Here is a 68,063-nt window from a genome sequence, read left to right as displayed (position 1 = left end):
TAGACCATACTATTTGTATGCCCTCTTTGTCACTCACGCCCTGGGTGCTCTGGGATAACCAAGCATACACACGGGTGGGAATACACATGCTGATTCAAACGCGCACACACACACACACTTACACACACACCAGAGCAGGAAATAGCTTTTTTTTATCTGCAAGGCACATAGGCATGACAAGTTAATCTACTCACTCTGAAACAGAGTCTGTATATTATTGGGTCTGCTGTTATTAAAGGCTAGGGCCAGCAATAGAAATATCGCAACATCCAATATACAATGACTCACTGTGGGACAGAGTTTGACATCCATCTGATTGACTCACACCATCAAAAACATGAGAAAGCATGTCAAGATCAGGGCAGGAACCTTAACTTTTGTCCTCCACTTTTACTAGTTTACCAGCCAAGTAGATATTTACAACAGGATAGGCCCTCCAAATGATGGTTGGTTTGTACTCTATGTTTGCAGATCTATTGCTGAACTTTTGCTCCATCGCTGAAAAGAATTATTTGGATAAATCAAGTTTTGATCTATTTTCAGCCATTCAAAGTTACAAGGAATGGTTTGCCAAGTAGTTGTTTGAGAGACATGAGTTTTCTTTTACATTATACTAATTTGGTTCAGCTGTATAACACACGCAAATTATTGTCTGCAGCACTTATCTCACGATCAGAGCCGGTCCTGACCTCCCTGGGGCCCTAAGCAAAATTCTGCTAAGGGGCCCTCCTACTTGACCCGTGAGCCATGTAAACCATTTGCCATTGCCACACAGTCACACCTGACACCCCAGTGCTCCCACTACAATCCAACAAGTAAGCATAGCACCTGTAAATTATAGATAACAATAGCCTACTATTATTAATTTTATCAGCTGCATCAGGCCCATTCAAACTGGCTCCCCCAGATTTCCTTTTATACATTTACAAATATAAAATACTATTTATACTATGGCTTGGCTGAATACTTGATGGTTATTATTTACTGAGAAATGTGCATCCATATTGACCAGTATGCCCAGCTAATCAACATTTTAAATTCAGTATTTAATCAATAGTCAATGTCAATCCATTGCTTTCCATCTTGCATTAGTCCAGAGTTGTAACTAAACCTTGACTGAGAGACTAGATAATCATTGTCATGTTTTAAAATTATGTGCGCCTATGAGGAGTGCCATCACGCCCATATATTGTCTGGACTGGTCCCCACAGAGGTTGCTGCTGGAAAGCGCAAGTTTCATTTTGTGCACGCGCATATGAACGTATGTTCATGCGCGATGCGGTTATCTTTTCCCGAGCAGCAGTCTATAAACACCGTTGCCGTTGGCATTTATCAAACGGAATAAATAGTTGTATTTCACTCTCACTTTTGTCAGGCACAAATTCACAGAACAGCCCTGGAAGTGGCTGCAAGCAAGACACAGACAGACCAAGAGATACACTGCAGCTAGGTTAGCAAGACAGACAGACTAGAGAGAGATGCACTGAAAGCAGCACATCAACTTAACGTTACTGTTATTTGCCGACATCAAACTTGGAGAGGAGACAACACAAGTTTACCTGATTGCTGTTCCCGCAATTCACTCTCATGGTGTTTTTTTTCCTCTTTTCGTGACGAGAAGGATAGTTCCGCTTCATCCTCTCATCCAAGGTGTAAACATTGACACACGCTTTGACACGAGGGGGAGGCGGGGCCCTTTGCGTAATTTGCGGGGCCCTACGCAACTTGCGTAGTGAGCGTATAGGGCCGCCCGGCTCTGCTCACGATACAATTCGATACGCGATATGGGGTTCATGATTCGATGCAACCATGTTACGATGTCATAAGTAAGTTCAATCACAACAAATTCAGACTACAGAATTATGTTTATTTCTGAGGCACAAATCTTTCTAGCAATGGCGTTGGCTTGCTAGAATGTAAACAACAATTTTAAAATGTCATTACAAAGTGTAAATAATATAATTTGGATGGAGAGCTTGTGAAATTGTGATGGTCAAGCGTCTCATTTGTGATTACTACAGCAGAATAAAATGGAGCTAAAATCACAATTCATTTTTCTGACCCACGATACATATAGTCACATTTTTGTATTGTGATGTAGGCTATTGAATTTCGATATATCGTCCCACCCCTACTTATACAGGATAAACCTACACTGAATGCATGAAGGAGGACTTCTATAATGGCTACAGCTGTACATGTACACAAGCGTAGCCTACATGTGCACCAAGGCAGGGTGGTTTCCCCGCCTCCTTGTCGGGGATTACGCTAGTCCCATACACTGAGCTGCTGATCACCTGGCCTCCATCCTGATCCCCCTCCTCCCTCTTCCTCCCGTCTCTCTGCAGAGAAGACATTAATAGCCATGAAGAGGAGGAGGAGGAGGACAGGGGAGGTGAGCTGAGCCACAAGGACAGCCGTATGCTGCTGCTGCCTTTGCATCTCTCCGGCTCATACAGATAAAGCCGTTGTATAAGCCCCACTTTTTACTGTATGCTTTCTGGACGACTGTACCCAAGCCCTCATCATACTTAAGATACCAGCAGGGATGCACATTGGTGGCTAAAATGATAAGCCTCATTGTTTTGCTTGATATTCTGATCATGATTATCCGTCTTAAAGATTTGAGAACAAAATCTTCTTCGGGTGCACCTGCAGTTTGTTTTCTTTGGTCTGAACCATTGTGAAAAAAGTTTTTGCTTTTTTGCGTTTGGTTTCGTTAAGGTTCTTACTACCCAATTATAAGCAAACCAGTTGTAAACAAAGGTCACATGGACTCACAAGTAGCTTGTTTATTGGACAGAGTTTCAGTAACCTGTCATCCCACCAGGTTTCAGATTTTGGCAGCAAGAGTGGAGTCTAAACAAATCTGATTCCAGTCCCTGCAACTTTAGCAAAGCATGATGGACTTTGCTGTAATTTACCTTCTCTGGTGAACACATCAGTTAAGAACACTTGAAACAATGGGTACATATGAGCATCAGTCCAGACTGACTTATAAGATGTCAACATCCGCCTCCTTATACCCATAAAACCTTGCATTTTATGGTAGTTTCCTGTAGTTGGTTTGGATTACGTTGTCACTCCTAACAAACCACACTGCAGTTCACTTGGAAAAGGACTGAGACTCACATTTTCGGGCATCTTAGTGCAGTTATTTGGTGCCACCTGAATTTGATTGGCATTGCTCTCATCTAGCCAAACAAACCAAACTAAAGGAATAAGAGGGCTAAGTACAGTGAGTAGGAGTAGTCTAGAGTTCAAATAAACCCCTCCAACCATGCTTAGTGTGAACACGCCCTTATAGCAGCTTGACTGTTTTCCAACTACAGCCGACATTCTAAATGAAATTAAATATTTCAGTATTGCCACAATGTCAATATTGTATGATAATGATAATAATTTGTAGAAACTAATATTGCAATATGCAATAATACATGATTAACCGTGCATTCTTAGAAGATTGAACTAAAAGTAGTAGTCTAGTGTAGTGCAGCACACACAGCTAAAGTATTACTACATTCAAGTAAGAGAGTGAGAGAGCAGCAAATGTAATAAGGGAAATAAAAATAGGGATGTTTCTCATTGTTTCCAAAACCACAAGTAGGCTTTCTCTTCTTCTGTGGACTCAGCTTTTCCTTTGCTGGTTTCCTTGTTGAAATTCTGACACAGCAAAGGACAAACAAGTCTACTGCATGCTTGTTGAACTACAGTAGCACTTTAGCTCTGTCTCCAAGAGGAACTGTTTGGGGGGGTGGGACTGTGGGGGTTTCAGCTACTGGGAGTTGCATGGAACAGTCTGATAACTAGTAACCCTAACAAAAAAGAGGATGGGACGATATATTGAATCGTGATATTACCTCCATTTTATTCTGCTGTAGTAATCATAAATCAGATGATTTTGATGACATTTTTAAATAGAGCTGCCACGGGTACCGCGGTAACACAATTACGCCACGCCCACCGCAGAGTCAAGCTGATCACTGTTTCACCGCTGGGGTTTTTTTCCAGTTTATTTTAGGCCTATTGTTTATGTTCCAATTTTTGCTTGTAAAAGTTATGTGATCTGAAATAAATGCAATACTGTTTTTTAAAATAATAATAATTATTATTATAATTGTGTAGCCTATTTTCTTCACGCCATGTGTTCGAAAGTTTCCACTCACAGTTGCGCAGTTAACGTTCTGATCGGAGAACGTGCCACCCAGAACCTGCTTTGCAACTGTTGGCTATGGAAAGTTTTCGCTTCAAATTAGGCTAAAAACATTGATCTTGTAGCGAAACCCAACGTTACTTCTCCTGTTTGGGAACATTTTGGCTTTGAGCCTGATGAAGAGGGAAAGCCAAAGAATTTAGCATTGCATCTTAGGACCACTCATCGCCCGTTATACAATGAAAGGCACCCCATCTACCTCGGGGGGTACCGGCTCGGCACTACGTCAGTTAGGAGTCTCCGAGGCATTTGGCAGAGTGACTAAATACAACCGGGACAGCAACAAGTAGCGAGCACTTACAAGAACTGTAACACTGTTCTGAGGTTTAAATTATATTTTTTTTATGGCGGTTACCGCAACGGTTTGAATGGCTTCGCTAATTTGTGCGGTGAGGAAAAAATCAATATAGGCAGCTCTATTTTTAAATTGTTTACATTTTACAAGCCAGCGCCATTGCTAGAAAGATTTGTGGCTCAGAAATAAACATAATCCATATCATGTATTGAATCATATCATGAGATAATCATATCGTCCCATCCCTAATAGTGACCTTATCATACTTTATTTAATTCCTATGGAGACTTTGTGGTGCTGTGATATTTGTACAGTATCCTTCTAAAATAGATTCTAGGATTAACTAGAGTTGTTTTTTGTCGAGGCCTTTGGGAGACACTAGAGTTTTGTATTGCGATATAGTTCTTTGGTTCTACTGTATAACACTCAAGAATGAATTCCTATAAGTCATTAATTATCTGCAGCATTTATGCAGGATACACGCATGACGGGGAACCCTACAATGCCTACACTGTACTGATAGTAGATGCTTGTCTGTCTTCTAGGTCAGGGGCAGGCTGTTCTCTGAAGTCTGCACAGATGCAGTAGGTCAGGATGTCTTTCCACCCACTTGGAGCTCACTGATAGCTCTAGTTGTGTTTTCATACATTTCCCAGCCTTGAATTCTGTACCAGTGACCTTAAAGCCCCATTCCAGCACTTTTCCTTGAAGTAGGCTATACTCGATCAATCATGATTAAATTCAGATGGAGCCGTTGTAGATGTCCTACTTTTTCCAGGATGCTTGGTGAATTACCGCTGCATTTCTGCTCCATCCCCAAGAGTAATACATGAGTTTTGCTCTCTTTTAATCTCTCGTAAGTCAAAAGGAGTGGTCCTGAGACTAGTGGGTTTGGAGATACAAGAGCACTGTGTTGCATTCAATAAAGAAATATCGGCTGGATTAATGTGGGATAGATGCAGGATAAATGTTTGTTAGGGGACTTATACAATGGCTTCCACTGTAACACGGAGCTTCCCAAAAGCGCAGACTTGCAGATGAAAAATAACCTCTTTGTGATTCACTTCAGAGTTCACACACACACACACACACAACTTTTTAGGTTGTAGGGTTAGTTTATTTGCTCATACTAATGTTAAAAACTAGACAAATGTAAGAAGAAATACAAGCTGCAGGCGAGAAGAAAGAATCCCTGAGGAGCTTATTAAAGCTTCTCAATCCACAAGAAAAACAAAGAAGAAAATTAGAGACAGAGGGCAACAGACACCAAATGAAATCAAAACTCAGAATGGAGCACAAACAACCAAACTCTGACATGAAAATGAAATGTCTTGAAATACTTCTTTTTGTTTTGCAGCTTAAAAAAACACTTTTATAACTTGTTAAACTTGTGTTGTATGTTTCAATTTGCTAGAAGTTTTAAAAAAAAAAAGGCAAGATGGTAGTAGGCAGAATGGGAAGTAAACATCCACCAAATACTGGTAAATATATGGCTGTTAAGTTTGTCTACTCTAGCAGGTAACCAACCATTATTTAGGGGTCCTGTTCTATCTTATAGGTCTGGGAAAGTAGTGAAAGTTTGTGGTGAATTTTGGGATGAACCAGCCGCTGTGGCCGGTGAAGGATTAACTTTGTTTCCTGGTCTGGTTGCAGTGCTTCCTTTGTATTTACAGGTTTGATCTTTAATGCTGCACAAACGTTAATAAACTCAAGGACCCAGGACTTGTTATCTCACAGATTTGCAGCACTGTTTGAGGTGTTTGACTGTGAAGTGATTACTCAGTGGTTAGCATACTTTGGTAGATAAACAGAAGATTAACACTGTTTGACAGTTTAATTAGGAAGCCTGAGTACATTCACCCAGATTATGATATAATACCTCTGCTTGTAACACATTTGCGTGTGTGAACTAAGTAATGCACTGATTGTTGAAAGCTGACCCAGGCTGTTTCATTTTGTAGAAACGCATTATTTGAACTGCGGACCCATCAGTGATTCCAGGGTGAGAAATGACCATCAGTCACCAGTCACTGGTCAGATGCTGGTAAATTTTGTCTGTTGTTGATAAGTTTGTCTTCTCCACCAGCCACTTTAGCAGCTAACCAGCCATCATGGAAGTCATATTCTGTGGTAAAACCTTAGTAGGCTGAAGCTTGGAGACCAACACTCTAACATCCTTCCAGTCTTGACAATGATATAGGCTAGCCTATTAGCTCTCAATATCCTTGTCAGTTGGTTCTTACTAATAAAGAGTGTTCATAGGTAATGCCTTGATAACTCATCATCTTCCTATTGAAGTAAAATGTCCTCAACAAATCTATCCATCATACCACATTAATCAAATATTTTTTTCTTTAACAAAATAACAAGCTAATTAAATTAAATACATGGTTCCTACGCAGCTCTGGAAAGTCTGGAAAAGTATTAAAAATGAATTTGATCATTTCCAGGTCTTGAATAGTTTGGGAATTTGAAAAAATGTCTGGAAAAGTATGGAAAATGTTGTGGTTCAGGTCCAATACACACATAATTCTAGCTTTTATGTTGTTGTAGAGCCACTTTCAGTCCACAGTTTTTGTTGATGTGAAGAATAATGTTCAGATAGAGGGACACTCTAATTACCAAGCCGCTGTCAGCATGCATTATATCAAATACCGACCAAAATCAAATCCAGTCAAGAACATAGGGTCTGGGAAAAATATGGAATTTTAAAATGGAAACCGTGTGGGAACCCTGCCAATCATCTCACATATTCTGATATTTGTCGCTGTGAAGAACAATCTTCATCAATACAGTAGGGCTGCAACTAACAATTATTTTCATTGTCGATTAATCTGTCGATTATTTTCTCGATTAATCGATTAGTTGTTTGGTCTATAAAATGTCAGAAAATGGTGAAAAATGTGGATCAGTGTTTCCCAAAGCCCAAGATGACGTCCTCAAATGTCTTGTTTTGTCCACAACCCAAAGATATTCAGTTTACTGTCATAGAGGAGTAAAGAAACCAGAAAATATTCACATTTAAGAAGCTGGAATCAGAGAATTTTGACTTATTTTTCTTAAAAAATTACTCAAACCGATTAATCGATTATCAAAATAGTTGGCGATTAATTTAATAGTTGACAACTAATCGATTAATCGTTGCAGCTCTACAATACAGTGATATGACCTAGTTAGCAGGGGCAAGATGTCTATCTGCGTAAATCATATTGAACACCAGACAAAATCTTCAAAACAAATCAAGGTCTGGATAAATTATGGAATTTTGTAATTGAAAATGTGTAGGAACCCTGTAAATAAATTAATACAAAAATAAATTTGAAGGTAAATTTGAAAAAAATGTGTACACGTTTTTTAACTTGTGAGCACATGCTAATTTGTTTGCATGAATTATGGCAACACATAAAATAATGAAAATGAGGGTATGACACAACCAAAACGAGGGAACCATATGTATCTTGTTCACTCAAATTAATCAGAACGAGGTCATGATCTCTCGTACACACGTAATACCATGTCGTGCCCTCCATGTAGTAAATTATATGTGTTTTATTCTCCTGCAGCTACTCTGTCGGCTCCATAAAAAGGGTCAAAGAGGCTGGCTCTCTGAGGAGTGACCTTGACACCTCACTTGGCTATATTCAACCTCTCCCTCACTTGTTTTCCGTGAATTGGCCCACAGTTTAATGCGTTTATTATTTTATGAGTTTATTGGATGTAGAACATAGAAATGAAGTGATTAAAAAAACACTGATTAAACTCAATGACAAGAAACCGGAAAAAGAGAAATAAATTTATGGTGTTAAGATAATAAGTGGCTTGTAAAGCAGAACAAAAATTTCAAGGCAGACAAGAATGGAAAAAATGTACAGTACTGTGCAAAAGTCTTAGGCACCCAAGAGTTTTTATATAAATTGTGTCTTAGATGTTTATTCATTTTTTTCTGCGTTAGTGTGTCAGTAGACTGCTCTTTATAGTACATTTTTTGATATTTAGAAACTTTTCATTTAATTATTTTTGAAAGCATGTTCACTTTACTTTTTTTCTTTTACACGTGCCTAAGACCTTTGCACAGTACTGTATGTTTCATAATAGTGGTAGGATATTGAACAGGCCAAACCAGTAATGTGATGTGTGGAGCATTTTAATGACAGGGTGGAGCCCAAGCCATTTGTGTTATTTGAAAGATTCAAGAGAGAGTTGCAGGCCTTTGATTTAGTCAGATCCTGAAAGGGAAACTTCAGTTTTTTGGCAAAGTGACTGGTAAATCACAAAATTCGCCAGCCACTTTCACAGCCAACTAGATTCCTTGTCTAGAAATAGGACCTATGATGGTTGCTATGTAAAATCTTGGAAAAGTCATGTAATTTTGAATCAGGGCGTGGTGTGAACCCTGTTATCCCCAGCTGTATTATATAGATAAATTCATGGCCAGACAAACCAATAATCAGTCAGTTTATTGCCCCTTGAAAGGAAAGTGCATATATCCATAGAGTTCATCACATGTGACAAACTGACAGAAAACATGTTATACTTCAGAACAAGCTCAATCAGTAAAGCAGAAACAGGTCATAGGCATAACAAGGAAGGACACAAGAAAAGTTAGTTTGTCAATAAGAGGACAGGACACTCACTTTTCATCCACCTGCTACATTGGCAGATTCTGAAATACACCAGCCACCCATCCTATTTTACCAGTCAAGTATATGTGATGATGTATAGAATGGAGAAAGAACTTCAAATGATGGTTGTTTACCTGTCATAGTGTCTGGTAGAGTAGACAAACTAACCTGCCACAGCTAAAATTAACCAGCACTTATCTAGCAGCTGGTGTTCATTTCCTACTATGATTAGTGATACAAATCTGTGAAAACCAAAACGACTTGGAGAGTGTTAACAGCCCACTAAGTCCATCTTCACTTCATTGACAGTGCCGTCTGCCAGCGGTGTGTTTTGACCTGCGGTGTGTTTTTCTTGCCTTTTTCAGTCAAGATATGTAAGTTAGGCAGTGTAGCTTTCCACTGTTTCAGTCTGCAGGCATCAACCTTTCCCTCATTAAAACCTGAGTAGGAAGCTACTCTTACCGCTCTTCTCTCCTGAACCGGTCCACTGACACATGTGACCCCCCGTCTCAACCCCAACTTGCTCCCAATTACAGCGCTTTCCCAGCTAATTACAACGCCAGGCCGAGGTCAGCGACCTTATTGCTAAATTAAAAGCTCTCTGCCTCAACCCTGATCCCTCTGCTAACCGTATTTAGCATGGTTTGGGCGAAAGCAACCATGAAAGGCAAGAAATGTCCGAGTGCATCAGCAAGCCTCCTCTCAAGCACATGAGGAAACCCAATCTCCCACAATGGGTGTGTGAGCTCTGGAGGAATTTCATTTGGTTTTAAAAATAGCCTCTTTTGGGGAGAGAAAAATAACATCTCCACTTGCCGTGTCTTACATGATAGACCGTTACTGGTGTTGACTTCAGAACAAAAATCCTGGAGTTAATTTCTAATGTCTGTCACAATACGATTACTCTGATGTTAAAGAGTCTGAGACCTAAAAACAAGCATTATCGCATTGTTCTCTGCTGCTCTGCCAACAAACTCATTTTCGTACCTGCCTCAATGCCTGGTAAATTACAAAATTCACCTGACTTGTCCATTGTTTTACCATCCAGATAGATTTTTGGAATGGAGAGGAAAATCTTACCCGTAATGGCTGGTAGAGACAACTTTGGCCACCACAGACAAGGACTTTCCAGCAGTTGGCTGGTGGTCAATACTTACTGTGGTCCTCCAGCCTAGAAAGATTATTGGGTATAACAGGAGATAATAAAGCATTTTGTGCCAAGGACCCCCAGGTAGATGGGCTTTGGGCTGAGGGCCCACAAACATCCATTTGGCTCAGGACCACTCTCATATGAGAGGTAACTTTGGATTGTGGCTGATAGAAAATTAAATAAATCAAATTATTCTTCAGTAAAACAGGACGACGGAAAGGGGAAAGTACTGAAGTTTTTTTGATTTTGTTTTTTTTAACTGTCACTAATCCAATAAGCAAACTCTGTCTCCATGAGGTGAACTAAAAGGAGCCATTTTTCTATCACAGAGAAAAAGGTGGCCAAATTGACGTGATGTGCAAGTTAATATCAAGTGATCACACTGCATTTAATTTGGATGCTGTGTAACATTTAAGAGAATTTGTCTGTATAGTATCAACACAGAATAGAGGCTGGATGAATTAAATTAGATCAACTTAATTAAAGATGAATGCATGGAAGAGGGCTTTTGCAGTAGCCAACCTCCCTGTTGACTGGGTTTAAATCCAGATTAAAGATTCATTAACACCAATAAAGATGTTTACCTCCCAGGGAGCAGCCTGTTAACCTAGCGACATGAGGTATAGCCTTTCAGCCTGGCCATGCTCAGCCAGTAGTCCACCTGCTCAGAGATGACGGTTTTAAGGTTGGAATGAAACTTTCTGCTTTTATGGGAATTTTGAATTACTTGAGGGATTTTCAGGTTGGGATCTGTGGGAACTTTAGAAATATCAAGGGCAACAAAATACAAAATAAAGTAAAATACAATTAAAAATAAGGAAGAATCAACCTGCCAACTTCACTAAGTAGCTCTTCTGGTTGCACAGGTAAACTAACTGCTGTCATGTTCAGGTGAGGTTGACTTTGATACACTCTACATAGCTTCAAGTGAGAGGGTTTGGGAGGTTGAAGAAAATCACATATTATATTTTGTTTATATTCTCAAAATTCCTACCTTACCTCACAGCCCTAATCTAGTAATAGTAATGGTAGTAGAAACTAAACAGGAATGAATTCACTCATGTTTTGGTGTTTTTGAATTCCTGTAGGCTGTCTGAGGTTCGGAAGGGAAAATTTGTTTGAACACACACTACACTCGCAGGCCTGCTTGAATCCTAGCTAAGCGTAAAGGACATACACAAGTTCCTCTGTCTCCTCCCCTTCTCTGACCAACTAAAACCACCTTCTGTCTGCCCGGCCTCGCGTGCCTGTTCTCAGATTAGACTGGACTCTATTTGACTGCCCCAACATTTACTTCTCGTTTGCATTTATGGAACTTTCAAAGTGCCGTCTCTGTGTCTTTCTCATGATGGGTTGCTGCTGTGTGTGTGTGTGTGTGTGTGTGTGTGTGTGTGTGTGTGTGTGTGTGTGTGTGTGTGTGTGTGTGTGTGTGTGTGTGTGTGTGTGTGTGTGTGTGTGTGTGTGTGTGTGTGTGTGTGTGTGTGTGTGTGTGTGTGTGTGTGTGTATGTGTATGTGTGTGTGTGTTTTTTTGTTAAGTAGTGTACGTTGCTCTGCGTTCTGTCTTGTATTTTCTACATTGAGTTGATTGTCAGGTGAACATTCATGTCAGAAGTCAGTGTCTGAGAAAGGAATAGAATCCCGCACACTGTCTGAACTTGCATGAGTGCGCAGGATTCTATTCCTTTCTCAGCATCTATACCTTTTTGGTTTTTGTCCTACGCACCTGTCACTCAAAGATCTTTAGGTGTGTAAAAATGTATTTTTTCTAGAAGTCTGTATCTAAATATCTGTACATGTGTGTCTCCTGGCAGGAGGCCGATGGCGAGGACAGGCTGGGCCTGCAAGGCGAGGCAGAGGGAGAAGGCGATGGTGACTCCAAAGCAGACACTCCAGATATCCCTCCCTCTGCAGATACTGACAACACTCCACAATGTCTCAACAAAGCCCTGGAGGGGCTGCCGCCCAGGTAGGCCCGCTCACACACTGATACACACAAGACATGGATCCAAACTCTGCTGTTTGTTCCTAAAGTGCAGCCTGGAGCCAGTTGTTACTACTTCCACATTCTCACAAACATTCTACTGTTCCTGCCACACAGTAGAGTAAGATTCTGTAGTTGGCTCCACTAATCACAGGTAATTTAACAGTAGTGTCAAGCCTGCAGTCAGAAGTAATGTATTAACATGAGGGTCAATTTGTGCTCAGCTGGCTTGGTCCAAGATGGCGGTGAGCCAACGAACACCCATGAATTTTCGTCCACTGGTCGATTGTGAACCATTAAATTGATACTGTGAAACATAAAACACCAAATAAGATCAACTATTTTAGCTGAATTTCATTAAAATTACCACCATTGTAATGAATTCACTAATTTGTGCTTTTACTAGGATTAGATTTGCAACTGTGTGTGTTGGGTCTGCAACATCAAGGAATATGACCATGCCACCATTCCCTACCCTTGCCCATTTTACATTTTAGGTATTTAGCTGATGCTCTTTTCCACAGTGACCTGCAACAAATGTAACAGTGGGATAAGCTTAAATTTGTAGAATTCCAACATTTCAAGTAGGAAAGTGTGCAACCATCTAAAATGTGCAGGTCAGTTTGGTTCCTGCTTTTACATACTGTAGACTCTCTAAACAATTCAAGCTTTTAAATAGAACTGAGCTGAAGAAGCCTAAGCTCTTGTTTCAGTGTACTTCTGCCGTAATGTATTAAATAAATGGGTTCCAACTGCCACTGCTGCGAGCAATTTTCCCTCACTCTCTCATGAGAAGAGTCTTTGACAGATTGATTGATCATCTATCCCCAATGCATGTAGGTTAATTGGACCAGAAATAGCTGGGAACCTGGAGAGGTGTTTGAACATGCTGTTATTAATGCCATGAAGGAAACACAGTGGCTGGTAAATCCCAACTAACTAAAGGCTGATAACCTCACATAGTGGCTGATAGAGTTCATAAACCTACTGATCATCAATTTTCTCAGGATCCTGAGTGATTCACAACAGTAGAATAAGCCTCAATCCATAGATCACCAACATGGAGTGCAAGTAAGTTCTTCATTTTACACAAAAGGCAAACAGGGTTCCTTCTTTTATATTCCTGTCACCCTAGAATGATCATGTACTGTAAGCCTGCTACATATAAACATACATGACACTCAACAATAAGTAGTGGTGGTTAAAGTAGTTGGTGGATTTTGAGGTTCACCAGCCAATTTGACCTCTAAGGAAAAAAGTTTTCTACCCTCTCCACACACACACACACACACACACATTAGCCCCACAGCAAGTCAGTAACACTGAACCATCACACATTCCTTTGATGGATTTTCCTCCTATTACCTGTATCTCCAGTTCAGCCTGTTGGATTTAGAATTTGTGTCAAGTATTGTTGGTACTCAGTTTAGTAGCATTTACGGGTTTAAATGTATGTGATATGAAATGAAAACATTAGCATCATGACCTTTGACCTTTAAAACACTCAAAAAACATTTACTGCTTTTTCTTTTAATTTAATTCTTTAATAAATTATTCTTTTAATTGCAAAGAGGAAGAGTACAACAAATGTTTTTGGCTGGGCATCAATGGCTGATGATTGCTTTAATTCTGGAAAATGAATAGTGCTCTTCCTCTTTCACGGTCTGGAAATATATGCAAATATTATTTGGCTATCTCCAATTGCACACAAAGGTTTGGAAAGTATGGAAAAATATTGTTGTGCTGTCCCAATATACAAACGACTACACATTTTTTGTTGTTTTAGACCCGTGACATATTCTGATATTTGTCGCTGTGAAGAATAATCTTTATTTATGGAGTGATGTGGCAGAGTAAGTTGGGACAAGACGTCTGTCTGCGTAAATCTTGTTGAACACCAAAATCTCTGGTCTGGAAAAAGTATGGATTGTGTAGGAACTCTGCCTTTTGCAATTAAATAAATATTCTTGCACATTATATAACTTTGGCCTTTCTTTTGAGTGCGGAGACACTTCCTGCCAGCAATTCTGTACTGTTACACTTGTTCGATTTTGCCAGTTTGAGTCCCGAGTGCAGTGAACACAAATGAACTTGGTCCTGTTTGATATACAGATGAGAAATGGAGGGCTTGACCGATGAGTGATGGACAGGTCACAGGGCTTAAAGGCTCATGGAGAGTGCAGCACTAATCCCTCTAGGCTCAACTGCCATTGGAACCGCTGTGCTGCAGAGACCTGTGGATGAACAGACCACAGAGAGACAGAGGGATGGGGAGAGGAATGAGAGAAATAAAGAAGGCAAGGAAGAGGGAAATAGAATGGGGAAGAAAGGGAGGAAGAGGGAAAGAGAGTGGGGAAAGAAAGGGAGGGAGACAGAAAGGGAGGATGAGGGGAAAAGGGAGGAAGAAGGAAAGAAATAATGGGGAAGAGGGGAAAAGAAAGGGAGGGAGAAGGGGAAGAAAGAATGGGGAAGAAAGGGGGAAAGACAGAAAGAAAAAGGGAGGGAGAGAGAAAGACACAAAGGAGGAAGAGGGAGAGAAAGGAAGAGGAAGAAGAGGGAAACAGATGGATGGCGAGGATGGGGTAGAGATGAGCAGAAGGAGGGATGGCGACAGAGGAATTGGGGGGATGGAAAAACAAATGAGGCAGAGAAGAAGTGGGACTGCACATGAGAGAGAGAGGGAGAGGGATGGAGAGATGAAGGGAGAGAGTATATGCAAGAAAGAGAGAGGGATGGAGTCAGAGAGAGAGAGACTGAATGACCATGCAGAGCTCAGTGGAAGCAGCAGCAGCAGGCTTTTTCATGATGCAGCAGTTTTCCCCTCCATTCATACAGCAGGCATCAGACTCTTTCCATTGCTTGGCTCCTGTGCCGCTTTTAGCTATTTCCCCCCTATTGTTTGGCTGTGAGGCAGCAGTGAGTGCAATAGTTTGACTCACAACAGCATGCATGGCATATCTTGTTGAAAAACACTGTTATCAATGATACCTTATCAGCTTGTTTTATTCTATCATACTCAGATATTCCAGACATTTCAATTTATACTTCTGGAAGTGATAGATTTCTAGCTTTTGAAATGCTCCTGAAATGAACTTGCAGACCCAACTGATAAATGTAGCTAACGTCCATAGACCAAACAATTAGAGCAGTTACATGCTTTTGTTTTGACACCAAGCATTTTAAATCCTCTGGTTTGGTCAATTTACACAGTAATAAAACATAAAAGTGAAGGGATAAATACACAGTGATAAAATGCAATGATTAAAGCATTTAAAAAGAAGAGAAATAAGTGACTAATTTGAGGTAAAAAACAAAGACACCTCAAAACAAAGAAAGAAATGACCAAAGTTAAAAAATGAAGGGTTTCATTCCAAAACACTGTATACACATTTGGGGGGGGAAAGTATGCCTGGTGTTCATTGCTTAGTATTTGAAAAACAGAGACAATTAATTATATTTTCTAACACATTATTGCATTGTAGTTAAAGGGTTCAAGAAAGATAATAACTTTTTAGTTATTACTTTCATGCCAGCAATCATTTTGTCCGAGTAGGTGTTACACTTTTCAAATGGTATTTAGGCCTATCTCTATTTGTAATGAAACTCTTCAAATGAAACATGATTAAACAATTGAAGCAAGCAGTAATGTGATGCTGAAGAAGGAAAACATATGATTGATGGAAGGTTTCCTTTTTCCCCAGATGGAAGAACTACTGGATACGAGGGGTTCTGTCTTTAGCCATGATATCAGGCTTCTTCCTCATCATCTACCTGGGACCTATCACACTCATATTAGTGGTAAGTGGCATTGGTTGATAGACATTGTAGACATCCTGCATTAGTACTGCTGTCAATTACCAGACCATTCCTTATAAATTCCTACAAATGAAAAGAGAACAGAAATAGATTTTTTCCAAACAATTCCTCTTGGGAATGGAGCTAAAGTGCAACAGTCGTTCAGCAAACAAGCAGTAGAAAGTGGGACTTCTACAATGGCAACATCTCTACCAATATCCAGTTGAACTATACATTCTATTCACTGAGAAAAATATGTCCTGATCTTTCAGTTAAATTCGCAGGCCTAAGCTGTCTTGTCACCTTTCTGCTCTGTTTCCATCCTCTGACGCAGGTCATGACCATCCAAATCAAGTGTTTCCAAGAAATAATCACCATCGGCTACAGAGTTTACCGCTCCTATGATCTCCCGTGGTTCAGGACACTAAGCTGGTAAGGAGAATGGATGTCGCAGTGAAATAATGGATGTAGATATATTAGTAGAGTAATTTGAAAACGCTTAAAAGGGCAATACTGCAGAATTTCAGCTTTGATTTGTGCTACTGCTATACTCTAGGGGTAGCTATATGTTTTAGGCATTTCAGAGTGACTTAAATGGAGTAAATACGGATCCAGTACACTCGTCTGTTGATGGACACACATTGGCTGTTGTGGGGATTGGACTGGATCCTACAGGGTTTCCAATGGTCAAGGAATTTTTGGAATATCTTGGAAGTTTGACATGTGTATTCCAGACAGAGAAAGCCAGGGAATTTGGTAAATTCTCCAGGGAATTCAGGGAATATAAGGAAATTTTACAAATGGGTCACTTTACAGGAATATGCCAGAATGTTTTTTTTACAACTTGTTTCACACATTCATTGCATTAGATGCTGGTTTTCATCCCAACTGTAGTGGAAACCAGACTTGTTTACCACTTTTTGAACATTTCTGAGCTGAAAAACATCATCAAAAAAACCTTGAAGGAATATTTTTTTTTCATGGAAGTGCACAAACTAAGTTATGTGAAGTCATGGAAAATACTTTTTTTGTCACAGCCACAGGACTGTCTCTCTAACCTGCCCTGCCCACCTGAATGTTAAGTCTGTATTCATAAACATTCACTACTGTCTTAACAAAGTAAAATATATGCCAAGAAGATTAACAGCCAGAAACTAGCAGTATTTCTCTTTTGAAAAGGTACCATTTAGCCGTAGCCACACTCCCTGTAATTCTCCTGTCCCTTCACTGAAACGCTGACTCAGGTTGTTTTCCACTGCAGGTAGTTCTCTGAATAGCTAATACCCACCTACCCCTATGGTTCTTCTGTTTGTTCCTATTTTAGTTCTTATGTTTCTGTTAACAGGTCACCTTTGCTTGCACGTACGCACACACACACACACACACACACACACACACACACACACACACACACACACACACACACACACACACACAGTATTCACAGTGTAACCCAGAACAAAGATCACTGCCATGCTGGAAGTGAAATGAAGCTACTTGAAACTTGCCCTCTTCACCAAGCCCTCCCCCATGAACTCCCCCCAACCTCCCCCCTCCCCCTCCTCATACACACACACACACACACACACACACACACAGAGAGAGCAGGTCAACATACAGTAGGTGGGAACAAAAGGTATAAAAAGCAGCGTTTGCTCACACATCCAATGCAAGAAGACACACAGAAGTTTGTCTTTTCTCTCTCTCTCTCTCTCTCTCTCTCTCTCTCTCTCTCTCTCTCTCTCTCTCTCTCTCTCTCTCTCTCTCTCGCTCTAACACACACACACACATATACAATACCACACAATGCAGATCAATGTACAAAAAGCAGCATCTCCTCATTTTATACACACACCTACAGACATTTATGGTGATGTCAGCATGGAAGCACAAAAAAGCAGTAATGTGGAAAAACAATCCCTGCATTCCTTTGCCCCAGGTACTTCCTGATTTGTGTCAATTACTTCTTCTATGGTGAAACGGTCGCTGATTACTTTGGGGCTCTGGTGCAGAGGGAGGAACCGCTGCAGTTCCTGGCTCGCTACCACCGCTTCATCTCCTTCGCTTTGTACCTCGCAGGTAGGTCTCGCCCTCAAGACAATACAAGTGTTATATCTCGCAAAACACACATGGTCTTTGGCCCCTGCTCCCACACACCTTTTTTTTTTTGGAGGTGGATTAGATTTCACCAGCCACAGTGAGGGTGTAGAGGAGTTGAGTTTGGTTTAGTGTAAACAAATTACAGTGCTGGAAAAAAGAAGGAAAAAATAGAGAAAGGACAGACAAAAAGACCTTTGTGAGAGTAAAAAAAAAAAAGAGATTCTCACTCAAAAGGAAAGGGGAAAAAAAACATCAAGATGACTTGAAATAGCACAAGTTAGTCTCTATTTTTATGTTTCATCGTCTCCAGGCCTGGTTTGAATATCAGTTGGGATCAGGCTTTTAAAATCAGACGTGCCTCGTATTCTGTCTGTATTTTCTTTTTTTCAGATAAACAGTTTTTTTATTTTTCTTCTTAATCATAATACAAAATATATGCATCACAAAGTATACACACAAACCTCCCACCTTAAACCCCCCAACTCGTCATCACCACATACACAATTGGCCTTGGTTGTCAACATAAATGCGTTCCATCATATGCAGTGGACACAATAGTTAAAACTAGACAAAACTCAACAAACAAACCATCACAAAACAAGGAAGTACAGAACAAAAACATGTTTTGTCCATGCATAGATTGTGACACTAAACACGAAACATGCGACTCCCCCCAGAATATGGCCCATGTCAGGAGCCCTCCAAGAAGGTTAAGTATTTGCCCCATTTCCTAATATATACATCCAATCTTCTAAACTGTTTATAGGAAATCTTTTCAAATGCTGCCACTCTTGCCAACTCAGCAGCCCATTCCTGGACTGAAGAATCTGTCTGCCTATCATGATACTAGTTTGGACCCAACTTTTAATGTATTTGTCTCCTCCCATTAAGACTGATCCATTACCTAAAACAAATAATCTGGGGCTGAACGGAATTTGGGTCTCTGAGAGACCATATATCCTGGCCCAAAATTCTTGAACTTTGTCACAGGACCATAATCTGGAGGGAGTCTATTCTGTCTGTATTGATTTCAGAAGTGCAGTGTTGATTGATTTTGGAGTCAAATACGAGGAATAGTGAAGGTTAACCATAAAACAAATGGGGATAGGGGTGTCATCATCAAGATTACATACTAGTATATGATTGACTCACATGTGTAATCTTGTAAAAAGGAGTGGTTGTCAACAACAACAAAGCCTCTTGCCTAAAAACGTATTGACTATCTTTTTTAACTGTTTTAGTACTAAAAGTAGAGGTGTTTAACATGCCTTGCATTTCCAGAGGATTTTAATTTGTTCGTTGGACATCTGAATAAATGTCAAATCACTGTTAGCAAGATGGCACCAAACTGATGGCAGGCTCATCACAGCAGCAGTCTGTTTTTTCGTTTGCTGCTGCTGTGACAGTAGAGTTTCCCTCTGGGATAAATAGAGCTCCGATCCATCGATCTACCAGTTGCTGGTTGTAGAGTCTATAGTGGAGTGAAAGCACTTCTTCCTGAGTCTTGCTGACTTAGTTGTCTTTGAGTTGACCCTGTCCAGTCAGCCAGGCGTCAGCTCTACTTTAAATCCCGAGGATGCATCGGAGCAGACTGTATATTCCTGACCTGTCTGTAATAATGGCTCCCCCGAGGGCCTCCCCACACTCCCCTAGACAAACCTGACACAGGAGCCTCCCAAAGACAGCCCCCTCAACGCAAATCTATGAGTCGGATTTCAAATCAGTGCAGCTTCTGAGTCACATAGTTCAGTTTGCCATTGTCCAGAATCACCAAATAATGACGTTCACTATCTCTCAAACGGTGCCACGTGACCTTTTCCAAAGTCTTAGTGTTTTCAGATCTTGCACAGAGTTAAAGCTGTTTCTTCAAAAGAAAATGTCACGCCAAAATGTTCATGCTCAGTCACAGGCATGTCACACACACACACACACACACCCCCCATATATAATAATTTATAATATGTCAAGAATATGTTTGTTTTTTTGTTTTTAATCTATTCCCTTCCAACTCAGAACAAAACAACTGACTGCATGTTATCTACTCTTTCACAGGTTTCTGCATGTTTGTACTGAGTTTAGTGAAGAAACATTACCGCCTGCAGTTTTATATGGTGTGTATCAGCCAAGTAACCCCTCCCCCCCTTCCCCCCAGCACTAACTGTCCTATCCATCCCCTTCCGCTGCTTCCTTCTTCCTGTTATTTCCCTCTGAGAAGATTTCGGAAAATTCATCTTATGTACAGTTGTTGCCATTGTAGAAGTCACACAAGAAATTGTTTGGTAACTGGTTGGTTGAAAGTCACTAGTGTTTGGTGTCATGTAATGCCATAACTTGGTTATACTGTATAATATTCACAAAAGAACTGTCCGCAGTAGTAATGCAGTATTCATCACGGATGGATTCATGACTTCTGCAATGGCTACAGCTGTATTTCACCCACATTTGTTGTCTACAAATTAAATGGAAGACACATCAGGCTGCCTCTTCTGTCCAGTGTTTTTAAATGGGTCACTGTGCAATAGGCCTAAGGCAGACTTACACTGCCAGAATGCTTTTAAGCACTGAATTTGTTGGCCCAGACTAATTTTCTTGACTAAGGGCATCTGAGAAAAAACTATGGCATGGGATTTTCATTATACAACATATACCCACAGAACTTGAATGGACAGAACGGTCATTCCTATTCAAATCAACGTTCCAGGACAGTCGTAGCGGCGGCCATTTTTATGTGAACCGTTGGGCTAGCTTCTGTATAAAACAACTTACAGCAAGTTGCTTAGGCGAGAGGTTTTGCAGCAAAGCAGTGAAATTAAGTTATCACTCATGCCACCACTATGGACTTTTACAAGCTGCTGCTGTCTTCTTAAGTCACCAGTAGAAGTGGTTATAGTTAGTCTCAGTTTCAGCTGATGTCCGTTAGCTGTTTAAAGTTAGTGAACGCTAACTTTTCTTCTCTACTAAAGGTAGGCTAAGCTATGTTATCGGTTATATTATGTTAAAGGTACCTCTCTAGCTTTGCTAATATACTGATTTTGATAATGCTGTTAACCTCATCGCTAGCGTTAGCTTTCAGTTGAGTTTTGAGAATTTGCTAAGCACTCGCGCAACAGACTCATCTGCACAGTTCTCAAGCAAGTGCGACACACACAGCCTTACTACCCAGACTTGCGTTGTCACCTAGCAGCTAACCCTTAAAATTCCCATTTTATGCTGTACTAGCCAAATTACCATAGCAAACAGTAGAAGGACCGTTCTATCTGTTCAAGTTCTGTGCATATACCATTTGGCAAGCGCCTTACAGCGCCTTGACATTTTTAGCATGGGTGGTCTCAGTGGGAATCAAACCCCTAACCCTAGCCCTGTTAGTGCCATGCCATACCCACTGAACTACAGGATCACCCCCCCCTTCTCTTCAAAGTGGGGCTAAATCTGGTTATAATCTTTTAATGTATACTGACAAAATAAGGCCCTGTCTCAACTTGATTCATCAGTTCTGTTTAGTTTTGTCATGTTGCCATGTTGCTTTTTTTCTGTGTGAAATGATTCTAACCATTATGTTGCAAACATCCTCATAAATCTCCTCTTTTGTTTGAATATGTCCATTAAATGTGTGCCACCCATCTCAAAATATTTCCCAAAGCTTTTCTGCAGTCCACATGCTAGCCTGCTCCACCCATGTTATCATACGTAATATGTCTTGCATCAGTGGGTTGTATGTTTTTTTTTACGTGTGCCTCAGTCTCACCCTACAGTGTGTGCTCCGTCAGTGTCATTCACCTTGTCTGTCTGTTTGTATAATTCCACTATTTTTGACATGAGCCAACTGTTCTGAGCAGGCCCAGCTACATTCCAGTGCATTGACACTGTGGTGTTTGTGTTTGTGTTTGCCATTCCAGTTTGCTTGGACCCATGTGACCCTGTTGATTGTGGTAACTCAGTCCCACCTAGTCATTCAGAACCTGTTTGATGGAATGATCTGGTAAGCGGGACACAGACACAGACCTGAGGAACCTGCCTTGTCTCTTTGCCTGTCACTGCACTTGTGCTGTCGCCACTGTGTTGACTGCTGGGGAGTTCTTCATGTGGGCTTTTGAAGTTTGAGCAAAGCAAGAGGAAGTGGTTCTCAGCAAGAATTGATTTCAAAATAAAAGGCATATTGAATCATGTTCAGTTTCAGAGAAAATTGTTTAAATCAGAAGAAGTGAGTTATTTCACTCGAACTTGATTTTTCCTCTTTACTATTTTTGTAACATGTTATTGCCAAGTAATTGATCACATTAATATGACACCCAGGTCAGGAAACTTTTTGTCTACCCAGTCACAGTGGCAGGTACATCTCAGAAATTCACCAGCTACTTTCACTATTTTATGAGACATCTTTAGAGTAGAATAGGACCTCCCAGGTGATGGTTGGCTATATGCCCAAGTGGCTTGTAGAGCAGAGAAACTTAACCAGAAATTGGCTCGTGGTTGGTGTTAATTTCCCCTCCACCTCTTAACATTGTTGAAATTCCTGTTTTCCAGGTTCATTGTCCCCATCTCCATTGTGATCTGCAATGATATTATGGCGTATCTGTTTGGATTCTTCTTTGGCAGAACTCCACTGATAAAGGTAAAACAGATATTTCCTTAATTTTACATTACATTTGCATGGCATTTAGTTGACACTAATTGAAAGCAACTTACAATGAGTGCAACAGTAGAAAGAGCTTAACCTCCAAGATCAGCATTGCAACAAGCAACCAATATTGAGGAGTGCAAGGAACCACAGTGCCCTGACAACAGTCCTATGCTAGAAAAAGACAAAAATAGGAGAGCATTTTCATCATTCATGGTTCAACTGCAGTTAGAATCTTAAGAGATGGCCATGTTTGTTGAGAAAAGACGGTACAGAGAGGCATATCTGTTGTAAATTGTAAATGGAGGATTTCAAGGAAAGGGAAATGAGGGAGACATATTTTCCCTGGAGAAATGAAAATGGCCTGGTTGGCCAACAGAGTTGACATTTAGCTGTCACTCTTATCCATAGCAACTTACAGTGAGTGAAACAGTAGAATAAGTGCAGATTTCTAGATTTCAACATTACAATCAGCCAATACTAAGGAGTCCCAGAGTGATCATGTATGAATAGAGGATTGCTCGGTAGGGAAAGAAGAGCTGGGGAGAGAAGGGAGATGAAGATATGGTATAGGGTTGGGCAAATGGATGAAGACATTGGATGAACTGAATCCATCACCATTGCTGTTTTTTTTTTCTATTTATTTCCCTGATCTTTGGTGATTCAAAAATTAGCCTGGTGGGGGCTTGTTTGCCCCCAGATTCTCAGATTCTCTGCCATTCGACGGTGAGCTTTCACCAACCCCAAACAGATCTGCAGTGTCTCAGACAGGCAAACCAGCTAAAGAATGGACTCTGCACGGCTTCCACAGGCTCTATATGAGACGGGCGTCCAGCTGCTCCGCTGTAACCTGAACTTTGCGAAAGTGAAAGATTCAGGCGATGAGCCACTTTCTCCAAATTGCTGAACACTACAGGGTCAAACTCTGTGTCAGCAGTTGCACCTAACTGGACCAAACTGTCAGCCAGTGCCTCCACATAAAAGAGTACATAATCTGGTCCCATGTCTACGAGGAATTGTTCAGAAAAAGAAGTGAAGATTTGCTCTCTTTTCAGCCCTTGGAAATTCGACATAATGGTTCGATATCTAATTGGGTGAGAGACATTAGAATTCTGTTTTTAAAATTTTGTTCTACTGTATAACGTTCAAGAAATGTTCAAACGTTCAGCACTGCCATGCTAATGCAGGATAGATACCGTGTAAGTGCATGAAGGGAGACTTCTACAATGGCTACCACTGTACATCTATCCACGCAAGAACTATCTAGTGAATAAGAGCTGGGGGGAGCAGGAAGAGTCACATGTGGTCTGGGGCGAGGGCGAGTGGAAACCCCGTGTCGTGTTGATGTGAAAGACGGCCTCTGTTTCTGTCTCTGGCCTCCCTGCAGCTCTCTCCCAAGAAGACCTGGGAGGGCTTCATCGGAGGTTTCTTCTCCACTGTGGTCTTCGGCTTCATCGTGAGTACACTCCCTCCGCTGTCACAACACTCGGTCACGCGGCCCTTATTCACTTCTCCACAGTTTCCAAATTAACCATGCACCCAGGGCAGGATTTTTTTTTTTTTGTCCACCGGTTGCAGTGGCTCAGCTAGATTTTTAGAAGACCAGACAGATAGATTGTTAAAATAGAACAGTACGTCCAAATTATGCTTGGTTATCTACCAAAGTGGCTGATAGTGTAAATAAACTTACTAGCCACAGCCAAAATCCATCAGTGTTTGGCTGGTGACTGTTGGCAATTTTGTGTCATGGTCACACCTGTACCTGACAGTGCTTTCACAGCATTCAATCACATCGCCCCTAATTCCTTCCCTAATTCTAGCCTTCAACATTTCATGGTTTAAGTACACGCCAAGGAGGACTGGAAACTTTTTTTGTCCACTGACCACAGTGGTTGCAGCATCTCGAAATTTAGCAGCTACTTTCACTATTTCACCAGACAGCTAGCAGAATAAGACCTCCAAATCAGGGTTGTTTATCTGCTTAGGTGGCTGTTGGTCACAGAAATGTATCAGCATTTAGCTCAACGTTTGAAATTACTGCCCAAAACCATGAGCCTCTGTTCAGCAAGTCTTGTGATTTGATGACATACCGTTGTACTAAACCAGAGTTAATTAGCTGATCCTTTCTTTGTGTTTTGTTGTCATGTCAGCTGGCCTACCTCCTGTCCCAGTTCCAGTACTTTGTGTGTCCTGTGGGTTACAACAGTGAGACCAACAGGTTTACCGTCGAATGCGAGCCCGCTGACATCTTTGTGATGCAGGAGTACACTCTTCCCGCTGTGATCCAGAACACACTGAGATGGGTAAGGCTCTGCTCTGCTCTTTCTCTTTCTGTGTTTTAAAAGCTTACAGCAGGTCTGTTAAGAATGGAGCATGATGTAGCTGGCATAAAGTGATGCCTTCTATAAATGGACCAGGTGCATAAAGATGGTAGCTCACTATACCGATGTTATTCGATCCTCTTGGCTCGTCCTCCAGTGAATTATGCACCCATTATGCAGATGGAGACACTGCAGAATTGATCTATTGTCTTTCTGGTGTTTTTTTTCCCCCATCTCTGCCTCTGTCTCTCTTTCAGAAAACGGTGAACCTGTACCCCTTCCAGATCCACAGCATCTTCCTCTCGTCCTTCGGCTCTCTCATTGGGCCGTTTGGCGGTTTCTTCGCCAGCGGCTTCAAGCGAGCCTTCAAAATCAAAGTGAGTAAAATCTCTCTCCCTCGCCCGTTACCACACTCATTTTCTCTATGATTTAATTTCCTTCATCAGGGATATTATTGTTTCCCCTGTCTTTGTATGCATCATCTTTTTGTTCAACCATTTTCCACAAAGTTGTGTGCTGTTGTCATTTCAATTCTGTTAGTTTTCAGGTGAGATGTTTTTATTAGTTTTTTATTTTTCTATTTCAGCTGCACAACTTTTTTTGCATCTCTGCTATCTGTGCTCGTTATCATTGTATTTCATCACTGTTTTTTTGCTCCAAACACATCAAGCTACAAGCTCACAGACACACAGGTATTGGCTTGAAGGAAAACATTTAAATGTTGCTGAAACCTGTTGGGTTGAACCTCCTTAGCTGTAGTGAAGAGTTGAGATTTTACTTAAAGGGACAGATGGCTCTTTGTCAGCTTAATCACTCACACAGTAGCACACATTCACTACTGCAAGCTGTCCAGTACAACCACAGTCTTCTGCTGTTGGCCACTGAGCAGCCACTGGGGCTTAAGTGCCTTGCTTAAGGGCAACTTCCAGTCACAAGCCCAGTTCTCTAACCTCTAGGCCACCGTCACCCTTTACAATTACTGTAATTCTGATGAATGATTCAGAATTTTGACTTGACTAAATAATATTACAACATAAAGAAAGACACTAGGTGAAAATTGTTTTTTTCGCATCTAGTATCTCTGTCGGATGTAACCTGCTGCCAGTGAGATCTGTGACTCCCTTTACACCTGGCATTAGCCTGCATCCTGGGTGACTGGATTATGTTCTGATAGAGCAAAAACACATAAAAACCAAGTCGCAATGCACTCAAGACGTACTGAAGATCTGATCACCTGAACCACCTCTGGAAGTTTTAAGGGAGGCATTTGATTATCAACTTGTTACTCAGATAGTAATATACTTTCCAAAAATGGATGGTTAGGTGCAATGGAGGCCTGAATTGTGATATCATAACAGCCCTATTTGTTCTCCCCTGCAGGACTTTGCCAGCACCATCCCCGGCCATGGCGGCATCATGGACCGGTTCGACTGTCAGTACCTGATGGCCACCTTCACACACGTCTACATAGCCAGCTTTGTCAGGTGAGCAGAGGAACAACGGCATTAATGGCTGTTTGATCAGAGGGAGTGGTGTCTATCTATGTCTATGTCTACAAGTGGATACTAGTAAAAATCTAATGATTATAAAAATACTAAAAAATATTACCAACTTCCTCACAGGATCATTTGTACAGCACTTTTCTTCAAGTTACAAAGTGCTGTAAAATAAAAGGATCCAAAACACACCAACACACAATATATATAGCTATAGCAAAGGGAAAATTTGCACTGCTAGCTCCAACCATAGCTTGTTTTGGCAGAACTCAGAAACCATACTGGACTCCCAAAAAAGAAATTAATACTACTACTACTACAACATAATGATAATAACAATGAACAATAACAAGTTAATTACAAGTTTATAAATTGTGTTTTCAGTTGTTTTGGGGTTTTTTTTTACATCAGAAAATAATAGAAATGAGCCAACTGGTAGACAGTAGACAAGCTTACCAGCCACAACCAAAAGTTACCAATGTTTGTCTGGTGGCTAGAAGGAATTTACCACTCTTGTTGCGTTTGCTGTAAGCATTTGAGTGTAAAAATATATATTACAAATGCATATTGTCTTTGTAAACAGGGCTAGAAACAAATGTTCTTATCCACCGGCCACAGTGGCTGGTATCACTCAAAATTCACTAGCCACTTTCACTATTTTACCAGCCAACTAGACTTTTGAATTGAGCAGCACTTTCAAATGATGGTTGGTTACCTGCCAAAGAGGCTTGTAGAGTAGACAAACTCATGAGTCACAGCCAAAATACACCAGCATGTGGCTGCTGGTAATTTCAAGAATTAAGAATTAGCATATTTAAAAAAACCTGAGTAAGCCAGGTAGGTAGATAAAGGAGAGAGTTGCTGTGTGATTTGTTTGTTTGAAGTTGTCTGAGCAGCTGTTTTTGTGTCTGATGCTCTGTTGTTGGTTTTTCTGGACCAGTAAAGCCTTTTTTTTTTTTTAGAACCTGTTATTTATTTATCCATCAGCCTCCAAGAGTAGCTGAATTTGTTCTTACTTTCTAGACTTCTCTAGTTCATGCAATTGGGTTGTAAGGCGAGGTAGCGAGAGTTTTGGTTTCTCGTGACGCTCCGTCTCAGTGATGTTGTTGTTGTTGTTGTTGTTGTTGTGTTGTAGGGGACCGAATCCCAGTAAGGTGCTGCAGCAGCTGTTGGTGCTGCAGCCTGAACAGCAGCTCAGCATCTTCCACACTCTGCACTCCCACCTGAGAGAGAGGGGCATGCTCCCCCCCGCCGCCCAGGCCGAGTGAAACACACGCAGCTTCACAGGGTGATGACTGGACTGCGTGTGTGTGTGTGTCTGTGTGGGTGTGATTTGTTTGGAGAGTTTGTGTATGTGTGCATGTACACACACACACACACACACACACATATACACACACACGCACACAGAAGTCTGCCTGTATGGTATATGATGCCGGGCCCTTCTCCATCATCATCCACCTCGGCTCTACGTTTGATTTCCAACCAGCTCATTACCGTGAATTACAACCTGAGGTGATGCTCCCGACTACGTGGAATGACCTCGTAGCCAAAAAAAAAAAAAAAAAAAAGAAACCCAATAACATTCATTGCTTTCCACTGGGATCTGCACAATACACGCTACAGGAGCAAACAGGCAGTCCCCATCCTAAAGACTCACAGGCTGCTCTGAAGAAAATGTCTTATCGAACAAAACAGACTTTGAAGCACACGGTTTTCTCAACGTAGGGTGGACTGTGAAAGTGCAGTTTCCCTGTGGACGGCAAATATTGCACTGATTTTAGCTGAACAGAAGGATAACAGAAGCTTTTACCAGCATAAACTGGGTCTGTAGTGTTGGGCATGTGGACTCGAGCTACAGCAAAGACTGTCAAGATTTGTCTTTCTGGGGGTGTGGGGGGGGGGTTAAGTAATGATGCAGTGGGATGTACAAGACTCTTCTAACACACTTTAGACACTGTTTTATAGACTATGCTCTATTTAATGGTCTTAACCTCACCACATAACAATAGAAAACATGAAGCATGTACTTAAGTCCCGTCTCGGGCTACTGCTGAACTAAACCGTGTTTACTCTCCTCTTCCACAGCGTGACCTAGTCTAGCTTTTAGGTTTCTGTGTATCTAAGTAACTCGTACAATAAAAGCTTGACTGTAGGCATGGATAGCAATCACTGTTAATGCAGAAACTAGAGCAGCAGCGGCACACGCCGTCAAACACTCTACAGTACACTGTGTGTGTTTTTCTCAAGTTATTGTATTACTGTATATAAATATACTGATGATATTTAGCTGAACAAATACCTAATATATATATATATATATATATATATATTAAAAAAAACTACTTCTGTGACCTGTTGGGGAAAATGAATACTATACACTTTTAAGCTATGAGAAATGATATGCAAAAAAAATGGGATGTAACTCATTTGTAGCCTCTAGCATGAACAAATTGTATGGGATTTTTAACAGGTAGACACAATAGATTTGATCTGAGGTTGCTGCTTATTTAGAGTGTGGTGGGTGAACTTTTACTTGTGATTGTGAAAGGAGACTGTGCTTCCTTTATCCGGTTAACCAATGATTTTAGTTGCACTGTAGTGGGGGGGGGGGGTGGACCACCAGACCACTCCGAACCTCTTGAACGTTTGTCAAACTGTTAAAAAAAAAAAAAATTCTATATTAGTCTTCTTATGCATTAAATCTCTCTTAAAGATTATGTTTTTGAAGGTAGTTTGCAACATAACATGTTGTTATTGCAGCGTGAGATAAATTATAGATTTATGTGTATGTAGATCCTATATATATATAAATACATATATATATATATGATCTGATATTCTGGACAGTGATTTTATCAGCAATATTTTTAGATTATGCAAGTTGCGATTTGATTCTTTAAGGAAATGGGTCGGATTTCTACGTTGGGCGTGACTTAATTGAATTCTATAGGAAATCTGTGGAATATGTGGCACTTCTGATGAATCACACGTGCAACAGTGTGATGAATTGGACTATGCTCTGTAGCGTGTTACAAAGCTGTGTTCGCGCGTTCTTCCAGAAATGTTTACCAAAGCGCTGTCTGATTTAACACTGATTTCCTCCTGTTCTGCACGAGCTCCACGGCCCGCTTCCAAACAGACGTCTCCTTCCTTTTCTCCTTCCTGCGTCCTCTCCTTGCTCTGAAGAATCCAAACGGGGAAAGGAGAGATGCTTGTTTGGAACTGAGCCGCAGACAGGAGTACTAACTGCTATTGCATTGTGGCCCGTGCAATGTGTGTCACTTTATTCTGCTCTGCTTCCTTTAAGTGTTGGACGTGATTTTACCAGCCAAGAGGATGTTGTAATTTATTTGTCCAGTTTGTTATATTCACGTTTCCTCATGGAAGTACATTTTGGTGTTTTTCCCGTTAGAAATGAATGGGGTGTTGGGTGGATTTTGGGACCAGCTGTAATGTACTGTATAACTGTATAACTAAGCCCTCCCTCTGGCAAAACACACTACTGCTTTACAGACTTTTCTGTACCCCACCTTCTGGGTTTTACAGCTCACTGTACAAAATTGTTACTCTACAGGATGAGGCAAAGCATGCTGGGATCTGTAGGATGTTCAGACTAACGCGATCTGACCAAAAATAGGAGACACAGACAGCAGAAGCAGCAGAGGGATACGTTGTAGAGACTATCAAACTGTTTTACGGTCGTAGTTTAAATTAGATCTAACTTATTGTGTGAACTAATTTATATTGTGATCTAAATTATGAAGTTATACACTTTCGGTACACAAACATAGTAACAGATAGACAGAAAAAGGTAGCTCTGTTAACCCGATTGTCAAGTAATTGTGCACTGCAAATGTTGGGTTGCATGTATTTTTAATTTAATTATCGGTTTGCGTATATTTTGTTTGATTTGCTTTATGCAGAAATTTTTTCTATTGAAAAATCTATAGCTTTTGGAGTGGATAAGATTGAATTGCAGAAACTGTATTGAGGAATACTACTGTTAATATATGGGCAATACAAAGTGATGTATAAACCGCATATATTATTGATATCTTAATTGCTAGGGATATTGTGAAGCTGTATACTGTATGGAGGTGAATAAATTCTTTATTTTTTTCTTTAAAATGTCTTGTTATATTTGCTATATCAGTTTATGTACTTTGATAATGATGAGTGTCGGGTTACATGTTGAAAAAGAAGGCAGTAAGGTTGATGTCTGTGTTCTACATGCATTTCACACAATATTAACAAAAAAAGTACTTCATGTGTGCTTCACATCGAAGGAGCAACTTCAGATTTATTCACAAAACAAGGCTTGACAATTTGTGATTGGATATTTAAAAAACAATGATTTTGCACAGTGTTAAAGAGCTGATGCAGTTTGCAGTCTTCTAGCTGTACAAACAGACAATATTGAAGCATTGAGAACAGAGAGCTGTCCGGGGGTCTGCAGAGGGGCTGCTGGGGTCTGGATGGAAACGCCACCATGTTGGAAGAATGACAACAAACAAAACATTGTAGTATTTACTTCCTCCCAGAGAAAGAAAAAAAAAAGCCTAACTTCTATGTGGTGTTGGGAGTGTCCAAGGAGACGAGGACAAGTACAGATGGCGCTGGCGTTAGGGGTGTGCCAAAGGCATTGTGGGTAGGGTGAAAGCTGACAGCTATTGGCCAGATGTGTTGCTACTCAAAAGAGCAATCGATTGTTTCTTCAAACTCTTAAGATTGTTGATGTGATGTATTTTTGGTTGTTGCTCCATGTTACTTTGCATTTGACTAGTTAGAACATGTTTCACAGTTTTGACAATACAGTGTATATCAACTAAATACAATTCCTGACAGTTCCTTACAATAGGCAAAAATCTCTGACAAAGTGTAGTGCACATTCTAGAATGCATTATTAAATTTTGTTCAAAAAGTTCTTCTTTTTAAATGCAAAAAATGCCTGGGTCAAACCAACCTTGACCCAGGCAATGAAAACCGTCCAGCCAATCACAGACGAGCTTTTGACAAGCCTACTCCTGTTGACACGCCCACTGCTTTCACCACACCCATGCCATTTAACATGCAGAGTCACCTGGTTTCGTCAGGGAGGATGAGGTGATGATGTTAGTTGGATTTTGTTGTCACTCTTCCAACATGGCAGTTTGTCCCTTGTCAGTATTGCAAACCTCTCTCCAAACAGCACCTGACAGATCTCCATTAAAGTGCATCTCGGATTTGATTCCCCGTGTCAACATTAAACACACACAACTGTACATGGCAAACATCAAAGCAGTGATGAAAGTGGCTTCAATATCTATGGACTCAGTAACAGAAACAACAGCGACCCCTTCTGGAAAAATGTACTACACCTTTTTTTTTTTTTTTATACCTCTCCATAATAAGATATATAATGATCGATCCTTGTTGAGAGAATGGATGGAATTAGTCTGAGGTCTTCCGTAATATTGGGTTGACGTGACTCTTTAAAAATTGAATTTTCAAGAAAACCTGAAATCAATATCGACAGAACTAAAAACAACAACAGCCCGACACAACTGGGCCTTTCTTCACATCAAAATATACATCTGATAAACCTATCGTTAGCCAACAGTGGCATAAAAAGGCCTGCTATGTTGAAGGAGGCATTGTTAGTGCACAGCCTTCCCATCTGTCTGAAATAATACAGCAGTGCAATATACTAAAAGGGTTAAGATTACATTCCACCGGGTGTTACACACAAAAATATCTGAATCATAAACATTGACTTATTATTTTAATAAAAAAAAGTGCAATTGAAGGTTTTATGGCCATACCCGTACAATGCTTGTTTGAAGCGCCCAGCACTCCCGAAATTTAAACCCAGTTAAGTCAGTTAGCAAGTCATTTCTCACATCTAGATTGGGGAATAAATATCATTATACCATCAGGAGATCACCAGAGTGATCCCTGTGTGGCAAAGTCTGGGTGGAGAAATGAATAAGAAAACAACTAATATCGAGATTCCCTTGAGTAAGGTACTTGAACCACAACAGACCCAGCCGACAGCAGGCGGCAGCTCACAAGTACGAATGTCTGTAACTGAATGTGTCTGAACGTGCCTCGCAAATTTCCCATGGGTAAATAAAGATAAAAACAAAATGCAGACTGAACGAAAACCATGGTGATTGGACGGACTGTGAATCTTCACTTTGCACTTGGCATCGAAGTTGAGCTGTCACTTCTATTAAACCTGTTCTATCTGTCGTGTTGCACCTGTTCTTTTCAGGTTGAATTGGTAAATATGAAATGTAATTAAATGCGCTCTACTGGAATAATTAGCTAAATAATTAGCTGTGGGATTTGAAAACATCTCTGTAAACAGAAATGAGCCTTTGTGATTTTTAACCTATTATTACTTTGTGACACGTGAGCAACAAAGAGAGTGGACTGAGAGTGGAAAACTTCTTGGAGATTATGTAAATCTAATTGCATTCGTAGTGATTGTTGATTATTGGCTAATTAAAACTAGCATTAGTATATTACAAAATGTAGAAAATAAAATCAATGGATAGGCTTTGGCTGTCAATATCAATAGATTGACTATTGTGTCCTTCACCATTCTGGTCCACTGTGTATTTCCTTACCATCCTCTCTCTAACCTTCAACACAGTCAAGTTCATATCCAATCCCATTTCAATTGATTCCTACTCAGGATTTTCACTAAGCTTAAGCACTGAAAAGAGAACAATCCACTGATCATTATTTTCCAACTGGCTCTCAATTCAAACTCTATGGGCTCCTGACAAGAATCTAATTCAAATGGAATCCGACCATTAACTCTTTAGGAGGCCATGCATGTTTGCAATGCCTTACTGTTGTGCCAATCATCTTACTTTGCTGTGGCCACTTCCCTTCTCCATAGCTAGGTGACTAGTGCATTGAACGGCAGCCTCGTCTCCTCGTCCTCCTCTTCTAGAACAGTCCGTGGGTCGGGCCTATCGGGACAAAAAATGAGCCGCAGCAGCGCCATCCCAACACGCACCAACAGCCTTAATACCAGAAAGGCAAAAGGCACCGTAATCTCCATCAGGTGAAAAATAGAGGCGCTAAACTTACTCAGAATACATGTTAGGAAGAACGTCCCTAGAGCTACGCAAGGGTACAACGCTAGCTTAGCTAGCATGAACACGTGCTCGCGTCCGCCGTATCTCACATATGGGTGCAGGGTTTCCCGCTCATTGAAAAGCGCAACCACCCAAATAGCTAGCTGGAAAATGCCCGCAAAGAAAATGATGACGCAGCTAATCTGAATGGCCTCCAATTCGTTGCGGGAGTTGCGCGGGAACTCGTGCGTTAGCTGGTAGGCCAACGGCAAGCCGCCGACAAAGGCCAGAGAGAAGGTGTTGAGCAGGCCCATGAAGCGTGTCGTCTTGGTGACGTGGAGGAACAGCGAGTGGTGGACGAACCAGAGGAGACCGACGGTGGCGAAGGAGCCGAAGTAGGCGAGGTACTCCGGGCCGTAGTCCTGCAGAGCCGCGGTCAGGCTGCCGCCGTACTGCTTCTGCACCACAGCCGGGTCTGGGACGTTGTCCTCGCTGAAGGAGCCGCGGAGGGGGGAAAGGTTAGTTGGGTTAGAACAGTGACTCTCAACCTTTTTCATATCAAGGACCCTTAGTTTAGTCCACATTAGGGCCACAGACCCCTTTTTGATGAGATTTTGTCTCTCGGACCCAAATCTGAGAATATTTTTACTGTTAGATATGATTTTGTCCAGAATTCCATGACTATCTGTATTGTAGGTAGAGAGATAACAGAGAAACTATGATCAAAATAGTCATTCTTCTACATTCTCTAACTTCTTGTAACTGAAATGCTGAAGTTCATCAATTTGCTGGGGACCCCCTGGAACTCCCTCAAGGACCCCTGGTGGTCCCCGGACCCCACGTTGAGAACCACTGGGTTAGAAGTTCTTCAGCACTTCCATCACCTCACTGCACTCTGTCTTACACCAGGATCACACTTAATCCATCATGGACTTATGTCACTGTAAACTATGTGCACAATCTTCTACAAAGATCCTGCTCAAACGTATTTAAATTAAACTGATCAGGTGTGGTTACTAGAGCTGCAACGATTAATCGATTAATCGCTTAGTTGTCAACTATTAAATTAATCGTCAACTATTTTGATAATCGATTAATCGGTTTGAGTAATTTTTTAAGAAAAATAAGTCAAAATTCTCTGATTCCAGCTTCTTAAATGTGAATATTTTCTGGTTTCTTTACTCCTCTATGACAGTAAACTGAATATCTTTGGGTTGTGGACAAAACAAGACATTTGAGGACGTCATCTTGGGCTTTGAGAAACACTGATCCACATTCACCATTTCACCATTTTCTGACATTTTATAGACCAAACAACTAATCGATTAATCGAGAAAATAATCAACAGATTAATCGACAATGAAAATAATCGTTAGTTGCAGCCCTAGTGGTTACTGATTGTATTATTACAACTGACTGTTTCAAGGCATCACCAAAACATCACAGAGAGCTAGCCAAAAAACTAAGTATACATTTTGGTTTCCTGTATGCATGCATAATCGGTGCACAAGTACAATAAATCCAATACTTCCATCACAGCACTATGCATCTTTAACAGAATGAATCTTCATCTGATCTAATGACATTGGATGCATTAAGTGTGATCAAGTCTATTTGACAGAATTTGCTTTTCTATGCGCTACAGATTAAAGTTAATCCATCCCATCCCTTCATCCCTACATCTAACCACCTAAGAAGAAATGAGAAAGAGCAACAAACCATATGTCCAGGATGAGCAGCGTGGCTACAATGGCATAAACTCCGTCACTGAAAGCCTCCACTCGTTCCTTGGTGAGGGGTTCGTTGGGATGGTACGTATAGAACAACATGGAGTCTGGGGTCTCCTCCACCTGACCTGAAGTAAACACAGATTTGCTTTATGTTTCTAAAATGGTGGTACAGGGTGAAGACTTCCAATCCAAAATGCTGCACATCCTCATCCAAAGTCTGTGTTTTTTTTTTTTTAAATCTCTGGGCAGAGGTAAGCACATGATGTTTTTTCTACTTGTCAAACATTACACAACGTGGCTCTAGAAAGAAATCCCAGTGCTTACCAATTGCTTTGCTGCGACACCACTTCAAAGACTGGGAGATGTAGGGCAGGAAGATGACGATGGCTAACAGCACATAGGACTGAAAGACAAAATGAAAATGTTACTGCACAAATCACATTTAGACACCGGGATATTTAAATGTGTGGCAGCAGTAGCCTGGAGGTCAGAGAAGCGACTGGAAGAGTTGCTGGACCAGACAAGCCTGACAAATCTGACAACTAATGTCAAGACGCAACACACTTAACCCCCAGCTGCCCCAGTGGAGCGCTCAGGTGTGAATGTGTGGAACTGTATGAATGTGAAACTGGCTGAAAAAGAGCATGCTCAGTCAACGGTTAAAAATGTTAATGCTTAAGTGATGCATACACACATTAACACACCAAAATGCCTTTAAAACAGCTAACTCTAAATATTTTTCAGGATTCCAAATTTCTAGGTGCTACATTCAATATATCATGGTCAAATTAAATTCATCAACCAAATTAATTACTTTGGTATAGCTGCCATAAACAAATGCGACCATGGTCAAACAACAACAAACAAAACCACAACTGCTAGCCGTTATTTCATGCCACTGGTACTGGTCATGCTAGTATTTCTCAAAATAAAGACGACATTTCCCATAAACCCTGCTGCTTTCAGTCGCAAAGAGCATGTTTCTACTTGTTCCATTTGCACTGGAAGCACAGCACCCTCTTCCTGTTTTGTGTGATACAGCAAGCCACATTTCCCATGAAATCTGACCCGTTGGCTCTCAGTGTAAATTGCAGTCTAGAGGCCGGTAGAGGTTGCAAATGTTCTTAGAGATGGTCTGCTTTGTTTACCGTAATTATAATTAATGAGGTAATGATCTAATCGGATCAAAATGCTACACATAGCACCTTTTAAACAGTAGAAGAAGAGAGACCTACCAGCTGGAAGAATATGAAGGAGAAGATGCTGGCGAAGAAGCACATGATGGGGACCCTCATGATGACTTTGAGGATGTGGTGTTTGTAGAAGGTCTGGTTCTCCGAGATCTGGATCTGCTCGTTCAGGAGGAAGGGACGGCTGAAGGCGTACACCACAATCACTGACTGGAGAGAGAGAAAGAAGAGATACTGTATATTATGGATTTTACAGACGCAATATGATTACACAGAATAATACCTCAGTGGAATTGGGAGGGGAAGAGGGTTAAACAACTAAATGTTTAATTACAAAATACTATAGATCCATTTTGGAAAAGATTTGCCTGTTGAAATTCATCAGTCAAAACTTCAAAAACACATATTTTATAATCCAAAGTCTTAAAATGACATAACTTTAATAGTAACTCATACATGCTTTACTTCAGCAATCATCATCATTGTCATCTCACTTTGGATTTAAACTCTTCAGTTGAAATCCAAGTCCACCGAATTTGAAAATGGATGTCAGTGATGACTCCAAAGAGCCAACTAGTCAGTACTAGCTATATATAGATGTGTCCATTGTTAAAGTCCCACATTTTACTGCTTGCTTGCTGCACTGCGGCAGTTTCTCTGCCACCGAGGACTTCAAAAAAGTCACATTTTGTGTCTTTTTCACCCATCAGAAGGGACAGAGGATGATCTGTTAAGGAGTGTGGAGGCAGAAGTGCTGGAGAAATGGGGAAGTAATGCTAAACTACAGATGTGATAACTACTTAACTCTTCTTCTGAGAATGTATTCATTTTGTACCTTTGACCTTATATCTATACAGTATATTAATCAATTTGGAGACTATGGGTGCCTAGCATACGACAGCCACCCCCTATCATATGTTTGTTACCATTTGTTACAATTAAAAAATTATGCTTAAGAATTAGCTTAAGATACCTTTTGATATAGTTGATATATTTACGAGCACAAGAATCATTATTTCCTTCTAAAAGCAAAAATCCTTGGAGTGTTCACATTTTTCTTAAAGTGTACAACTATTATTGGATGGTATAATGCAGAAGTAAAGTTTAACCAATGGCAATAATCAAAATGATCTGTATCGTAAACCTAAACTATTCAACACTATAAAATTCTGTGTATTCCTTTCAGACTTTGAGCTTCTTCGCTCCCGAGCTGCAGCTTGAATAAACTGTCAAACTGCCAGCTCTCTCGTCCCTGAGGTTTCTTCAACAGGAGCAAATTGAAAGATTTTTTTTGTTTTGGCTTTGGTACAAAAACACCTATTCAGCTCTATAACATTTGAGAAAGAAAGAAAAGGCTGCAGTGGCTGATGCAGAACTAGTGGAGGATTGTTCCAGGACTTTTTTTTTATGACGACCACTGTATATGGCAATAGGGAATGCAGAGTTTTATAGTGATATTTGATTAATGTGTTTATATCAGTTACTGAGCTCTCCTTACCTGAATGAGGCCGATCACCATCACACAAGCGCAGAAGAGTAAAATCCCCAGGACGTTCTCGGGGAAGGTGGCCATCAGGGAGAACTGCACAGGAAGAGGGGTGAATGACATCATCACAGTCAACCAAACACTTATTGTCTTGTGCACACAGTGTGATTGATGCAGTTGCCTCTGAGCAGGACTCTGAAGTGACTCATACTCACTGTGTACGGCAGAAAGGTTATCAGCATCATGCAGGCCTAGAATAGAATGGAAAGCAGAACGTCAGATTAGGCAAAAAGGAAGAACTTTCACCAGAGAGAACGAACTTCAGTCACAAGCAAGACGAAGTACTATTAGTATTATGTTTTTCTCTCTTAGTAGTCTCCTGTACAAAGACAGAAAGAGATAATGACACAGGCTAGACAACTACTGTTAAGTACACACACATATACATAATACCCATGCTGTAACCATGATCCATTTGTCTAGTAAATGAGTTGCCAGTACACAGGCTCTGATGTATTTAACCCTTGTGGGGTGAACACACATGTAGAAACCGGGGGCCTCATTACAGAAAAAAATCCCAAATTCTTGTTCTATCTTATCTGAAGTTTCAAGATATGAAAAATCTTATTTTGCTATTACAGAAGCAAATTCTAAACTCATGGTTGTGTCCTATCTTATCTCAGACCTCCTGGCTTAATTTAAATTAGGAAATCCTCACTATTTTTGTAAATTCTAAATCTGAGTTTAGGGCTTCTATATAGGACTGGTTCAGTGCTACTCTAAAACAGGATTCCTAAATTAGGATATTCTTAATTTGGTACACTGTAATAGTGTAATAGCTAAATTCTTATCTTAAGATAAGATAGGATTTTTTCCTAAATGCAGTTAAGAGACGTGATTCTGTAATATCAAATAAGATAAGATATCACTTTATTAATCCCCTTGGGGAAATTCAGGTTCCACAGCAGCAACTGGCAGAATAGTACCAGGGAAAAATAAGTACAGAAGATAATAAAGAGAAGAGGTATTAAGACCAGCTGAATGCAGTGACCTCACTGATACTCACCAGGTTCAGGAGAGCAAGGCAATCGTCAATCCGTACAATCACTTGAAATAACCTGTGAAATCCAACATGAAGAATGAGTAAGTGAGAAATAATAAACTTCTAAAACTGCTCTCATCATAATAACAATATGTCAGTAACTCACCTGATATGAGCAGCCCATGCAACCGTCACTATCAGGAACGTCATCAGATACACAGCAATCTTTGTTGTCAGCAGAAGTTGAACACTTTCCTTTAACTCCTAAAGGCAGATAAACATTTGATTTATCACATTTCCCCATATCTACAGTCCTAAATAAAAGTCACTATATTTCTACAGTATTACTGTAAGGGTTTATTGTGTCTGTTCTACTCAGTAGTGAGTTTATAGTGAGCTTATCATACTAAATCAATTTTATCTCCTGTGGTATCTCTATAATATTCCTCCAGGATATTACTTATAGTTTATAGTTTTGCTGTGAGTTTTGTGTAGTATCCTGCTAAAATGTATTATAGGATGACTGTAGTTTCTTTTAGTAAGGGAATTATGGGACAAGCTATATTACACATCTATAACAATTGTTACCTCATTATCTTCAACCTTCGTATGTGCAACAGGTAATATCTGTAAATAAATGAAATTAGAAATTATATGAGCAGAAACATCAGACTTACAGATCAGGGCATCTCATCCCATGCATCAGATGGACACAATTTGATGCATGGGCCTACAGTATCATGCAAAATAAGAAATATCACTGTTGTTTGGTCTATGATATGTTGAGGCTTCCTAGAAATGTTCAATTATAAGATCACATATTTTTTCCAGACCATAAATATCTGGAATTTGGAGATCGCATTCGGTGATCAAAATGCGGTTTTGCAGCAGTGACTGGGCAAAATCACTAGTGCCAACTGAGACACAAAACTCTGTGGCTGAAAAATCATTTTTAACAACATCAGATATCACATGTGAAAAGATATTGGCTCTATGACTTGTGACTAGTAATAACTGTATCAATACCTATCTGACTTTTTGCTCAATTCCTTTTAAAGACCTGGAAACTGCCAAATTAATTTCCCATACTCCTGCAGACTTCCTAGACCTGCAGGAAACCTGCGTGTCACCATGACAACTTTGATTCTCAACAGGTTTTGTGCTGCAGCTTCACTGGGACTGCCAGCTGGTTACTGACTACAGGGAATCGGGTCAGAGGAGCTGGAGCTGGTAGGGGGTTCAGTGTCTTGCTCAAGGACACTTCGGCGGGGCGGATACTTGAACCCGGATCCTCTGGTGTAAAGGACGGTCTCTGCAAACCACCAGCCCGCCCCGCTGCCCCATTAACCCGCAGTTAACCTCTGACTGAACCTGCTGCTACTCAGATGAAACGGTATGCCTGTGATGTGGTCGCTGCCTCACCATGACCGTAGCTATGATGGAGATGAGCGCGTCGCTGTAGGCCAGCAGCCGGTGTGAGGACTGCGTGCTGCTGTGGCCCTCCCGCTCCGACGGGGTGACGCTCTCCAGGAACGACGAGGAGGCATGGCTCCTCGTCCTCTTCTTCTCCATCTCCTCGTCGACGTGGTGTTCAATGATCTCGCTCTCGTCGTTTTCCCCCATGGCGGCGGCGGTGAGCGGGGCGCAGCAGGGACCATCCACCCAGCGGACTGTTTGCAAACAGCGGAGAGGCAGCAGCTGACTGGGGGACCCGGAAGAAGCCGCGGTGTTGTTTTCCTGCCTTGGCGCAGCAGCGTGTTAAGGCGGAGATCGTCTGTTGTGGAAGAGGAGCCACTCTGTAGACAAAAGCCGACCCAGCTTCTGGTCTGGGAAAGCGGGCGTTGACCTTCGCGCATGCGCTCTCTTCTTGCAGTTCTGAGTCAGGCAGAAGCATAGCTGTGACCATGGCAACCAATCTGGTAAAATGTGAAGAACATAGGCAAACAAACAAAACTTCCGGCTTGTGGGTAATTTGGTGAAAATATAATACAAATAAGGCCACATCTTTCAACTTCTCCATTAACACCAATACATTAAAGGTGCTACATACTGTAGCTATAGCTTTTTCCACGAGTCATCATTTTTCTTTCCATTAATGAGTCATCACTGCATAAATTTTAAACAGTGTAATTACGGTAAACAATCGAAACCATCACCGAGAAGACTGGCACTGGCAGCCTCTATTGCATTTAACATTGTGTGCAATCGGGTCGGATTCGGGTCCGATACCATCAGAGATGGACGACCAGTCGATACCACCATGCTCTCATTTGTTTACAGTATTTATACCAAGGTATCACAACTAATTTGACAACTATGATATTTGTGGTTCCCAGAAATAGGGGCAGAGTGAGAGCTCTTTCCTTTTTTTCTCCTCTCTGGTAACTGTTCTTGGATCTGGTCAGCGTAAATGGTTATGAGAATGTAAAATAGATCTACTTCAGTCCATAAAGAAGCGTACAGGTAAAAGTGAAAGCACGAATAATAAACCTTGAATAATAAACCTTGAAGCAAGAATTTAATTATAATAATATAATGTGATACTGTAATAACTTCAATTTCAATATTTAATTGTCCCTTATGCAGAGATGGGGATGCAGCATGACAGACAACACAATAAATATCGCAACATACATGACACATTAAATAAAAAAACAGCTTTTCCCCCTCTACTCTTGTTTTCTACTCCCTTAACCATGTAGTCTGCACCGTTGAATGTAAAAACATGTCTACTGTTAATATTCAAATACAAGACTTGTCTCTACTAGGGAAATTGGTTTGCAGCAAGGCATAAAACACAAGACATTCCCATAATATGTAAAATATATATAAACAAGAGACGTTGAAAATGTTATTATCGTACCATGGTATTGTTATACAGACTTTAAGTGCTAAACTAACTGTCTGTGTGTGTGTGTGTGTGTGTGTGTGTGTGTGTGTGTAGGAGGAAAGGAGGAGGGAGAAAAACAGGGATATGAAAGTGATAAGGAGGAACTTGCTGATACACTGTTGAATTGTGCAGAATGAAGTGAAACCAAGCTTCAGCCACCAGGGGGCAGCAGTGGTGCTTGTGTTTGCATTAAAGTCACACTGAAATAAAAAAAATGACTTTTTTGCCTTTTTCTAAATATCCTATAAACCTATTTGACTATTTATGCCAAAAGATATGTATTTTATTGTATTTTTATATCCAAATCTCATAAATTTTACTTGCTGGAAAATTGGAAATCTTTAGTGGTGATTTCATCGTGTGCCAGGAGGTGTAAATAAAAATTCAAACCGCTAAAACCTTCACAGATTTCTGAACAGCCCCTCCTATCAAAAATCTGATCTGATCTCCCATTGGTTTACACTTTTGAATGATCCCTCCCTGCGTTATGTCCCACCCCAACATCCTGTTTCAACAGGAAATACATCACATTGAGGAAGCAAGATGCTCTCAAAGTGCTGTTTCATTGTGACTTTAATGTCATGGTCATCTTTTTAGTCACTCTGTCAGTCTGTCTGTCCCAAACATTTAAAAAAAAAAAAAAAAAAACCCCAGCAGATACAGAGATGCTGGGCAGAGCAGCAGATTTTCATGCGGAGTTAACCTTCAGTTTTATAAATTGTTCTCACTTCTATTCTTCTGCAAGGCTCGGTGCTATTAGGACTCATAATCAGTGATGTAGTGGTAAATAAAAAGGAGGGTAAACAATGACATGCAGTTGGTGGTCATCACAAGACATTATATACACATTATATTTTCAGAAAAGCAATTTGTGCTTTTTCCCCTTGAAAGACCCAGTTTGATACTACTTACCATGATGTAAATAGTAAATACCTAATGTCTGTTCACACTGTGCTGTAAAAGAGGACAGTTATGCAGTTTTATACTAAATCACAACTAACAACAGATGGGGTTCCTTGGGACAAAATCTTATCAAATGGAGGTCTGTGGTCTAATGCAGTGATTCTCAACCTTTTTCATATCAAGGACCCCTAATTTAGTCCACATTAGGGCCACGGACCCCATTTGATGAGATTTTGTCTCTCGGACCTAAATCTGAGAATATTTTTATTGTTAGATATGATTTTGTCCAGAATTCCATGACTGTCTGTATTGTAGGCAGAGAGATAACAGCAAAACTATGATCAAAACAGTCATTCTTCTACATTTTCTAATTGGTTTAACTTCTTGTAAATGAAATAATGCTTAAGTTTCACAATTCAACAATTTGCTGGGGACCCCCTGGAACCCCCTGGTGGTCCCCGAACCCCACGTTGAGAACCACTGGTCTAATGTGTAGCTTGAGTCTCTGCAGAGGAAGAGCCTGCAGGGAACTGGCCAGCTAACACTTAAAGACCAAATTCATTGTAATCTGTTGCTTTTATTCTGCTGGAAGACAATTTACTCTAGCAAGGGCAGAGGAGTACAGAGAGAGGTAGACAGCACACTGCTACCTGTAGAGGGAGTCATTTACTACATTATCACTGAAGACATGAAGGGAAAATGCATAGGAGTACAAGCAGAGAGTCTCACATTAACAAGGCTGTCACAAAGATTCAACCTTTGTGTTTGTTAGTTAGTGTTTGGGGTTCAGTTCCCACCCAGGCTGCTCATAAACAAAATGATGTATTCATTGTACTGGAAGGTGCTTTGGATAAAAGCCATAAACCACTTTATCCTGCCAGGATTCAGTGTTGAAGTTTAGGTTTATTCAGCTCACCATTAACCAGGGAACGCAGTACAATCATGAATCAAAAGCACACCTATGCACTAATTTGTTATATTGTCTGTTTTGCCACTTTCTATTGCCAACTGATATAAAACAATAGTGACGCAACCTATATCCAGTTCCATGAATCCTGGGAAAAATCCTCTGGCGCACAGAAAGTGATGCATTTTAAGTTTCCAGCAGCAGCAACAGCGGTTTGTTTGGAATCACCAGAAGAAGAAGAAGAACTGGGTAGTTAGCATGAGCAGTGATAGCCACCATAGCTGAACAGACAGAGAAAAGAGAAACTCAAACTGCAGCAACAGAAAGCCCAAGCTCCGCCCCCACATGGTTTGATTGACAGGTGATCTCTGGGAAGGGCAATGCAGAAACATCACAGTGATGAGGCTGAGCAATAACGATTTCTGCAAAAATGAAGATCTTGTGAATTACCACTTTGAAGGATTATGGGGAGAAGTAAGATGGTTGGTAGTCTGTGCATTTTGGAAAGCAATACTAGTTGACTGAGGAATGGATTTGCAAATACTTTACTAATACCTATCCCTCCATCCCTTGGTCTCTACTTTATCTACCTCCTCTTGTCTTTCTACCCTGCTGGCTGCTCTGTCAGCCCAGACAGGAGCTGTGAGCTGTGAGTCGGGGCTGTGGATGGATGGAAGGAAGGGCCTGAGGCGAGTCTGGAGTCTGGCTCCGCTCCAGGTCCGGCTCTACCGGTCTGATTCAGGCTCTGTCCTGTACAGACAGACAGCGCCTGAGGCTACACCTTGGGCCGTCCCTCCTAATGGCGTCACAGGACCCCGGAGGCTTCTCCCCCGTCCCACGCTCATTAACATTAGCGCCAGAAATCTCAGCTGATACACCAGGATCCAGCAGCTGATCGCTACGAAGCGGTTTCCTATAAGGTCACAGCCATTTTAAGGGGCAATAAGTAAGATTTTTACTGCAGAGGGTTGATAGGGGTATTGATCAATACCAATGACTCAGCAAATTACTTACCATGTGCTGAGATTTCTCACCTTCAAAACTCACTTTCTGGCCTGTACTCTGTTTTGGAACAAAAACTTCCCATTCAGTGGCATTTCAAGACACTCCCAACCCACTCACCCACCCACTCACCCACCCACTCACCCACCCACTCACTAAGAGAACAGCAGTGGTGGATAGAGTACTGGAATGTCCTACTGATACTGATATTTTACTTTAGTGGAAGTAAAAGTACTGGTGTAAAAATCTACTTAAGTAAAAGTAAAAAGCAACTCATTTAAAATGGACTCAGAGTAAAAGTTACAGAGTTACTTTTTAGAAAAGAGAACGTTGTATTGTGATCTCTTTAAAAAGGACTTTTAAATTGGAAATTTTGGATATTACAAAATAAACTTCACAAACAAAGTAAAGGCAGATTACTCTTCTCTTCGTTACTGACTGACCGTTCTGTGAATGGCTCCACAATTTGTCAATTTATGATTGTCCAGTTTCTGTTGCTTATGGAGAGCCACAAAATTTGTACTTTGAAAAGGATGTGATTTAAAATGTAGTGAAGTACATTACTTCAGTAAAAAAGTACTTAAGTAGAAGTAAAGTTACTAACTTGAAAAAATACACAAAAAAGTACAAGTACACAAAAAAGCTACTCAGTTACAGTAACGTGAGTAAATGTAATTAGTTACTTCCACCCCTGGAGAACAGTGCTATGACAAAGCGACCGGCATCACATGACATTTCACTCACGCCAGAAAGCATATAGAGTAGTAGTATTCTTACAGTATTTTCCATGGTGATATATTATCTTTTCACTTGCTGATTCTGTTGAATCTCTTCTCTAATTCGCGAACTTTCTTGTCTTTATTGTGAAAATGTGACTTAATTGTGTGTGTCAATTACAGGCCACCATAAGAGGTGGGGAGGCTTTACTAGAGACCTGTGTAGGAGGAGTTAACTTCTATCAATGTTGTTGCAGTTCCTACTGGTCACCAGTAGGTGTTGATAAAGGTCACAGATTACTTAATGCCCCTTTAAATGCTGACAGTGGTGATGCAGTTCCCTGCTGTTCAGACAGCTGGATGTTGACTGATGATGCATCAGGCTTCAATAACTCTCACATTACAGCTAGAAAACCTTTCTAACCAGTTCTGCAACCTGCTGAACTGTAGGCTACCATACTGTGTCTCTGTCTACTTCACTGTGCTGTGCATGTTACTTGGCACCAACTATAGATGGGATTGGGATGGAGGTACTAATGAAAGCACAGGTTACAGACTTTATTCGGTGAAGTGGGAAATTTGGTTTGCAGCGAGGCATAAAGCGCAATAAGTCGCCCTTTCTACTGCATACTTACTGAACTGCTGCAGCATTTTTTAGCTCCATCCCCAGGAAGAACAGCTTGGAAAAATCAAGTTTTGGTCTTTTCAGCTGTTGGAGTTTTCTGTTAAAATATACTAGTGTAGTTCTTCTGTATCACATTCAATAATGAATTGTCTGCAGTACTAATGCGGAATAGATGTGGGGTGAATGATGCATGAAGTGGGACTTTTACATTTATTACCACTGTATACAGAGGCATGAAAAACACATTAAACACGTTAAACTTTAGCCTGTGGTGACTCAAATTCTCCCCACATAGGATGACTAGTATAGCCAATGATTCTCCAGGCTTTACCTCATCAAATCTATAGCCAGGATGTTTTTTTTTTTTGTTTTGTTTTTTAATACAGAGGCAGTGTTTTACTCAGTTTTGTACCAAGGAAATTCTTTGTCCTTGCAGGCTTTTTATTCAGGCTTTTATTTTGTCCCTGTGTGAACGAAGAGTTAGTCACATTACAATCAAGCAGACCAATGAAGAGAGCACAAAGGGAAGTGTTAGTGGAAGCGAGCGGCTCATATAAAAGCAGCCTTTTAGTGTTTCAAAAGACATTTTTAATGAGTGAGAGGGCAATCGCTGCATGGAATTGTAGCCTAGCAACTAAGAGCCACAGACGCCCCCATGTTGAGGCGTGTGTGAGCAACTCAGAAGACTCGACTCAACACTAATTCACCACTTACAGGAAACCTTGCATTACCACTTTCCAAATGCACCATTTTCGGGATCGTCAGAGTAAATGAGCGAATGCACTTGAAGGGTTCCATCCCAAAACTCTGTATGTATTTGTGTTGAAAGAAAATTGTCCCTTGAAATTCACCGCTCAGTATTTCAAAAGCAAGTATGATTACGGCCTCAAAATGTAGCAATTTTGTTTCCTTAAAAAAGGCTTTTGTTACCTTTGTTACCTTGCAATTCCTCTTACTTTATTTTACTTTGATGCACACCAGTCCTATTCAAGGAGTATGCATGTCTTTTTCTCAAATGGTGCATATCTCATTTTGGATGAAAACATTTTATTTATTGGTTGTATGAAAAGTGTATTGTTCATTTTGACAGACAGTTCTAGCTTTGGTTTAGAGGCTTTTAGTTTGTTCTTTTAGCATGAAGAATTTCACTAGGCATCCTGCAGCTTATGTTTCATATTTATGGTAGATTAATTTGTAATACCTAAGTCACAGAGCAATTTATTCTAAAAGAATAGTGGACTGACTACCAGCACAGAGCAGACAATTACATAACATGGTGCAGATTGTGGATTTCATGGCTTAACTCCTTCCTCCAGACTGCAGATTAATTCAAGCTTATTTTCCCAACATGTGGTCGAACATTACTGGTGGCACACATCTGGATGAGGTGAAAAACATCTTCCCAATTCACCCAAACACATTTGTAGAGTGTCACGTTCACTGTGTCCCTTTCCAGATTATTAAAAACAACCGTGTCGTTTTAACTTCAATTAAAGAGGAGCTCTGTTCTCCTGTCGGTCACCAAAAATACAAGTTGAATGAGTCGGGGATTATTCTGCAGTGAGCCAGCTGCCATGTTATAACTGGTAAACATGCAGCAGAGCCTCTCAACACAGCTAAGCTCCTTTCGCCGTGAAAGAGTGTTTTCAGGACACGCTGCTGCTCAGAATGGAGGAGTGCTTCCATGAAATCAGTGTATCAGTAATGAGAGCGCTGGAGAAGTAGAGGTCAGACTGAGAGAATCAATGCATCGTGTAGTCTGGATGATGAAATATTAAGGATGCAGTCTGTAGGTTTATTTTTTTGTTCTTAAATCCTTAAAAAGACTGCACATACTTTTTGTTAGTTTGGCCCGTTGGTCACTTTACCCAACATGTGACGAGAGGATTGGCACCAAAATCATCTCTGTGTCTCCAGTAGATAGCTCTGTCTAGTGTACATGCTAACGCTTTAGCATCCATGCTAACTAACTGTAGGCCGCTAGCATTATCTAAAGTATGAAAATAGACCTTTTAATAATCCAATCTTCATCATTACTGAAGTTTCTCTGAAGGTTGTCATTTTCTCACTTTTAGAATAATAGTAGTTGCCTACAATTACATAACATACTGTTTGCGTTAGCATGTGCACCGGACAAAACTGTATCTGGAAATATGGCTTATTTCTGGAATCAAGTTGGAATTCTGTTGGAATGTATCTGTGCATACCATATTTCCTCTAATATTGGCCTGGGCCTTTATTTACCTCAACTGCAGAGGGTACCAGGCCTTTATTGGAAGCAGGCTTATATTAGAGACAGGCCTTTATTTCTAATTCCCTCTGTTTGTATATTTGCTCATATTTTAGTACAAAGCCTCCTTGTTTTCTGATCTGCTTCTGTTGGGGTTCGTTAGGTAGCCGTTTTTTTCTTACTGCAATGCATTACCGATAATTATGGTAATCGACGACCGCACGCTCCAGAGACTTCCGCCGGCCGAGCCTTCTTGTGACATACTGCCATCTTGTGGCACTTGTACATTACTACAAACTACAGTTACATTATATAACAGGCACCAGGAGTTTACCGGTATCCACTGTTGTTTTTTCCTTTGTTTTTTTCCCCGGCCTGTATTTGGGGCCAGCCTTTATTTGTTCGCGTCGACCACGGCCCCGGCCATTATCGGAGACCCGGCTTTTAATTGACCATCGGCCACTATTAGAGGAAATACGGTAGGTGCATATAGGCATAAGAACACCAAACCTCCCCAATAAAACCAACTAAAACCACTAAACCCCATCAAAAACACCAGAAACTACCAAACAACCTACTAACAACCAAAAAAATCACCAAACACCACCAAACTACCCCCACTAAAAACCATCAGAGACCACCAAACCACCCCAAACAAAATTAAGACTGCCAAACCACCCCACCCCACCAAAAACACCATAGACCACGAAAAACACCAGAAACTACCAAACCACCCAAACAAAACCAGCTACGACCACCAAACCTCCCCAGGAAAACCATCAGAGACCACCAAATCACTACAGAAAAAACAAACCACCATACTACCCTCACAAAACTAAGACCACCAAACCTCCCCATGACCCTACCACAAACACTATAGAACACCATAAACATCAGAAACTACCAAACCACTCCGCCAAAACCACCAGAGACCAAACCACTACAGAAAAACCATCACAGACTGCCAAACAACCCCCCAAAAAAACATGGGAGACCACCAAACCTATTGACCTACAGGCCTCCACTCAGTTTTTGACATCACATGAAAAGCTATTTCCCTGGGGAGACCTCCCGGTGGAAGCCCATCTGCTGTAGCATCAACAGTGTGATCGCACATCACTCTTCGTTTCCCGTCTCCCCCTCCTCCCCCCATCCCATCCTCCTGACCCCCTTTTCCTGCCCCCCCTCCCCCCCCTCCTCGTGCCATCCCTACCTGATCAGCGTTCACATCCCATTATTGAGACGTTACTGTGTGTGGGTTATTGTTGTGCTCAGACTGTTGACTGCAGCCCCCCCAAACCAAACCCACCCTCCCCCCCCAGACATGAGCCGCGATGCCTTAATCAGTTTTGACAGGAGCAGCGGCTGCCATCACATCCCCTGCTGTCTGGATTTGCAGCTCATCACCTTGCCTTAATAAACCCAGTCAGATCTAACAGGCTGGCTGACGGCGGCACCTTCCTTCAGCAACCCCGTTATCACTGCAGTTAATACTCTGCAAACAAAAGGTCTGTGTAGACACAGTATTAAAGTCAACAAGAGGGGACAGCAACATCCTAAACAGACTGTGTGTGAAGTGGAGGGCCTGTAGAGACCCTCCGTCAAACCAGAAAGCTTCAGTTCAATCCCCAATGACGGCAAGCAACCGTCCTGCTGAAGTGTCCTTGAGTAAGACACTTAATCCCCATCAGCTCCAGGGCTGCTGTTCTGAAGCTGACCCATGACCTCTGACCTCTCCCCTCCCACCTGTAGAAGCGAAAAGCCAGTTTTTTTTAACTTCAGAGTCAATCACAATATCAAAAAATTAAGGTTGAAATAGTGAAACAAAAGACAGTTAGCCTAGGCTAGAAACCGACCACAGCCTACATCGCCTACATGTAGCATTTTTAAACATCAATATATAGGGCTGGGCGATATGGTTGAAATCAATAATAATCATATGGATTTTTCTTGATATCAATATATATCATGATATGGCTCACATGTGCAAAATCATGTTAAATAATCAACCGAATGTTCATCTCATTGAACCGAATGGTGATGTTAGGTGTGGTGTCAAACAAACCTGAAATTTTCAAATAATATTCCTACCATACCTCATTTTATGAGAGTTTTTAAGTAAAATTTGCTTGTCATCATCAATTCAGACAGCAGAAATGTGTCTCATCCAGTCATCTTCCTTTCCTTACTTTCACCATCTGCTGCCAGAAACTCTGAAAGCTTTAGCTCCGTTTGCTCTGGAAGAACAGAACCTCTTCCTGTTTTGTATCAGATAGCAATTTCCCTTTGTGCCGTAAACCAATGCAGCAAATTTTCCGCCAAAGGTGACCCAGCAGCACACAATGTAAAGTGCAGTGTAAAGGCGATGGTCTTGTTTGTTTATGGTAATTATACTTATGTCTCAAAATTAATCAGATAATGATTTATTGATGTTAAAATGCTATACATAGCACCTTTAATCTGGATGACTAAAACAGTTATTAAAGATAAAGAACAACCGTGAGCACAAAAAGTAAAAATCCCACCACAACTTCAAAGGTTAGTTAGCCAGTGAAGGAGCTTCAGATGATTTTCAGTTGCAGAACAGTTCTGTTCTGCTCTGAGCAGACGAGATGAGAGGTGACAGCCACTAATCCAGATATATTACTCAGGGTGGTGTCATCATTAGCATCATTACTGTCCAGTGATGATGAATTGAGGTGTTACTTGGGAAGTTAAAGCAACATTTCACTTTAGCAGCACATTTACACTTTTCGACACACGCACACACACACACACACACACACACACACACACACACACACCTTTGTAGACGTCTGGAGGCAGTCAACCTCCGACATGAACTGCCCCAAGATCCGCTTTTATCACCAGCATTCAGGCCTTTCTCTTCCTCTCAGTGTTGATAATTACAAACCGGCAAAATGACTCCATGAAACGTATTACCCCGGAGAGAGAATGAAATTAATTACATTTACCATGCAATGTTTGTTTATTTGTTAGAGGAATAACTCGGTTCTCAAAATAAAATTAAGCGGTGGCTCTGGGCCCTCAGAGAAGTCAGTATTAGCATTTAAATGCATCCATACATTAAATCTATCAGACACGAAAACATTTGGGGTGTGTTATAAATGTGTGTGTGTGCTATTCTATAATGCAGTGACAGGCAGCAGAGGCTTAATGAAGAGAGAGAGGAAGCTTGTGTTGCCGGTTCAAATCCCCGCTGGGTGAATCTATATGGGGGGAATGAATGAGGAAATTGAAACCTTTTCTTGTTTGTGCTGGTGGTTGGTACAAAGATAAAGTAGATCTCATAGGCGATAGTCTGTGTGGCACCTGCACCTTTAAATTTTTATTTAACATTATCAGTGGTGATGAAGGCCAGATAGTACGGTGGCCCTGAGGGTCAAAACACATTTTAATGTCATGATCTGTTCAAAGCATATCGAGAATTACATCATATGAATGTCCTTTGTTAAAATATTCCCTTATGATTTCAATCTCCTCTTCCATCCTTTCAAACTCAGTTTAAACTTCGTGCAAGGACACTGCTGAGAGTAGTACACAATAGAAACAGGAAATGACATTGAACTGTCGCCAGGGACTTGGGTTCTGTCCAATCACAAACAAGAAGTGTTGTCCCACCTTTTCCGTAATCTGAAATGTTGTTGTGTTTTGTGAAATGTTGTTGTGTTTTGTGAAATGTCGTTGTGTTTTGTGAAATGTTGTTGTGTTTTGACCCTCAGGGCCACCGTAGACCTGAAACATCTGCACTGCACTTTGCACCCAAGTCATTTAGTCTAATATTGAGTCCTAAAAATTTAAATTTTCTTAAATTAAGTGAACAAATCTGCCAGTGGCGTTAGATAATTTCACTTGTTACCAACGCAAATCAACTTGTTTCAAGAATTTAGTAGAATCAAGTGTCATTTTCTTGACAGCAGTGCAGTGATCTGCCTTATTCTGACTTCAACAGACTGACACTCATTTCTAGATAATTCCTGAAAAAAGTGAAGTTGCTTTGGAACAAGTGGAGTAAGCTCTCCTCACTGGCAGAATTTTTCTCTTGGTTTAAGAAAAATAAAATCTGAAGGCTGAATATGAGACTAAATGACTCGTTAAGATGGATGATTTTTGCAGTAGGGGATTGCATTAGCACTGGTCAACTCACAGCTGTTTATAACTTTGTGAGTGTGAAGCAGAGCGTTGTTGTAAAAGACCATACATGTTATGCACATCTCTCCTGTGCAAATAAAGTACAAAAAACTATATCCATTGCATTATGCAGATATCTGACTAATATTAACGTATAATTTCCTCTCTAAATGACACCTTTGACTTGTTTCTGTCCAAAGTACCCGTCTGTATTTCCATCCAGCGGTTAATCTGCTCATTTGGGTTCCGGTCATGTGTCGGTGCCCAGCAGTGGGTTGACTGGGGAAACTGTCACTCCATCTCATGTCACTTGCTAATTTGAAATGTCAGAGCTGCCAAGGTGTTATTATAAATCCCTGCCATTAATCACAGACTTTGACACTGAGGAAGAGAAGTGCAGACTTGATCACAGAAAGAATAATGAGCAGTTATCCCCATCAAAAAGTCCAAATGAAGAGTTTCATTCCAGAAGGCCTCATTATCCATTTTTGGAAAAAGTATTCTTACCTTGTGGCAATTGCTCCATATTTCAAAAACCTCAAATGATTACATCATCAAAGTTGTTTCTAAGCAAATATATTAAGATGACTAATAACTTGCATAATAAAAGATGTAGATAATAAGTTGTACTAACATACCAGCAATCATTCTGTAGAGGTAGGAGGGATTGACTGATTTAAAGGCTGATAAGGATACTATTTTTTTTTTAGATTGAAGCTAAATAATAACCAGTATTTTAAAGAGATTTCATATCTTTTAAAGGGAAACTCTGTGATACATTACTGTTTTAAATGAAGATTTAATTTACAAAAAATATTTTGAAGAATTACATGTAACAAAATGTGCAAGGAAAATAACATTTCATTTAGACCATGTGACATGGTGATATGTGACTACTACTACTGTTATTACTACTACTACTACTAATACAATTACTACTACTACTACTTCCATGACTACTACTACCACTACTACTACTACGGCTCAAAATGTCACATACAGTCAGTTCAGGTTAAGGGCTTCCCATAGACAACCAGTGCAGTATTGATCAATTATATAATAAATATGTAAACAAACATCATATTGCAGGTAGCTGAGACTGACAATATTAGCTGATATATCTGATATTGGCCAATATTGAGGTGGTAGCTGTCCCATTTATCGAATGGTGGCTGTCTTATTCTGGAAAGAATCACTTCAAATAAAGATCTAAACTGTTTTTCCAACCTCCCACTAAATATATATCCACTAAAACACAGCCTGAGGTTTTCAGTATTGGATTCCAGGCAGGATGCAGAAGTCCACAGTTTTTCTGCTTGTCTTCCGGCTATGAAGACATCTTGGAGGAGAGCGAGTCACGTCTCTGCTGGCGCAGCCGTCCGACCTTTATTTACAATCTGCTGAGTTTGCTGTTCGTGCCGCGCCAGCCGAGCGCAGCGGATATTATTGATGTGTCTGTTAGCGAAACCGGAGCGGATTGGCGGTGGAGGTCAATTCCATTACACCTGGCCTGTGTAGTGTCAACATGTATCAGAGCCGAGGCAGACGCTCTGAGAGATTGTTTGGAGTGGAGATGAGAAAGGCTTGCTCTTTTGATCAGAGCGTCCGGGCTGCGCTCAGATGAAGCTCATCACTCTGACCTGCATCCAACTTCATGGAAGACTGGACACGGCTGAAATATTATGTTGGACTTTAGTGACACTTGAGCCTCTAAAGCATGCTCTCTGTCAGCACCGTCCTGCTTTATATTCACACAGTTACACACATTCTCACCTGGGAGCCGCCCAGAACAGCCACAGTCTTCTGCTGTTAGCCTCTAAGCAGCTGCACTGGAGGAACTGGGGTTTACATGTCTTGCTCAAAGGAATTTTGATAGCTAAATTAAAGCCAATGCAAAAGCAGTGAAACATTTTCAACACTTGACCACATGTCTTGTGTGTTTTAGGGTTTACCAGTAATAAAGAATGCTTTGGAAAAGATTCAGTTGCAATCGTATCAGATCATGATCACATCATGAATAACAGTAAGTAATGATCCACAATATTTTCATATTAATACATTTTCATTTTGCTACAGTCTATCCCCGATTGATGTAACAATAGTGATTCAGTTGATACCCAAAAGCTTTTCCATTGTCTATGGTGTAACCAGCTGGTGTCTGGTAGCTCTTTCCTCTGCCGCACAGGAAGTGATACGTTTTACATTTCCGTTTTTTTTTTGGAACAAACAGAAGAGAGAAACTCAAACTGCATCAACAGGAAATCCAAGCTCCGCCCACATTGTTTGATTGACAGGTGATCTGTGGGAAGTGCAGTGCAGAAACACCACATTGATGAGGGAAAGATAGAAGATTAAAGGATTTCCACTTTAAACATTTGGTCAATAAATTCAATTTTCAATGCTCATAATGATGAAATAATTGCATCTATGCATGAGAAAAATTATTTGCATTTTGGGATAATTTCTTATGTTTACTTTGGCTAGATACAAATGGCTGAACTACTACTGCACTTTGACTCTGATGCCAATAAGAATGTTTGAAAGTTTGGTTTTGTTCTCTTTTGATCTGTCAAAAGTTAGTTGGTTGAGACTTTTGTTTTACAATATATCAAATCAAACCAGACTTTATTTCTATAACATACATTGCAGTGTGCTTCACAAAGATTAAAATGAATTGCAATTGAAATATAAAATTGAATAAACAAACAAATAAGTAATAAATACAGGAATGCACCTAGGTAAAAGCAAGACTTAAGTCTTTTGTTTGAATATTACTGAGATAATGAGAAATACTACTGAGAAATAATACTGAAGCCATGAGCAGACGTACATCTGGACCCAGGCTGTTTCAGGATTACCCAGAAGGCCTGCAGTGTGTTTTAGCCAGTCATGAGGAAACAGAGGAGGTAATGAGCCTTCACTTCCAACCCTATTACCCAGGAGGCTTTGCTGCGACCAAACCCAACCCAAACACGCTCCACTGCCATACAGAGGTGAGATATCCTCCTCTTCCTCCTCTTCTTCCTCTCTGGCTGCTTAAACCAACTCCTCTGAGAAAATGGAGGTGATTAATATGGCAAGAAAATGAAGTTAATGAGATAAATTTTGCAGTATCCTGAAGAGACTATTTTATGATCTGTGTAGGGCAGAATGGTTATTAACGGTGTGATGAGTGTGGGTGAGAGAGAGAGGGAGAGAGAGAGAGGTATATTGACTTGTAGTTGAGTATAGCATCACTAGTTCATGTGCTTATACTTTTATCTTTATTAAGAATTCTCAGTTTTTAAATTGGGGTTGTTTCTTATCACCTGTTCACATTGTCTGTTTTCTCTCTGTAAAAATCTTTCTGTCAAATCTGATTTTCATTTTCTTCTGTGATTATACCGAGGGCATCGGGAGCCAAATTCAGGTCAGGCAGTCAGTCATACATCTGACGCTTCGTTAGATGTCACTTTGTGAGATGGCCTCTAGAGGGCGTCTTTGACTAAGAGTTGGCCTCTCGTCTATGGGCTAAATGCCACATTCAGTCCCACACACAGAGTCACACTCTCCGGCGTTAATTTACAGACGTCTTCTGCTGCCCTACAAACTTTAGCAGCAGGTAATGTTTTTTCCTGTGGTATTTAAGTTACATTAGCCACGGCGACACTGATCTGTTGTGTCTGTCCGTCTCTGTTCATTTCAATTTGTTTTTAATAAGAGCTGTCTGTTGTCCCGACAGGACTGATGATGCGTCCGTCTCCGTCAGATTTCCATCCTTTTTTACGGAAAGAACCCAGTTGAACGTTTTCTGGACAGACAGATTCATCACCATGTGTTGACAATCAGAAATTTGTTTTGGAAAAAATTGTGCCGATCACAGACACAATGGCACGACCAAAACAAAGATAAAACAGAGAAAGCCTGGTATAACATTGTTTATACTGTATAGTCTGTTTCTATCCATCAGTAATTCTGTCTGTTTTCCGTCGGATCAGTGTGGCCGCAGCTAGTGGAATTCAACACATGCGCCGTGGGCCTGTACAGGATCTGCACTTGTTCTACTAATAAACTAAACCATACTTTGTCGTCGTGCCATAGTGCCTCAGTTGTGTCATTTAGCACAGATTGTGCAGGGATCCTGGATGTTGCCACCACTACTGTTTCCTATTGTCAAGTGCCAGTATGCTGGCTTAGTGGCTGTTTATGTGATTGGAGCTAAAGCTTTGTGTGGCCTAGATAGACTGTGTTTATCCAGGAGTAGCCATAGCAGAGAGCTCCCTCATGCATTTATCCTGCATCTATCCTGCATTACTGCAGACAATTCTGCATCATTGTCATACAGTCAAACCAAATTAGTAGATTGATTAGAATAGAAACTTTTAACATCTCTCAACCAACTATTTGCCAGACCATTCTTCATAGCTTCTACTGACAAGAGAGAGAAGAAAATTGACATTTCCAAAAAATTATTATTAGTAACAGAGCCAAAGTGCAGCAGTAGTTCAGCAAACAATCAGCTAGTCACCAGACTGTTCCTTCTACCTTCTGATGGCTGAAAAGAACGGACATTTTCCCAAACACTTACTCTTGAGGATAGTAAAATGCTGTTAATGTAGTGCAATTTTTGTGCTTTTCATTTCTCACTTCAGTTGAAGGATCACATGCTTCTCTTTTGGTTGAAAATATTCTATGAACGTTGGTAACCTCAAAAATGCATGGTGGCCACAGTAAATGTTAAGTTTTATGTCTTGTCTTTATGTTTTGTGTGGACCCCGGGAAGAGTAACTGTTTCATTATGCACAGCTAGTGGGGATCCTAATACTAAACAAATAAACAGACAAAAGGCTGTTTTTCTTAGTTTCCAAAAAGCTGACATGTTGGATATGATACATTTATGATACCTGGCTTCCTGTAGCCAACTGATTGACATGTGTCTGCAACATATTACAGGTTTAAAGAGTCTGTGTTTCCTGTCTCTGGACCAGACTAAAGTGAGTGGCCACCTGTGTGCCACAGCTACAGCTGTATCAGTATCATTAGTATCATTATAAGATTTGAGGTTTTCACCCGACAGCAATGAAAGTGCAGCAAAAGTTCAGCAAGCATGTAGTGAAAAGCGGGACTTGTGCAGTATGCTCACAGATGGACTTCCTAATGCGTCATCTCACAGACGTGTGTGAGCTGAAGGCAGGTTGACCTGTATAATCCACACAGAAGGTCACATCATATCCCTCCAGTGCAATTAATACAACCATAAAGCCATTAGCGAGGCTCAAATGACATTCACAGCCGTGGATTTTCTCACCAGCATGGACCGAGCTTTACTGCTCATCAAGGGGATGAAATTATTGTGTCCATAGGCTATGAAAAGCTTATCGTTATCACTGAGTGTGTGTGTGTGTGTGTGTGCATGTGTGCCACATTTACTATGATCACCAGTTCACCTCAATCCATCATGATTAGTTGACAGAACACAGTTGTGAAATGCACTAGAGAGAATATACTTGATTTGTGGCACTACACAACATTAAGTACCTATTATCACAGTATAAAAAACATTTTATGGCTTTTATACAAAGTTTTCTCCGATGTTGTGCACATACATAAGTTTAAAAAAAAAAAAAAACACGAGAAAGCAAGAAAGATCGCTTAACAGCTTCTCGTTTTATCGGCATGGCAACCAATAAAGCATGGCTATCTGAGCTTTATGGGAGTCATCAGCACAGTTAGAAGTTGTCTCTGACCAATCAGATTGCTTGGCTGAAACTACCCACTGTATAAAATGAAATTAACCATGTGTAGAAGTCACTATCTGGAGTTTTTGAAGTTATACTGTTTGATTAAGTAAGTATGAGAGCAATACTATGGAACAAATTGAGAAGTGACCCTTGCATGCATATCCTATGAGCTTTTGACTGTGCTTTTTGTATATCAATTTGTATATCAAATTATTGTTATTTTGTCTTCTATCAAGGACTGCAATGGAAATAAGTGTTTAAAGTTACACTTTCTTGTGCTATCATCTGATGGCAAATATACAGTAATTGTTTTGTTTTTTTACCATGTACTTTTATATTTCCAAAATTAAATCAAGTCAAATCAAATCAATTGGCACAAAACTTCATCATGATCATCAACATCATCATCATTTCAAAGTCAAGGTCTTCGTTGACAAATATAGTGCTTTTAAATGGGGAAAAGAAAAAGAGCTATTCCAGGATCCTCTCCTCTCCTCTCCTCTCCTCTCCTCTCCTCTCCTCTCCTCTCCTCTCTCTACTCTTCTTCTCCACTCCTCTTTCCTCTCTCCTCTTTCCTTTCATCTCCTCCTCTCCTCTCCTGTCCTCTCCTCCTCTGCTCTACTTTTTCCTCTCTCCTCTCCTCTTTCCTTTCATCTCCTCCTCTCCTCTCCTCTCCTCTCCTCTCTTTCCTTCTCTCCTCCTCTCCTCTCCTCTCTCCACTCTTCCTCTCCTCTCCTCTTTCCTCTCTCCTCTCCTCTTTCCTTTCATCTCCTCCTCTCCTCTCCTGTCCTCTCCTCTCTTTCCTCCTCTCCTCCTCTCCTCTCCTCTCTCCACTCTTCCTCTCCTCTTCCCTCTCTCCTCTCCTCTTTCCTTTCATCTCCTCTCCTCTCTCCTCTCCTTCCTTCTCTCCTCTCCTCTCCTTTCATCTCCTTTCCTCTCCTCTCTTCTCCTCTCTCTGCTCCTCCTCTCCTCTCCTCTTTCCTCTCTCCTCTCCTCTCCTCTTTCCTTTCATCTCCTCCTCTCCTCTCCTCTTTCCTTTCATCTCCTCCTCTCCTCTCCTTTCATCTCCTTTCCTCTTCTCTCTTCTCCTCTCTCCGCTCCTCCTCTCCTCTCCTCTTTCGTCTCTCCTCTCCTCCTCTCCTCTCCTTTCATCTCCTTTTCTCTTCTCTCTTCTCCTCTCTCCGCTCCTCCTCTCCTCTCCTCTTTCCTCACTCCTCTCCTCTTTCCTTTCATCTCCTTCCTTCTCTCCTCCTTTCTCCTCCTCTCCTCCTCCTCTCCAGAAGTGGGTCAGCATCACATTGACTTCACTTCCAATCTATCATTTGTGAAGAAGCTTGTAATTGCTCTTTAATCTTGACACCACTTGAGTAGTTAGTGGAGAAGTAGCTGTGTGTGTGTGTGCGTGTGTGCATATGTGTGTGTGTGTGTGTCTGCATGTGTGTGTGTGTGTGTGTGTGTGTGTATAAAGGCCATGCCATATGAGACAAGCACCATTAATGGAAGGTAAAGCCTCCCAGTATCCGGGCCTTCCACTCTCCTCTGATGGATAAGATGCGATCATCCGGAGGGCGAGGGCCGGCCGGGGAACAGGCTGCGGAAAGGCCAGCGGCAGTAGGGTAAGACAGGATCAGCGCAGAGGATGTTATCATTAAAGAGCACGGAGGGGAAGGGTTTTAGCGTCGCGCACAGTGGCTGTCGATGGCGGTCTTGAAGTGCGAGAGGCGGCACCTCCGAGCTAAGAGGATAGGCCTTCGTCTGATGTATGGGCTTAGATATGATTACTGCTGTGAATGCATCAGGGTTTGTATGGATAGAGGTCGGGAACATTGCTGGACATTTGACATTTTCACTGTTTTATGAATACTGAGATGCTGATGCTTGGTCAAGTCAAGTCTAACAAATTTATTCATGAAGCACTTTAAACAAACAGGTTCATCGCAACGGGCTTTACAGAGAACAGAGGGCATCAATCTAGATAAAAGAGAGATAAAAACATAAGATAGGGAGCCATAGCGTGTGTGTGTGTGTGTGTGTGTGTGTGTGTGTGTGTGTGTATGCATGTGTGTGAGTGCCCCAATCATCACCAGGCACAGACAGACTGCAGGGAAGGAAACAAAGGGAAAGTAATGGCTGGTAAGGTGGCAGTTAAAGCTGCACTCGGCAAGATTTTTCTATGTATAAACACACCCGTCTTAAATCACATAGTGGGGCTACAACTGAGAAGAGCGTCTCATCCTTTCTAAATGAGATGCTGTAGATTTACCCAAATTAGTTCCAGGCGTTGGATATGGACACCGGTGGGAAATTTCCAGGCACAGGAAGTAACAAATCGAAACTTGAAAGCGAAATACAAACTTGTCTCCTAAACAGCAGTGAGTGAGGCTCTGTCCGGAGAAAACTGGACTCACCAACGATGGCTGAACCTCTTCACCACCTCCACCTCCATCTCCACCTCCATCTCCACCCTACCAAGTGAAGAAGAAGTCTCGCTCCAAGGAGCCATGTTGTACGATACGATATGATACGATATGATATGATACGATATGATCCGATGCTATACAATGCGATATGATACAATACGATACGATTCTGTACAATGCGATATGATACAATACGATAGTATGTTACGATATGATACAATACAATGCGATGTGCTACGATATGGTACGATACGACACGATACAATACGACATAATACGCTGTGGTACGAAATACGGTATGATATGATACGATACGATATGACACAATACGATGCAATACGATATGATACAATATGATACAATGTGATACAAAGCGACACGGAACGATACAATGCGATATGATACAATACGATATGATACAATATGATACAATACTGCATTGTCTGATTGCTTAGAAATTTGCGTCCTAAGCAGCACAGTTCCACATGGTTACACATATGCATAAATCTACTTAAACATTCAGATAAAGACTAAAGTAAACCCCCACATCATCATAGACATCATGGATATCACACAGCATCATGGGCATGTATACATAACTATGCATTCCTTATGTATACCTTACTTTTTAACATCAGGTTACATGATTTCTGGGGTATTGAAGTCGTCACAGCTCCAACAGTCACCTCGAAATGTCCGTAGTGCAGCTTTTGTAAACCGTACTGAACACATGAGTCTTGAGTCTGGTCTTAAATACTGAAACTGTCTGATTCCCTGATATTGACAGGGAGCTTGTTCCAAAGAGAGCGGGCCCCGTAGGAAAATAAACTTCCACAGAATTCATCAGTTTATCATCAACAGCACTGCTTAGATAACAGAGAGAGCGAGTGAGAGCGTCTAATAACAGGGCCAGAGTTAATTGGCTGGCTGATAGCGGTTTTTATAGTAGAACTGACAAAATGAATGGCGGTGAGATAAAAAAAGGGCTGAGAGGATGGGCAGACAGAGCCGGGCATTCAGCAGAGACTGTTGAATATCAGCACTCTTTGAACTGAGGTGTGGAGAAGCGAGTGGGTACTTGTGTGAAACCAGGAGTCAGTGAGAAAAACAAAAAGCCTTTTGGAGAGGATCTGCGGGTTCATCAAAGGTGCAATACAGTATGTTATGTTATTTATGTTAATTCATTGTCAAATTCATTGGGTAATATAATTACGGTAAATGAGACCATGGTTTAGATCAGTGGTTCTCAACGTGGGGTCCGGGGACCACCAAGGCTCCTTGAGGGGGTTCCAGAGGGTCCCCAGCAAACTGATGAATTAAACTTCACCATTATTTCATTTACAAGAAGTTAATACAATTAGAGAATGTAGAAGAATGACTGTTTTGATCATAGTTTCACTGTTTTCTCTCTACCTACAATACAGATAGTCATGGAATTCTGACAAAATTCTGACAAAATCATATCTAACAATAAAAATATTCTCAGTCCTTAATATGGAAAATGTTGAGAGTCACTGGTTTAGATGATTGGTAGCCTCTATCTCACGCCACTGGAATTGTTAGTTCTAGTGTTTCTCAAAATTAAGACTACATTTCCCATAAGCCTCTGCCTCTGCCTGAGGATGTTGCTGTTTATCCCCCTCTCCCTCCCTGATGTCGCTTCATGTTTTGTCTTTTCTTTTTCTTTACTGAAGAGGATAAACATGTTGGAAGTTATTTTTTCCATCGGCCTTTCACTCCTTCACACCATCTGCCATCGCCAGAAACTCTGTTTGCTCTGGAAGAACATCTTATATCAACATGCCACAACTTGCAGTGTGGTGAAGACGCGGTGAGCACCTTTGTTCCCTTTTCCACCATCCGCTCCAAATTGTTTAGTAGCAGTATTGGCACTCCAGTTGAATAAAACAAATTCATGTTTGTCAGAGAAATTTTGAACAACAGTCTTTTCAGTTCTTTTCAGTTCACAGTCCCTTGTTTTGGAAAGTTGTTTTACAGTAATCTGCTCTTATTATAAAAGTGAACTTTGACAGCAACTGAAGATTTTTATGTTTCCTCTTGAGGCTATTTTATTTTACTCATTTTACTTAATTACTGGAAGAAGTGTAGAAGCTGCAGATATTCGTTATTTCACAAGCGAAAGGCATTTATCACGAGGATAATGAGTTTGTGTATCCGACATACATTTTTTTTCAGATTCCATAAATGCTGATGCGACCCCCAGATCGAGAATCAATGAACACAGTGAGGAGCGCCGTCCGCAGCGTTTTAAATCCCAGATGTGTCACGGCTCATCTCCCCGCCTGCTCACACACTGACCCTCCTGTCGGTTTAAAACGCCTCCAGGGAGACAGGAGACAAAGGCATGATGGGAAGTAATTATGCACAAGACAGCTCAATACATCTTTGTTTACCCCGTTCAATTTCTTTCCCTTTCTTCCTTGGTCTCTCTCTCTCTCTCTCTGTCTCTTTCATCCACCTGTGTGTGAGTGTGTGTGTGTGTGTGTGTGTGTGTGTGTGTGTGTGTGTGTGTGCGTGTGTGTGTGTGTGTGTGTGTGTATGCATGTGTGTGTGTGTGTGTGTGTGTGTGTGTGTGTGTGACATTTTGACCAACCGTAGATGGGAGATGAAGGTAATGAGGCTTAGAGTGAGATGAAGTGTAACAAAAAGGGTATGGAGAAAGACAGAAAGAAAGAGAGGAAGAAAGAAAGAAAGAAAGAAAGAAAGAAAGAAAGAAAGAAAGAAAGAAAGAAAGAAAGAAACCAAGCAAACAAACCCAGACTTTCCTAATATGTCAGGCTTAATGGAAATTGCAAATTCCGTCATTCATCTTCATGAGATCGGCATAAAGATACGAGGCAATACTAAAAACCAAAATACCAAGATAATAGTGGGAAAGGCACGAGAGATTTGAAACGAGAAAAATGGAAATGATGATAATGATCATGATAATGTTGGTTGAAGTAGCAGCTGAAAAAATCCATAATGATGATGTTTCACCAGAGGAGGAGGGAGTTTGTTGGTTATGTGATTAGACAGAAACTGAAAGTGAAATTCATTTTATGTTCAGTTGTCCTTGATAGAATGAGATGAAAGTGCCCTTTATACATCAAATGACATCCATTTCTGCTCATTTCCTTTGGGTAGATGATCATAAAAACTTGAGTCTTGCTTCAGGAAAGGTGGATTCCAGGTGACATGCTGAATCTGTAAAGCCTGGGCAAAATACTACTACTACAATTAATAATAATGATAATAATAATTTTATTTATATAGCACCTTTCTTAAAACTGAAGAAAAGACACTGCTCATCCGGTATAAGGCTTGGTTGAGGTGCTGGAGCTGGAGAATTATAGACTTGAAAAAGGCATCCGCACACTCAAAATCTGTGCAAAAATCATTTACAGTGATTTTAAAATCATTTATTTAAATCATTTACAATGATTTTACAAACATTTACATTTTTTTAATGATTTTTGGTGCAGATTTAGATTTAGAGTGCAGATGCCTTTTTCAAGTTTAAAACAAGCTTACAAAATGCTTCACAACCAGAAAAGAACAAGTGGGCTTTGTAGAGCAAAGAGTAAAAGAAAAAGGTACATAGCAGTATATTAAAAAGTACATAAAACAGTAAGAAAGCAAGTAACATGCAGATAAAAACAGGTTAAGAACAAAAAAACAAAACAGCTTGCTTATAAAAGTGAGTTTTAAGAAGGGGATTTGAAGGACGAGCTAAACTCAGGTATCACTGGATGATACCTGAGTTTATTTAGGAATAATGTTTATATTGTACATGACTGCAACGTGATGTATGGATGTCCTGCAAGCTGAGGTGGGTTATGGGAACTCTTGTGTTGCAATTAACTCATTTGTTTGGACTGTATAACGCTCAGGAGTTAATTATCTGCAGGACTGATGTAATGCAGGATAAATGTGTAGAGGACTTCAACAGCGGCCTCTGTTCCTGTCACCTTCATTTCCCCTGACGTCTCTTTTTGACAGGAGATAGCTGAAAGCATCGAGTCTCACATCAGATGTGTTGGTAGCCCTCTGTGTGTGTGTGTGTGTGTGTGTGTGTGTGTGTGTGTGTGTGTGTGTGTGTGTGTGTAAACCCTCTAATAATAGTGTCCTCCTGCATCCAGCAAAATTTGATAACATTTGGTTTGACACATTTTAGTGTGTGTGTGTGTGTGTGTGTGTGTGTGTGTGTATGTGTGTGTGTGTGTGTGTGTCCGTCACTCAGCAGGCCGGTGGGGAGCAGGACAGAGAGGGGGCTCCATCTGGCTTCGGTCGATGCATGGAATGAATCAAAATTCACATCATTACCCGAAAAATTGCCTGTATTTCACTTTTAGGGACAGCAGTCCAGGATGGGAATTTTAATCAAGGCTCTCCCCTAGATGGAAATTTAATGGAACGGGAAAATGTGTGTGTGTGTGTGTGTGTGTGTGTGTGTGTGTGTGTGTCAGCTGTTTGTGTGATGTTTGGAGTGATTTCATCTCCCACAGTACAACATCTGAGATTTCTGTCCATCTCCCTCCCTCTCTCTCTCTCTCTCTCTCTCTCTCTTTCTCTCTCTCTCTCTTCCTCTCCTTTGTCATACTCACACACACACACACATCAAAAGATGTCACATTGTACATAAAAAACAATGAGAATCAAATGAGAGAACATCACAATGAGGGTTTCCCTTTAAAATCCTCTGGCTTTATGTGGAGGGAAGAGGGGATCAAGGAAAAGAAAATACTGTATTATCAGCTTTTTTTTATATTTTACATTTTAGACATATAGATAAATTTTTATTAAGACCAAATTACAATGAGAAAACCCGTTCAGGCTCCTGCTCACAGACACTTCGGCAGGTCATGTGTCGGTCACAGGGATCAAGCCTGTGGTGTTTGTGTTACAGGCCGGCCGGTCTGCAGACACTGGGCTCCTGCTGCTTCACTCCGCTCATGTCGGCTTTGTGTGACCCAGTTCCTGAGTTGGCTTCCACTGGGCTTTGACATCTTTCCTCAACGTCTTGGCTTACATTTGGCTGTGATGTAAGCCAGATCATGAGTTTGACTGAAGACACACATCAGCTGCTGAGCTTCCCTTGAGCTGCAGAAAGAAAAAAAAAGAAGAGTACAAAAACAGTGTACAAAATACATTATTGCACCTCCTTTTTTACAACACTTCTCCCTCTCCTTCAGGCTTTAAGTAACAAGTGCGCTTGAGCTTTTCAGATGCTTGGGGTGGATATGCATGAGTGAGTGAAACCAGACATGTGACTCAAGTCATTTGGTCCAAGTCTCAAGCAAGTGCCAAGTCATTTTTTCTTGGGCAAGTCAAGTCAAGTCACAGGTTATGTCAAGGCAAGTCAAGTCCCAAGTCAAGTCACTTTTTTCCCTCCCCCAAGATACTGCAGTCTTACCTGCAGTATCCGGTCTTTATAAAGAGAAAAGACAAGGTAACGTTATTAGTACCTGTCTAATAATGATATTATTGGTTGGTTATTGATTGTATCTGGCTAACGTTAGCTAACATCAGCCCTCACAGACACTTACCGATCCGAATGAGTCTTCAAATGACGAACAAAGTTTGAGTCTGGCCGCCTTTTTCCTTCACATTTTCATCAAATTTTTGAATCCGAAAGTGATAACTCTTGGCACATTCACGGCCGCCATGATGATGATGATCTGATCTGATCCATAGACCGTATAAAGATCTGATCATACTGTGTGTGTGTGTAACCACCAGAAATACGAAATAGTCTAGAGCGGGAGGGTGTAGCGACTAACGAGTGCTTCTCGTTGAAAAAAACGTCAGGTAGCGAGGAGCTTGACTGACAGGGTCGTCATCATGACACTGCCATTCCCAGTGTGCGCTCGCATACCGGGTAACGTTACACACTTGGAATGTGAACATTGACACCGTTGAACATTTTAATATTTTATAGTTAGTATTTAAACTGAAAACATAAAATGAACACAGACAAGTCATTCGAGTCATCATGTCTCAAGTCAAGTCACAAGTCTTTAACTTCCAAGTCAAGTTGCAAGTCATCAAAACAGTGAATTAAAAACCTCCACCTGTTAACAGTGCAGTGTTGTTGGAACTTAGAAAATCCCTGAACAAAATATTTAATTCATGCAGTGACTTACCAGCTATATTTCCCCGCACAGCACAGCAGCCTCCAGTTGCTTGATGCTTGTTTGACTTCCACAGCGCTGACTGGATTTCCCTGCAGGGCTCTTGGGGCTAAGCAGTGCATACCGGGGTTCACTGATTGAAGTTTCTTCTATGATCCAGAAGGAGCCAATAAGCACCTTATGCTTCCTCATTAGACAAAAATATCCCAAAAGGGTTTCTTGATAAACCCCAAATGTTAGAAGAGACCATATGGGCCAGGAGAGTCCATAAGCTCTGGAGTTAGTGATTCCTCAAGCGTTCATCTGAGGGTCCCTGTGTTTTCAATCAGAAGAACCAGTTAAAGGTGCTATGTGTAGTGTTTTTAAACATCAATATGTCATTGTCAGATTAATTTAGGTACTTTGGTATAAACACTGTAAACATATGAGATCATGGTGGAGACGATTGGCCGCCTCTATCTCACACCGGTGCTGTTGTTAGCTTGTGTTTCTCCAAATTAAGACCACATTTCAGGATCTTCTCGCCTCTGCTGTTGCCAGAAACTCTGAAAGCTTTAGCTCCGTTTGCTCTGGAAGAACAGAAGCTCTTCCTGTTTTGTGCCGTAAAGCAGAGGCGGAAAGTAACTAAGTACATTTACTCGAATACTGTACTTAAGTACAATTTTGAGGTACTTGTACTTTACTTGAGTATTACCATTTTATGCTACTTTATACTTCTACTCCACTACATTTCAGAGGGAAATATTGTACTTTTTACTCCACTACCTTTATTTGATAACTTAAGTTACTTACTTTTCAGATTCAGATTATTAATACAAACTATAATCAACTAATAAATTGTGATGTATTATTATAGATTACTGTAAGCTACCCAGCAGTATATAAAGTAGTGGAAATCAGCCCCACCTTTTCCAGCTGCAACATTAAAATGATGCTTACACATTAATGCATCAATAATTATAATTCAATAATATAATATATACTGTATTATTCTGAAATGGGCCATTCTGCATAATGAGTACTTTTACTTTTGTTGCTTTAAGTACATTGCGATGCTAATACTTTTGTACTTTTACTTAAGTAACATTTTGAATGCAGGACTTTTACTTGTAACAGAGTATTTTTATACTGTGGTATTTCTACTTTTACTTAAGTAAAAGATCTGAGTACTTCTTCCACCACAGATTTCCCTCCAAACCCGACCTGATAGCACACAATGCCAATGATCTCATTTGTTCACGATAATGATAC

At 40.8% G+C, this 68,063-nt stretch overlaps 2 protein-coding genes across 2 annotated transcripts; one reads left to right on the top strand and one right to left on the bottom strand.

Annotated features, from left to right (window-relative positions):
• Positions 1-12,092: 12,092 nt before the first annotated feature.
• On the top strand, positions 12,093-28,021 carry cds1 (CDP-diacylglycerol synthase (phosphatidate cytidylyltransferase) 1; the record flags this gene model as incomplete). Its single annotated transcript, XM_071544443.1, has 12 exons — positions 12,093-12,247; positions 15,964-16,060; positions 16,392-16,489; positions 17,997-18,136; positions 20,210-20,268; positions 22,054-22,136; positions 22,682-22,769; positions 24,163-24,231; positions 24,926-25,078; positions 25,354-25,473; positions 26,477-26,580; positions 27,728-28,021. Coding segments are annotated over 12 exons (1,299 nt in total), but the record flags the coding sequence as incomplete, so codon positions are not given.
• A 2,843-nt stretch (positions 28,022-30,864) lies between these two features.
• tmem175 (transmembrane protein 175) lies at positions 30,865-40,708 on the bottom strand. The gene is made up of 10 exons (XM_071544444.1): positions 40,536-40,708; positions 39,702-39,740; positions 39,280-39,377; positions 39,138-39,189; positions 38,287-38,322; positions 38,084-38,167; positions 36,631-36,795; positions 35,720-35,798; positions 35,385-35,520; positions 30,865-34,157 (listed from the first exon to the last, which is right to left on the bottom strand). Exons 1-10 carry the CDS (start codon positions 40,683-40,685, stop codon positions 33,485-33,487), a joined length of 1,512 nt encoding a protein of 503 aa, XP_071400545.1. The 5' UTR covers positions 40,686-40,708; the 3' UTR covers positions 30,865-33,484.
• Positions 40,709-68,063: the final 27,355 nt, after the last annotated feature.

This window comes from Centroberyx affinis, unplaced genomic scaffold (genome assembly GCF_046629955.1).
Source record: "Centroberyx affinis isolate AG114_WGS23_722 - 3 ecotype Tasmania unplaced genomic scaffold, CSIRO-AGI_Caff_v1 ptg004577l_1, whole genome shotgun sequence".
NCBI lineage: Eukaryota > Metazoa > Chordata > Actinopteri > Beryciformes > Berycidae > Centroberyx > Centroberyx affinis.
The sequence above is the reverse complement of the archived record's forward strand: the minus strand, read 5'-3'. Positions and strand labels throughout refer to the sequence as shown.

What these genes read in the sequence shown, in the direction of transcription:
- tmem175 (XM_071544444.1), bottom strand. Translation starts at nt 40,685, where the DNA reads ATGGAGAAGAAGAGGACGAGGAGCCATGCCTCCTCGTCGTTCCTGGAG. An exon ending in TAACCTTTCTGCCGTACACA is followed by an intron (nt 38,168 to 38,286) that starts GTGAGTATGAGT and finishes CTTCCTGTGCAG; the next exon opens with TTCTCCCTGATGGCCACCTT. An exon ending in TGGTGATCGGCCTCATTCAG is followed by an intron (nt 36,796 to 38,083) that starts GTAAGGAGAGCT and finishes CTCTCTCTCCAG; the next exon opens with TCAGTGATTGTGGTGTACGC.